Source organism: Vipera ursinii (assembly GCF_947247035.1).
Source record: "Vipera ursinii genome assembly, chromosome: 1".
In the NCBI taxonomy this organism is placed as follows: Eukaryota; Metazoa; Chordata; class Lepidosauria; order Squamata; family Viperidae; genus Vipera; species Vipera ursinii.
In genome coordinates this window covers 212,409,175-212,481,263 of record NC_139512.1, presented here as the reverse complement: position 1 = coordinate 212,481,263, position 72,089 = coordinate 212,409,175, and the positions used below count along the sequence as shown (strand labels likewise).

Genomic DNA, 72,089 nt, shown 5'->3' with positions numbered 1-72,089 from the left:
AAAAATCCAAAGAGATACCATTTGATGGCCCATATGGCTCAGCATTTATTGCTCTTATCTTCTATCTGCCTTTTTCTTTTGCTGAGCTTAAGCAAGTCAAGACCTTTGTATTTTGTCCCTTTCTTAGGACAAGAGATTTACAAATGACCTCAGTTATTTGCATATGAAATGTTTCCTTTCTTTTCTCCTGGCCTTGCAAGCAAATTCCTGACTGAAAATCACATTTTGCTCTTCTGAGTTATGTGAATTATAGATTGCTTGCTTTATTTATTTAATTTTTAATCCCACCTTTATTATTGTTTACAAATAACTCAAGGCAGCAAACATACCTAATACTCCTTCCTCTTCCTATTTTCCCCCAACAACACCCCTGTGAGGTAGCTTGGGCTGAGAGAGAGAGAATGACTGGCCCAAAGTCACCTAGCTGATTTTTCATGGCTAATGGAGGACTAGAACTCACAACCCCACCCCCCCCCACCCCCGGTTCCTAGGCCAGCACCTTAACAACTTTTACAAACAATTTAGAATAAAACTAATACTTGCTTCATTTTCTTTGTCTCTATTGCTTGGTAACTTCTAGGCAAAAACAAAATGTTATTTATAATGATTTCTTCCTGTAAGGGCAGGTTTAGTCACAAGCTGATTGACAATAGTTTTTATTTGATTTAAATATAGATTTAGATCCCTTCCCCATGCTTGTTTCATTACTTTCTGAAAAGATGCACTTTAGAGGCTGTTTATTTTTCCTTGTATAAATCTGAGTGGGTTTTTCTAAACCCTTTAAATGCACAGTAATGAAGTCATTCACCATCAGGCAGATCATTCCAGCTGTTCGGTTATCTGCAGTGGCCTAAATTCTCTGCCTTTGTGGGTCTTTTTTCATCGGGGCAAAGGCAAGTCCCTGAGGCCACAGAAGTATTTCTGTCTTAAATGCCCAAATGGAGGATTCTGACTCTTCCAGCTTCTCCACAGGCTGAAACTGTCCTGAGTCCATTTCTGATAGTTGACCAACCTGACAGTCAAAATGGGATGTTCATATCCACACATGCAGTTATTGAAGCTTTTTCAATATGAGGCTGCTGCTTTTATTCTCACATTTTATACTGTTTTTGCGAGTTGCTGCAAAATGTCAAAGAGATACATAGACAGACAGACAGACAGACAGACAGAAAGACAAACAGACAGACAGACAGACAGAGATATATTTGAATCTTGATTCTCAAAACAACTTGAACTGAAGCAACTTAGTTTCAAACTAAGTTTGACTCTCAAATGTTCAAATTGAACCAGAATTGATTCAAAGAGGTCTATCATCTATCTATCTATCTGTCTGTCTGTCTGTCTGTCTGTCTGTCATCCATCCATCTTCAACGATTAAGAGGAAACATGACAATGTTTTCTCACTGTTTCTCAGTGTATGCAGATAGTATCAGCCTCAAAAGTTAGACCAGACTAAGAAATACCATACAGATCAGGATTACTTTTATTGCAACAGATAAACAGAATCTTTTAACTCTGAATATGTTTCCCCTTCCTTCCCTTTATCTTCATGTAAACTGAAGAGGGGCCTGTCTGAAATGTTCAGCCAAACAAATTTCTTGGCTTGGGCTCAAGTCCCTCTTATCTAACCATTGTCTTGGTAGCAGCTCTTCCTCCTGTACATCAAGGCCATTCCCTATGTCCCCTACAGATAGCTTGATATATCTTTATTGATGATTCACTGTGGACTCTATGCGCTCCATCTGTTCTATATTGAAAGCGGCATGAAATAACTGTGACTGTTTTGCAGATGCTGGTAAACTTCAACATGGGGGATATAATCCTATTTTTTCAAATTGGATGGAAAAGAACAACTCATGGGCGTGTTTTGGTGCTCTGCAGCTGCTCAGAATTGATTCAGAAAAGTTTCAGACCTATTTCCATTGTTCTTGAGTTTCACTCCTCAAGATCTCCACCCCCCACTCCAAAGAATTCAAGGCCCTCCCTATTTAAGGAGTATAAGATCTGAGATGTAATGCTAAGACTGGAATGTCCATTGGCTAGCAGAAGCTCAACATTCTAGACCCAAACTCTGCATTAGTACACGAGTAAGCAATGTATAAAGGGACGCAGTGGCTCAGTGGGTTAGGATGCTGAGCTTGTCGATCAGATGGTTGGCAGTTTGGCGGGTCGAATCCCGAGTGCCACGTAACAGAGTGAGCGCCTGTTACACGTCCCAGCTTCTGCCAACCTAGCAGTTCGAAAGCACGTAAAAATGCAAGTAGAAAAATAGGGACCACTACGGTGGGAAGGTAACAGCGTTCTGTGCGCCTTTGGCGTCCAGTCATGCCGGCCACATGACCACGGAGACATCCTTGGACAAGTACTGGCTCTTCAGCTTTGAAATGGAGATGAGCACCGCCCCCTAGAGTTGGAAACAACTAGCACACATGTGCGGGGGAACCTTTACCTTTACCTTTACTAGGCAATGTATGGCCCTCCAGAGGTTGATGAACTCCAGCTTCCTTTAACTCCAGGCAATACAGATAGTGATACAATACAAAGAGTTGCACATATTAGACGGGCACAGGTTGGCTATGTGTTCTTTTGAACACACATTTTGGTATTCTGGAAACACATCAATTTAAATACTTTATTTTGGTCATAGGAATTTACTGTGCAATCCTGAATAAAATCCTTTGGTAGCTATCAGCAAAATAATGTGGATACTCCAAAATGTCCAGGATATGTTGAACCTATGACTTTTTTTCAGGAAAGAAAAGCAATGACAAAAAAATAACTTTCGTGGAAATACTTGCTACATTACCAGCTGACGTGAAGGTTACTTGTAAAGAGTTTAGAAGGTGACCTTGAAGGGGAAGGAAAAGTGTTACCAAGGCAATGATAGATAAACATGGCTTAAGTCTATAGAAAGAAACATATTTATGAAAATGTCTCACTCAGGCATTCCTCCTAATTCTCAAGCAATAGTTAGACTTGCAGGAACCTGTTAATGTAGCCATTCTAATAAAAGTAGTTTTAGGCCTATATGGCATTTGTTTCTTGGTCTGGTCTCCTTTGTAGGGCTAACGGGAACAGAGAGGAAAAGATTATCTTAATATTAAACACTGTTCAGTAGGTGACATGCAGTGAGCTTATTGTGCTTCCAAAGCACATAGGTCTTTCATTGTCTGCAGTGTTGATATACCCAGATTTGTTTTGTTCTTTTCTGTCCAGACTGTAAATAGTTCTGGTTATACAACTACCACAGAATGTGCAATGTTTATTACAGAGTTCTACTGTGATTGCACATCAAAATGTAGTTGCAGTTTGAAAGTAACTACTTGGACAGCTTTCTATAAATCCAGTTTAATGTAGAAACGCTATAGCACGAGCAAAAGAAAATACGATATCCAGCCATTTACATAAGCCAATGCAATAAGCTTCTGTAAGGTGTTCCTTGTAAGACATGTAAGAAACTTGTTGACTTAACCTTGAAACTGATCCAGATTTTCTGAATCCTGGGTCTTAACCTCTAAAACATTCTTATTCAAAGGTGACCATCAAGATGAAATCTGCTATAATCAATTATTATTTTTTTGTTACACTGTCTTAAAAGCTTATATCAGAAACATTACTTTGAGAATTCATTGGATTCCATTTCATTTTACTAGTCTTGACAATACACACACACACATCATTTCCTAAGATCACCTTTTTCCACTTGAACTGTTTAGTTTATGAATGATTTCTCTTCATTGAATGTTTCAGCATTTCTATGTTTTTAGAACACATGTTTATAATCACAAAAAATTATGAGCAACTCCAAAAGGCTTTATTATCTCTGAAATCAAATTTACCCAGGGGGGCTGGCTTCCAAGAAAATTTAGTCAGGATTAGAAAATGGAATTTGCTAACGCTCCAATAGTTTCTTTGCCATCATTTTTTTGTTTTTTTTCCCCCTCCCAAACTTCTGCCTGTTGTTCTTTTGTACTTTGGAAGTTTAGAATGTAAAGATTGTGGGAAAGCAGTCAATCCACAGCAAGAACAAGAGAAGGAGAAAAGTCAGCATGACTTCAAGCATGTTAAATTTAGTGGAGAAAATGGCTGATTGGTGGGTCTTCAGATGCATGGAAGAGACAGAGAAATAAAAGAAGAAAAATCATTTTAGTGAATGGGGTGGAAAATTCAGCTGGCTCTGCTGTGCGGTATTTTTATGCAACTTGCTTTTAAGCTTATAGCATCTCTGATAGAGAAGATCCTGAAGAATTTGTCTTCCATGGGTTCTGTTCGTTGGAACTCAGTCCTTCCAGTTTTGTATTCCAGTCATGATGATTATTCCATCAAGTGATGCTGATCAAATCCTGTTTCTTTTCTTGAGTAAAAATCTCTAGCTGTCCCAGTTTATTTCCGTTAAAAGGTGTAAAAACATCTGAGCTTTTGAATGCCACATACTGTACTTTCTGTGCTAGAATTTCCTGTGGATTCAGTCCCCATCCTTTCTTCTTCTTCTTCTTCTTCTTCTTCTTCTTCTTCTTCTTCTTCTTCTTCTTCTTCTTCTTCTTCTTCTTCTTCTTCTTCTTCTTCTTCTCCTTCTCCTTCTTCTTCTTCTTCTCCTCCTCCTCCTCCTCCTCCTCGCCTATAACTCCAGTTGTAATCTTATGAGATGCAACCTTTCTTTGATGACACTCTAAAGCAGGGGTGTCAAACTCAATTTCATTGAGGGCCGCATCAGCATTGCAGTTGCCCTCAGGGGGCCGGGTGGGTATGGCCAGGGTGGGCATGGCCTACTGGGTGGGCGTGGCTAGAGTGCATATGGCCTACTGGGTGGGCGTGGCCAGCTCTACATCGTTCGCATCAAGGGTGCCTATGGGGGCCTGGGCAGAAGTGGAACAGATCTGAGGGTCTCTGGCAGAAGGAGGGTCTCTGGGCCAGGGCCAAGGCAGTGGGGGCCGTTCCCTCACTGTTTCCAGGATGGCTTCGCGGGCCGCATGAAACCACTTCGTGGGCCGGATCTGGCCCCCGGGCCTTGTGTTTGACATGTCTGCTCTAAAGGATCTGGTGAGACATCTTCCAAATGCCTAATTACCATTGCTGAAAGATAAATTCCATATCTTCCCTGGAGCCCCTTGTAAAGGTAGCACAAGCACCTGTCACCCAATCCAAACCCTTCCCAGTGACATCTTACATAGCCAGTTATTGATTTTCTAGGATTGTATACACTCTTTTTCTATCATGACCCACAACAGGAAGAAATGATGAGAAAAAAACAACAAAAATTAAATGTACTCCCATTTTCCTCACCTTCTGGCCTAAGGCTTTATGATCTCCAGAAATTGTTTCAAGGTCTTTCTTGGCTATGTTATATTTCACATGGATTGGGAGGAAAGGAGAATTGCCAGAGCATTAAACTGCACATAATTACACTCTATCCCCTTCAGAGGGACTCACCCGCTTCTGTAATCCTCTTTTTTACTCAGGTCGGCTGAGGAATTCTGGGAATTGAAGTCCACAGGTCTTAAAGTTGCCAAGTTTGGAGACCCCTGCTCTAGAGGAAGAGGTCATCCTGAGCTCCACTGGTACTAAATGTCTCTTTAACGTCTTGCTTCATTGGGTCACATTCTTCCATGTGATTTCCTTTGCCAAAGTTTGCCCTTGTTATTTATTTAGCGCCCTCTTCACTTCTGTGATTCTCTTGGAGGGCTTCAGCTCTCTGTGGGTTTGTAAAATATGTTTGCCCATCATACTGGATTTGTGTTTGCATTTACACTTGGACATATTGCTCAACTTGTATTTTCTTCAGGAGGAATGCATTTTTCTGGAGTTCCATTGGGACTAGGAGTTATTAGTTTTCATAAATTACCTGGTTGGAGGCGAGCAATGACAAATTTCCAGATGATACATTGGTTTGGCTTACCTTCTGTATAAAGAGAGCCTGCATTGCTTCAGGCTTTTTAGTAGGCTGGGCGGGGGGGGGGCTGGTTTGGGATGGTTAGATGGAAGAACGTGACTAAGTGGGAACATTATACAAGGTTTTGATGTTCTGCATGTTCTGCTTGTCAATCAGAAGGTCGGCAGTTTGGTGGGTCGAATCCCGAGTGCCGCGTAACAGAGTGAGCGCCTGTTACTCGTCCCAGCTTCTGCCAACCTAGCAGTTCGAAAGCAGGTAAAAATGCAAGTAGAAAAATAGGGACCACTACGGTGGGAAGGTAACAGCGTTCCGTGCGCCTTTGGCGTCTAGTCATGCCGGCCACATGACCATGGAGACGTGCTCGGACAAGCGCTGGCTCTTCGGCTTTGAAACGGAGATGAGCACCGGCCCCTAGAGTCGGAAACGACTCGCACGCATGTGCGGGGGAACCTTTACCTTTACTTTACCTATGATCAAAAGAGGAAAAGTAGATAAAATTCTCCCTCTTTCTCATAATACTAAAAACCAAAGCTTCCATGGCAATATGTTTAGGACTGGGGGAGGGGGGGGAAAGAGAAAATTCTTAACATAAGCTGAATGTTCCAAAAACCAAGGATAGCTGCAAAGTCCAGATGGTGTTAAAAGTAAATGAGCAAAATTCTGGGAGGAGGATTGTTAGCTCTATTCATGGCTATCAACTATGATAGATAAGAAGATCTTTCAGATTCGGAATAGGGATAAAATTAAATTAAATTAAACTATTGTACAAATGACAATATTGAATTACACTAGCCTTCTTCTTTCTTCTAGAAAAAAAAAGTAAATGAAAATCTCATTTGCTCTGCAAAATACGCATCCAAACTTTCTATAATTTCTTAAGGATGGTATAAAAGTGACTGTGCAAAATTTGCAAGATGTGGTTTACTTAACAGGTACTTCTGTGGAGACGGCAGTTGCTGTTGTTGAAAACAGTGAAATCATTTTGCTTTGCTGGCAGTGGGAACTGATGTACACCCATGCAGAAACCACCGTTCACAAGTCCCAAAGATGCTTTTTCAAGAGGCAAATGGACTTTCTTGTTTTTCTTTGAAGACGTTTCACTACTCATCCAAGAAGCTTCTTCAGCTCTGAAAGTCCAGTTGCCTCATGAAAAAGCATCTTTGGAACAACTATGACCTGAATGACTAAGAATCTCCATAGACACTGTTCACAAGGTGGGTTCTTTGATCAAGGAAGATTACACAAACACAAACACACACACACACACCCCTCTCTTTTTGAGATGCTCTTCTGAAACAGAGGGGTACAATATGCTTTTAATAAGGCGAATAGCCACCTCATGGTGGATCACCCAAGATCCATCTGCCTTCAATAAGTGTCTTCAGTAAGTCACACACACACACACACACACACACACACACACACACACACACACACACACACACAGAGAGAGAGAGAGAGAGAGAGAGAGAGAGAGAGAGAGAGAGAGAGAGAGAGAGAGAGAGAGATATTTTACATTGGGGAAGTTTTAAATCCCTTGAATCAGGTAAATTTATATGAAGGAGTGCAACAGGGGGATTTTGTAATAGAAGATTTATATTAAAAACTGCATAAAGGATATCCCAACTACTCAAGAAAATTAAAATACAGCTCTACTAGGACAGTATTTTATACATTTATTTATATATTATCTATTTAACTATGCATTGATTTGTTTATATTTATCAAACTTGTTTGCTACCCATCTTGCCAAAGGCAACTCTATTCACCTTTATAAAATGCACTATAAAACATTAAAATGATAAATATGGGTCTTAAATTTAAAATTCAATAAAACTGAGCAGGATGGAGAGGGAGGCAGCAAAGTACACACAGGGAGGAACTGAAGTGTTATCTACTCCATTAGCCACCTCCAACATGCTGCACCCCCATTGGGACCGCAAGCTAGTTGGCACAGTCAAAGGGTGGGAGAGGATCTAACTTGGGGGGGGGGGGAGGGAGGCAAGATGCTCCAGAGGGTGAAAGCTATGGCAGAAAAGGCTCCTTCTGGATCCTGCCAGCCAAAATGTCTTGGCTGACGGAGTCTGCAGCATGCCCCTTCTGCCAGCTCCTTCATTCCCACTTTATCTTTGAATTTCCCTTAGGGACCCTCGATAAGACATCCTTATAACATGAACTTCCCGGCAATCTAGCTGGCTATTGTGCAAAGAAGCAGAATGAACCTGATGATCTTGATGACTTGATGGGAACTTTTTATAAATTTGGTTGGCTTAATGGAATGATGGTGGCTTTGTTTTCTATACAGAACAATAAATCAGACTTCCTGGACTAAGAAAATGAAAGGAGTAAAAAAAAATCTTGCAGCTATTGATTGCCTTGCTTTCTCACAGGAACTTATAGATGAGAATGTTAAAAAAAATTATGATCACTTATGGGAGTTAAATATGTGGATCTGGATTTAATTTAATTTAATTTAATTTAATAATATTTCTATACCGCCCTTCTCCCTGAGGACTCAGGGCGGTTTACAGGGCAAGAATAAAATACAAAGTTACAAATATTAAAAGAAAATTAAATAATTGCCCGATTTTAAAACAATTGATATATTACAATTATAAAACCCCAAAATAGTATTAAGAATACAGAAATAAAAAACCCCACCAATCCCCCATCAGGCTAGGCCGGCTTGTACAAACAAAAACGTCTTGAGATCGCGACGAAAGGAGCGAAGATTGGGCGCCATCTGGAGCTCTAACGGTAACTGATTCCATAGTTCCGGAGCGCCCACAGAGAAGGATCTCCCCCTGGGGGCCACCAATCGACATTCTCTGATCGGTGGCACCCTGAGGAGGCCCTCTCTGTGGGAACGCACAGGGCGCAGGGAGATTGATGCCGGCAGCAGATGTTCCCTGAGGTACTCCGGCTTTGTAGGGCTTTGAAGCTCAAATCACAGACAACAGAACAAGAAAGCTAAGCCTACTATGAAACTAATGGGTCTCTAAAAGTATTTGGAAAAAGTGAGATTTCACATTAAGAAATCTTTCATACAGTCTAAATATGTCTTACATTTCAAACACCTGCCTGGTTAAATGCAAATGGTAGAAGAGGAATCTCATATGTGGGATATATCTGGAATATTTTATGTAACCTTTATGTGAAAATCCTTAATTAATCTAAGAGGTTTCACATATACAGTAGTAATGGCAAGTACAGAAATAATGGAGAACACATTCAACCTAACTTTCCCATTTATATTTTATTGGCCCCAATGTTTTCTCCCTCTCTGGGTGTGTTCATCACAATCTTGCCTTCTGTTGAGCTGTGGTAGCCTTTGCTACATTCCTTGACTTTAAAACGTTGGGCAGACAGTTGATACAACAGGACAGCAATTCATATGAATGGAGCATAATACCCACTTGCCCCATGCTGAGGTTTTCCCATGGATTTTATCTCCCTTCCTAACTTTGAGGGGAAGCAGGCATTCATTTCTGCACTGTTTCATGTGTGAGATTTTGATATGGTTAGCAAGTGATTTGCACTAGGCAACCAATCAGGCTGCTTAGATGTCTAAACGTTGTTGCCGTTGACAATATTTAAACATCAGATGGAAAGGAGAGAGTAATGCTGAGATCCATTTTAATAACATTAACTTTGCACCGATTTCTTTACCTGATAATTTGTAGCACATTACTTAAGAATGCATTTAGGCTTGCTTATCGTAAGGGCATCCTTTGTTTTTATTTTAATTTCTTAAATTAAAAGTTACAATATAAAATGCAAATGAAAATAAAGATAGTAGGAAATGGGAGAAGTAAAGTGTGGTGTAAGGGTCAGAAGAAGAAGAAAACATTGACTTCCAACTTTTTTCAGTGCGCTAGAATAAAAATAGTACAGTACAGCCTCAACTCTTTAATTTTATATATGTTGCATGCTAGCCATTTTTATAACAACAAATCCCAATTTATCAGCAAATCCTGAAGTCAAACTTTCATTCCCCCCCCCCCCCGTCTCAGGCCATAAGAGGCATCCTTTATGATGCAGTTAGGACAAAGAAGTTCCATTTTACTTAACAAGCCTGTGCTCTGGATCCAAATTGCTTGCAGGATATCATGAAATATAAAGAGAAATAATTCTGGGTAACGTATACTTTCCCAAACTATTAGTAGGTGTTTAAATAGCTGGGAATTGAATGTGTGGGATGTCAAAGGCAAAACGCAGTTGTGACTTAAAAGGAAACCTACAACGTCTCCTTTCCTCGTACTATAAACGATCATGTGAATGAGAAGGGAAGCCATCCCTTCCGTTCATCTATGGACCTCCGTGAATCAGAGAATATCCACAAGCATTTTGCTTAATCAAAATTGTGTTGGGATGCTAGCCAGATTCCCATGGAAACTAAGCCATTGTCTGAAATACCAAAATAAATAAAGAAAAGGACCTTAAGAATTTGATATCTCTTCAGGTATTTCTATCCTCCTGAGTAATCAGCCTCCAAGATAATACACAGTACATGAACTATTGGGAAACCAGAACAGGAGAAACATTACATTTTGCTCATATGCTCAAATATCCCACATACTGGGCATGCACCTATTGGAAATGGATAAACAGCCTACTGCACCATTTCTCAAATTATTTTAGGTCACCACCACCTTAAGTTGTATCAAGTTTTTTTTAACATCCCTTATCTGATGTTTGTGTGAATTACAATTTTTAAATAACTTATTTATTGCACATTTATTTTTGCAAACAAAAAATATTTTAACAACAGGTTATGTGGCCTGAACAAATTGGTACATCTTGGACAGCAGCCCATCAACTTTAAGTTTTGTGGGTGAATGCATTATTTGAGGATAAGATATCAAATATGAAGTCTACTTTCAATTTGCATTTATTGCATCAGTACAAGGCGTGTTTTTGTCGAAACCAATTATACAGAAAGGGGTAAGAAAAATGTGGTAATGATAGAGGACTTAATTATGAAAATTATGTTTCAGCTTTATGGGTTGGGGAGGCCTTGACATACAGAATCCTATAAAACTGACCACTTTCATGTATTCCATGTCTATACAAGCAACTATCTTACAGCAGGTTGTTGCAATAAACACAAGTAGTTCAAACACTTTTTAAGCACTGCTCTCTCTTTTTTGTATAAGGGACATGGTGGCTCAGTGGGTTAAGATGCTGAGCTTGTCGATCAGAAGGTCGGCAGTTTGGCGGGTCGAATTCCGAGTGCCACGTAACAGAGTGAGTGCCTGTTACTCGTCCTAGCTTCTGCCAACCTAGCAGTTCAAAAGCACGTAAAAATGCAAGTAGAAAAATAGGGATCACTACGGTGGGAAGGTAACAGTGTTCCGTGCGCCTTTGGCGTCTAGTCATGCCGGCCACATGACCACGGAGATGTCCTCGGACAAGCGCTGGCTCTTCGGCTTTGAAACGGAGATGAGTACCGGCCCCTAGAGTCGGAAATGACTAGCACACATGTGTGGAGGAACCTTTACCTTTACCTTTTTGTATAATTCAAGATTTTCTGCACTTGTTTTCAAACTGCAAACAGCACGTTAGCTCTATCATCCTGTAAGATTTTGAACAGCTCTGCTTGTATTTTATCAACTCCTCTATTAATATTTGTTTGTTTTTCTGCTTTTATCATTAGCAATATTTTTAAGGGCCCATTTAAATTTTCTTTCCAGAATGTCAGGCTGTACTTCAAAGGACAAAGCTATACATACACTATCAATTTTGGTATTTTTGTGTATATTTCCTCCATGTATTCATATCATCTCTTTTTTATATCTTCTTTCTTCAGTAGATCTTTGCCTTTGTCTTTTATCCTGTTCTCCATTCCTGGTTTATTGCAAATGTCTTAATGGCAACTTGGTTTCCATTAATGAAATTCCCAAGAATTGTAAATGGTTAGAATCCATTTCTAGCAATAGTAACCGAAACGTATGCCACACAATCTGGTGCAACTGATACAGTAATTATGCAAGGAGTAAAAGTCATTGAATCTGATAGGAATACCTTCTTTTGATACAAATTGCAGATTCAATATACCTTTGTAAAACAAATGTTAGCAGTCCCAATTCAAGACAACATTGTATTTTATTTGTTAGTTACTAGAATTTAGAACACCAGGGGATGCCTCTGTTTTAAACAATTGTACCTCTTCTTTACATTGTAATTTAGTTGGGAAAATATTTTTAAAAATTCTTTTTAAAACATAACACTAATGCCTGCTAATCAAACTGTATAACTGTACATCAGCTTTTCTTCCATTAGATTAATAGTTTAAAATAAAAAGGTAGCTTATGTTTACCTATATCATCTTCAAACAAAAGGGAAATATGGCAGTTGTTATCAGCTCTGTCAAACTTACATAGCTAGAAAAATATTCCAGGCATTCCAAGGCCTTAATTGGAATGTTTTCATAACTGGACATTTCTAATCTCCTTGGACTTTTGAGCAGATGTTTATGACTTCAAATAATTCCCTTTCAAGCGAAATCACTGGGCTTATTATAATATTTGCAATATGTTTCTTTTGATCCCAATATTGTGACATAGTTCAGGCATCTTCACTGTTTGCATGCTGTTTCTCCAACACTGGTGACAGATGATGTCATTCTGACCTTGATCCAGAAGGCAACTGGTGGGGCACTGGCCTATGTCTCCTGCTGCTTGAAGTCAGCGTGTCTTGCTTAAGAGTTGTTGGATTAGAGTTCCAAAGTTGGCAGAAGAATAAGACAATTGTGGAGAAGATAGTTGGAAGAAAATTTAAATGATAATAACTGTGGAAATTGGAAGAATGTTGGTTGTGCAGATGGTGGGTTGCAGCTGTAGCAAAGGCAGAGTTTGCGGCGCCAACTGGAGATACGGGAAGACAAGAGTTTATAAGATGCTTACCTTCAGAACTGATTAAGGATAAGAGGCTCTGCTCCTCTGAATGTAGATTCCATAATTTTGAACTTTTAAAGTATTAAGCTGAAATTGGAATGCTACAGCAATTGAAAAAGAGAAAGAAACTACCATTTGAAAAGTTTTCAATAGCAGTACTATGTATAAATAGATTAATTACATAGTGATATGGAGGAAGGTGTGTGACTGGAAACATTTTTTTGTTATATAGGGCATTGTCATCCATTACAGTAAGAAATGAGTGAAAACAATTTTGAACACTTCAGGTTTGGAACCTCAACTCCCTGAATTCTCAGCCAACATGGTAAAAGGCTTGGAATTTTGGAAATTATAATCTTAAACCAGGGGTAGGCAACCTTGGCTCTTTTATGACTCGTGGACTTCAACTCCCAGAATTCCTGAACCAGCCACGCTGAGTGGAAAGGGAGAGGTTTCCATGCTGAGCCATGCTGGCTCAGGAATTCTGGGAGTTGAAGTCCACGAGTCATAAAAGAGCCAAGGTTGCCTACCCCTGCCTTAAACCATCTGAAGATGCTTAGTTATAGACAAAGCTGTATTGTCTGCACAGGACGGATATTGTGTTATATTATATAGTGTTATATATATAAACAAGAATAAACTGGGAACATTTTTTTTGTTATATAGGACATTGACATCCATTACAGGAACAAGTAGGAGAAAACAATTTTGACTTCAAAGACACAGAGTGAAATGGATTTATTCCTTCATTATCTTAATTTCTCAAGAATACTGCTTAATCAACAGCTATACTGAATAGCTTTTCTTAACCAAATACAAGCATCATCCCAAAAACAAACAATCCTTTATTTGAAAGCCTGAATTATAATGCTGAAAAATGGGCACTTCCTTCTCTTTCTCCTGTACAATCGAAGAGTGACTATTCACCTTTTGGCAACCCAAGTACTGTTTAACTTCGGGGATATCCTCTCTGGGCTGTAAAAAGTATTGCCATCTAGTGATGGTCTGGACCTTTGTGAACCAGAGGGAGAAGCATTAGGACTCTTCTCCCAGTCAATCTGCATGCCTCCCACTCTTCAGCTGACTGGTATAAATTGTGCCTCTCCCAGAAGCTTAGGGATAGTGCATGATGTCCACCAGCAACATCAAAGCATTCTAGACCAGCGGTCCCCAACCTTTATGCTTGGCAGTTTGGCTGGGGAGGGGGAGAAGGGAATTGGGCCTTGTGAGTGGTGGGCTGGCATGTGAGCACATGCATGTGCAGTTCAACTTGTGCAAATTGAGCTGTGTGTGCATGCACGAGCTCACTGGGCCATCGCTCACATGGCCCGGTTCCAAATAGGCCACGGCCCAGTAGTAGGCAACAGCCCCGGGATTGGGGACCGCTCTTCTAGACTGTATGGCTAGATTTATCTACAATTAAAGGGGAAACAGTACTTTCCTACTAGAGGAACGTACAATAATTTCAGGCTGCCTCTGCAGTGGGCTGGGATAAAATTAAAGTGATGGTCATGAGGACATGCCTCTGCAAAATGATTGCTAGTTGGGAAATTCTGTGAGTTGAAGGTCATACATCCTTAAGTTGCTAAGGTTGAGACACACTGCTCTCCTATGACTAGATGTCATCATAATAAAGGCTAGGTTTATGTTTGAAGGGAGTTTGTTTTTTTTTAGAACGGAGTAGCAATACAATCCACTGGCATTTCAGAGTTCAGAATTTTAACCACTTTTATCACAGCACTGAGAGGCAAGTCAATATGGCTGGGATGGTGTACATCTTATAAAATGCTATATGAGGGAACTGATGCAAATGCTTCTTGAATCTGTTAGCCATATTCTGCTATCTTTAAAGATTAAACGTTCCTCCTCGTTTGTTGTACATTAATTCATGCAGGTCGGCAGAAGGCCCTAGTATGGTTAGACAAAAGCAGTGCTCTTGTGTCGAAGAGAGCATCTGGGGTAGATACGAGTTGCAATTTCATTTTCTCTTTATCACTTTTTCAGAGAGTATGTTCTGCAGCCAGGGTGACATGGAAAATGTGGTGATGGGAGAGTGGCCAGGTTATCATGTCCCTCACTATCTATGCATGTGGATGGCGGGAAGGAGTTGGGTCAGAAGCAACTTTGCCCAGGGCTACCATACATGATGATGGCTCATTCTTGAATAGAAGGAAGGAGTAGACAGGAGAAAAAAATTAAATCCCCCTTGCCACCAGCATTTTCCTCTAAATTGTTTTCAAAAAGCTGCCTTCCATGTGGCTAAGCTGTGTGGAAAGTAAACCTTTACAAACCCCACTCAACCCCCCCCCCAAAAAAAAACAAGAAAAAAACAAGAAAACAATTTCAGTGGAAACCCCAGAGTGAGAGGAACACGGCATTTTCTTTTTTTTTCCTTCTTACTGTTTAATTCCACTTTTTGATTCCACCATTTTATAAGGTTCTGGTCAAATTCTGCTTGGGATCTGCCCCTGCTGGCTCACTGCACCCTGAGCACTGCCATGTTTGCTGGCTAGCGCTGTTCCAAAATTGTGACTTTGCTTATTAATGATTGTTCTCTCTCTTTTTTATTAGTATTATTTCTGGGTTACATGCCAATGGCTTCTGCCAGTACTACAAAAATAGCAAGGAGTCTGACTCGTTGGAATGAGCTGGCTTCCTACACAATGAGTCTAGCCAGATGGTGGATTGCTCTAATGGGGCACATTTGTAAAACTTCAGGCACTGAATTAATAATAGTTAGTTTAGCCCAATGGGAATAGAACCTAATAGAGTGTCTCCTCGGCATATCTGGTCGCTATCATTGTGATTGCTTTGTGCCTGTGAGGTTTTACTTGAGGCTTAAGGGTGATCGCTCAAGGATTCAGGGGTTTAACTATGTAATGCATTCAGGGGGCTGGAGAAATAACAGGTAAGGGTTGAAGTATACATTTTACACACAGACAAATGAACAAAGTAAAAAGTGTGACTCTTAGAAGTTTTTCATCTGTATATTCTCTTAAGCATATTTCATTTTATTCCAGGCTTAGAGGGGTGTTCCTCTGTTCATGTACAGGGCTAACATGTGTATGGGAATTGGAGTATGCCCATGAGGCAATCCTTACATGCTTGGCTCTGTAAAGAAATCCATACATGTTCTGGATAATTCAAAGAATTACAAATGACTTTCTTTGATTATGTTTAAAATCCTGTTCCCAATCAGAAACTCTGATTCAGCGGAGTGCCTGAGTTCCAGAGCTGTAGAAATTTTTACCTTCTGTGACAACCAGTTTTACTTAACATCCATAGAGTTAATTTTACTATTGCAGTGACTGTTTCTTTTCCGTACATTTTCTCATCTGAGTCTGATGCACAGTTTAGTTCTAATAAAGCCATTCCCAATGAGTTTGCATGGAGCAGAATGCATTGCTGAAGGGCTTCTCGCTCGGCCAAATACACAGATTTCTGGAATTTAAAATCCTGTCATTTTCAAGCAGCGTGAAAACATCTCAGAAAAGCAGAGGCGATGAAGGTCTGGCTTACTAAGCTGTCTTAAAGACTCACCAAGGGAACAGCCTGTGGCACCAGAAATCTGTGAGCTCATTTAGAAGGAAAAATAGAATAAATGGAGGCAACTGAAATGAAAAGACTAGAGATTTTGACTAGGAAAGCTCAAAAAGTAGCTGAAAAAAATGGTGGAAATGAATACTGAGTTTTAAAAGTTGGAAATGTTTTGTTCTTGAGAAATTTTTAGCAGTACAATAAACATACCTTTTCCTTTCACATAGCGAAGGCAACACAAATGGGATTTGCCAGCAGCATTGAAATTTGCGAGATGGTGGCTGAGATCCATGGTCTTCTCTTCTTCTCTGAGCAGAGAAGGTTGAAGCTTCGGCTGCAATGCCATGTCCATCATCCTGCAGATTGTGACACCTTGCCTCCATGGACACCCCTGGGATTTCCAAAATTTTTACTTTGTTCCACAATAAAATGGAATTTTAATATTTTTTCCCTATGACTTTTATGAAAACGTATACAGATAAAGTGTAAAGATTTTTTATGATTAAGATTTATCCACTATATGGGAATAGGCCTTCAATGAACAGTACTTGCCCATCATAGACATTTCTGTATGTGCTTTATTAGTACTACATTTTTCATATTGGCTTCATTCCATTTCCCTATCAATTTGTTTTAATGTTTATACAACTTTAAAACAAAGAATTACATTTTCGGAAGGCACTCTTTCCACAATATACATATTTTTTCCGTATGCAATTACCACTCACATTATGTATTTTTGTGAGCTATTTAGATATTCTCTTGGATTTTACAGCATACTTTTCCAAATACATTTGAAATATTTTGAGTGAGAATATGAATTTAAATATGTAGTTTGAAGAAAAATGTAAACATATTTAGTCCTTCTTTTTTAAATCCCCAAATTAATGGTAAAAGAGAATGAAATCAGCAATAAATTATGCAAAAGTAGCATGATTAGATTTCAACTGATTTAGCAATCTCAGTAACTGTGAAGAATATACTTAAAAGGTAGATTTGTTTTTCCATCCCGATTGTTTATTATAACTATTTTGTCACAGGAAGCTTTTGGAGCCAAGATGGTGGAGAGGCAGCAAAGGCTGTAAAGAGCTCCTCCAAAAGTAAAAGTTTTATTTTATTTTACTTTATTTTTATTTTAACTTTTTAATCTCTTTTAATATTGTATTTTAACCTACCTCTTTTAAACTTTTTAAACCCGTTTTTAACCCATTTCAACCTTTTAAACCATAGTTTTAAACTTATTTTTAAACCTGTTTTAACAAACCTGAATGGGGAAAAGAAGGAAGAGACAGCACTCTGCAGCAGAAAGTATATCCAAGCCTTTGAAGCAGCAGAAAATGGAGGATTATATTGCAAACAGACAGTCTGCTCCAGTAAGTAACTCATTCGCAGGCACCTTATCAGATAAAGTAAATTTATGTGACTCATTGGAATGGGACTTACAAACCGAAGTGGAGAGCAGACAGCGTGTGGAGTTGTCCTCCTCCCTCTTGGAGAATGGCTCCCCTCCTTGGAATCTGGCAACAGCCTCTTTTACACAGGAGGGAGATGTGGCAAATTTGAAGGGGGAAAATGTGACAGACTTCCTTTCTAGACAATGTTTGCTTACAGCTCAAACTGTAAACTCAATATATAATCTCTTGTCAATTGTCATGGATAAGGTTGATTGTCTGAAAGAGTCTTTTGCAGAGTTTGTTAGGAGCCACCCAAATACTGTTGAAGGACTTGGGAGGATAACCATGGACAGACATGGGATGGCTAACTCAGAAGGTGAAAGTAGAGAAGGACCTTGTTCTCCTCCCAAAAATTTGAACACCTACAGAGAAAACACTCAATCAGGCAATGGTCTAAGAGATGACCAATATAACTACAGTCTGCAAACTAACCAGGTTACTTTGCAAATTTATGACAAGAGAGTAAATAGAGGGCGTTGGAGCAACAGAAAAGCTATTAGGCTGTCCCTGAGCCAGCTGCTCCGCTGTGAATTCACTCTGATAGATCTACTACATGCAGAGTGGCTGCCAGCAAGAACACAATGTATGAGAATTCTCCTATCATTCAAGCAGCCCACAATTCCCTCCATGCTCTTCAGAATGAAGCCCTTTCTGAGCTTTTTCTCAATATTTCCAATAAGGGTCTTTTGCTCAGAAAAAGTGTGCCCACTCCTGAAACAGCGTCACCAAGAGGGAACTGTCGCTTTAAATCTAGGCTGCAACAGCCCTCACACTACTAGGCCTGAGGCTGCTGCAACTGAACTGACCCTGAGAAAGCAAAGAAGCAATATACGAACTGTGTTACCCACAGCTGCAGGAACTGCTGAGGATGTGCCAGAGGAAATGTTGATTGACCTATTCAGTGCATTGCCAGAACCTGAGCAAGTTAACATCATTCAAAGATTGGATGACCTAAAAGAGGCACTGACAACAACTCAATCTACAGCAAAGCCTCTATTTAATTTGCCTCCACTTACCACGCAACCTTGTGACAAGATATTTAATCAACAATCTGCCTTTACCTCAACAGTAAAAAAAGGTGTTGTCACACAGGCTGAGAGTGGGGTAACTGCACTGACTGACCCAGCCTCTGAGAAACAACTGAAAGACAAAGGGCTTCATCACACAGTGCCCCCTAAGCTGACAAACACTAAGGACATAATCCAGCTTCCATCCTCATTTGATTTAGAAGTTCCCACAACATCTTTTCACAAGATGAACCCTCAGCCAAGCCCCTCCAAAAATTGACATAAATCTACATTCATAGACTTAAGCCAGAGTACCTGCTCTTTGGAAAAAAAAATCATTCTTGGAGCAAGAGCAGAGGCACACTGGCAACCGAGATATAGAGGAGCAACAACAAGTTCTGCAACCCACAAGGAGAAATATCAAACCTCACAACAACTGTGTTTATATGGGAAGCTTAGATGATATTGACCCAGCTCCATTGACAAGTTGACATCTGGCATTTCCACCATCTAGCCAATCAACCAAGTCAGACCACCTTGCCTCTGAGAACCCCATACAGTTGATGACCTGGAACATAGATGGCTGGAAAGGGATGGTTGATAATGAGCTTTCTAATGAGCTTTCTCTCTAGATTTGACGTAATAGCCTTTCAAGAAACCTGGCTAACTGAAGTGGATGAACCAGTACAATTGCCAGGCTTTCAGGGATGGGCCTCCCCAGCCCTAAAAACAAAGAACAAAGGGAGACCCTCTGGTGGGCTATGCATTCTTATAAAGGAAGAGTTGCAATGGCAGGGAGAGAAATTATATAACGAAGATAAGTATCCGTACTTTCTAGCTGTCACATTTGAATATGACCAGTTTGAGTTAATATTGGTAAATGTGTACATTCCTCCAAGCACATCCCAGCACTATAATTTTGAATATTGGATGGGCTTGGAAGTTATCTTAGAAGATATATCTATATTGTACCCTCGGTCCATAGTGGTATTATTAGGAGATCTGAATGCTAGACTGGGTCCCTCTCTGTATGAGCTTGCCCAGAAGAAGGGAATTCCAGGGGAGTTCTTTGATAACCATCCTCAGTGGCTCTCGAGAGACTGTAAAAGTAATGCCGCTGGCCTGCTCCTAGTCTCCTTAATTTTTAAGGGTAATCTCCAAATTTTGGGAGGTAAGGACAAGAATTATACATACCCTTATACATACCACTCAGCCAATTCAAGTAGTGTACTGGATCTCTTTTGTGTGTCTAGAGATAAGGCTGACCTCTTCTCAGAGGTCACAGTACACCTTAGCGACATCAGCCTGTAAGTGTGACATTGCGAGGCCGCTCAGATTTAAGACCATATAACATGGCTGACAGATGGCTCACCAAAAAGGTAGAGGTGACCCAAAATAAAAGGTTAATTTGGGCCAAAGTTGATACTAAGGCAATATTAGAATGCCTTAAAACAGAGAATGCTACTAAGTGGGCTAGAACAATACAGTCATCTACTACTGACTGGATGTCAGCCTTCAATGCATTCTCCAATCTTTGTAACATACTGAAGAAACACCTAACAGCTAAACCTACTACAAAAAGAGCCCAAGTGGGTAGACCTCACTGGTTTGATCCTGATTGTCAGCGACAGAAAAAGAAATTGAAGGCAGCCATGAGGCTTGCCCAGAGGAATCCTACTGCCCATATACAAGCTAAGATGCTGCACACAAGAAGAGAATATAAAAAAACTATAACATTAAAGAAAAAACGTTTTGCCATTTCAATCTGGTCAGAACTTGAGTTGGCTGCCAGAAGTCATAATTCAGTATTATTTTGGCACTCTGTAGCAGGTATTCTGAAGGAACAGAGATTTGCATTTGACATACCAATCTCTGCTGCGGACTGGGAGAATTATTATCAGTGCTTGTTTGCCCCCACCGAACCGGTAAAGAAATTATTTTTAAACAGTGATTTGGTAAATCCTAGAACTCTCCCCCCTTGGCCACCAGTCTCAGAAAAGGAGATACAGTCCATCATTAAAAGCTTAAAGAGCAATAAAGCCCCAGGTGAGGATTTTTTACCAGCAGAATTATTTAAGAAATTTCCCAACTGGTGGGGCCCTGTATTAGCAGGTCTTTTTACACACATAAATAACACCTGCCATATACCAGATGGGTGGAAGATGGCAATAGTTGTCCCCATATATAAAAAGGGAATAAAAAGGATCCTAGTAATTATAGGCCCATCAGCCTGATTGACATTGTAGCAAAAATATATGCTAGGTACCTTTTGAACAGAATTGAAATCTGGGTAGAGGAAGACAACATCCTCACAGAAGAACAAGCAGGTTTTAGACAGAACAGATCTACTATTGATAACTGCTTTGTTTTGAACCATCTGATCACCAAATATGCCTATAAGAGGAGACCCCTGTTTGCTGCTTTTATAGACCTTACAGCACATTTGATATGGTAAATAGAGACGTACTATGGAGTAAATTGACATCTCTTAAAATAAAACCCAGACTTCTGGCTTTGATTAAAGCCCTTTACACAAGTACCTGTTTGAGGGTGCGGTATGGGGTTAATGGGGCCCTGACTAACAGGATTCACACAAATAAAGGGATAAGGAAAGGGTGTATCCTGGCCCCATTATTATTTAATTTATACATCAATGACTTGCCAGGGTTAATGAAGGATACCATGGTACACATGCCGATGATCCTAAATACTTACTGTAACAGCTTGCTTTATGCTGATGATATGATTTTATTATCATACTCACAAGTAGGATTACGTAGGCTATTAAGAAGATTCAGCTCTTATTGCCAGGATAATTCCCTAATTATTAGCAAATCCAAATCGAAAATAATGGTGTTTGGAAGAAACCATCAGAGACATAAGTGGCAATTAGATGGTGAACCAATTGAGCAGGTTAATACCTTTGTATATTTGGGAGTAACTTTTTCCAAGACTGGATCTTGGGCCTGCCATCATCAACGAAGTACATTTAGAGCAAAAGCCCGTTTGAATTTATTGCTTAAACTAAAGAACCATAGTTACCCAGGGTCCCTAGCTCCACTACTCAAAGTTTATAAGGCTAAGGTTACGACAATGCTCTTGTATGGAGCAGAAATTTGGAGTCTTTATTCAACCACAGCTTTAGAACAAACACAGTCCCAGCATCTGAGATGTATTTTGGGTGTAGACCCAAGAACATCTGCTGCAGCAGTTAGAGCTGAATTGGGAATTCATACAATTCAGGCATTATCTAAAATTAGAGCTTATAACTACTGGTGCAAAGTTAATGAAATGGAGACTGATAGACTCCCCAAATTATGCCTACTAGAGCAAATAAAACTGCAATCACAAATCTCCTGGATCACCAAACTAACAAATTTTGTAAGAAGCTGTGGCCTTCCTGTTTCTTGCGTAACAGGAGAACAATCTAAAAAAAGAGTTGCCCAAAGAATTAAGGATATAGAAGCACAAACTGATATAGCTATCCTTAGTAAGGTGGGTAACTTGAAATGGCTGAGTAAATACAAATGTACTTTTCAAGTGGACAGTTATTTGAAGTTACAACTCCCAAAACATCTTAGGGAGATATTTACGAGAGCAAGATTCGAACAGCTTGATACAATGGTCAGATATGGGAGATTTCATGCTCTACCGTACAATGAGCATCTCTGCATTTACGGAGCGGCAGAGGTAGCGGACCTGGCTCACATCCTATTTGACTGTTGTTTGTATGAGAGGGTGAGAGACAGGTATCTTGGTCTATATACCAAACGAATGACCCATTGGGATCCCCATATCAAAATAACTTACCTTATGTCCGGCCAGAACTTGAAAAGAACATTCAACGTAGCACAGTATTTAAACAAAATGATCCAGTTAAGATCTGCATATGTGGGACTGATTGGGGTAGATTGTAAGGGCGACTCCGAAATATAATGTTACCATATTTTATCTATATCTTAAATTTGTATTTTATTACTATTTTAACTTAAATTGTATTTTAATTCCATTTTAAATTGTATTTTATCAAATTCCATTTCGGATTGTTTTTATCTAGTTTCGGTGACAGTTTGTTGCTGGAACTTTGTACTTTGATATGGCCCAAGGGCTAATCAATAAAGTTGTTGTTGTTTTATTATAACTATTATATACATTAGACCAGGGGTGTCAAACTCAATTTCATTGAGGGCCGCATCAGCATTGCGGTTGCCCTCAGGGGGCCGGGTGGGTGTGGCCTGGGTGGGCATGGCTAAAGTGCATATGGCCTACTGGGTGGGCATGGCCAGCTGTACATCGTTCGCATCAAGGGTGCCTATGGGGGCCTGGGCAGGAGTGGGACAGATCTGAGGGTCTCTGGCAGAAGGAGGGTCTCTGGGCCAGGGCCAAGGCAGTGGGGGCCGTTCCCTCACTGTTTCCAGGATGGCCTCGCGGGCCGCATGAAACCACTTCACGGGCCGGATCTGGCCCCCGGGCCTTGTGTTTGACATGTCTGCATTAGACTGAATCTTTCAGATTTTTAAACTGGCAGATACTTTCATTATTTGTATATAAATTACAGATATTTATAGTTAAAGCGCATGGTAAAAAATTGAGTGTGCGTGTGTGTAAAATAAATGACAAAAATTTCTGCCACAAATAATCTGCCACCTGAGTTATTCATAGCAATTTTCATCCTATTATTTTAAAAATTAACAAAGATTCCATTATACATGCAACATGCATATACTCAAAACACACACTTTAATAATAAAATTAATTTTATTGAGTCATACAATACCCAACAAACTACTAGCCTGAATTTGACGTATAGAAATGGGTAGTAGGAAAATCAAATTTCTTCAAGTCTGAATGTTTACTGTCAAGAAGAGAGAAGGTGAATCAGGAGAAATGCAAAAGAAAAAAAAGGCAAAAAAAAGAGAGGAAAACCTAATGTTTTTACACAAATAACTTTAAAGAGCCAGAAAAATACTGAATGGATAATGAGTGAAAGCTTGAGAAAGTAAATACGATCCTTTCTGAGAAACCAAACCAAATAAAAAGATCAAAGATCAATAAATTGGAAACAATGCTAATGCATTGATAAAAAGCAGAGCCATCTATTAAGCACATGGGCAAATAAGTAGCAACGCCCCACTGCAAATTTTAAAACAAACAATATGCTTTGCTTAAAGCAGTCTACTTACTCGCTCGTTCAAGGGAACACGCTAGCTATTCTAATTTGCTGAAAGGTCTCAAGATGGCAGAGTTGGGTTTGACATTAATTGGTTCAATAAAAGCCAAGGCTTCACACTCCTCCGTTCAGAAGAAACCCTGATGGAAAGCAAGAACAAAACAATCCTTGCCAAGAAGCAAACGGATTCTTCAATAGCAGGTGTTCCTGTGGCCCGAAAGTAACCTGAATTTAGACATTTTAAATGAGACGTCTAAGCAGTTAAGTTTCAATGAGGCTACCTTTTGAAAGGATGGGAGGTACAAGGAAGGGTTTGGACGTCATGCCCTCCAATTTGATGCCAATCCATGTTGGTAAGTTAGCATTATGCCGAACAGGTGGCTAATGTGGAATGGTGGAAATTGTAGCCATCATCTGGAGTTCATCAGACAGGAGGAGGCTGGTTTACAAAATTCTTTTGGAGGAGTCTACTTCATACCATGTGCCTGAGCTGAGTCTGTTTACTGCCAGTTAATACTGTTGAAAGAAAAATCACGTCCAGTTCCAAGCCGGGAATAAAAAATGGAGACTGACTGCTGAGGAAAGAAGTTCCTGTTTATTGATGAGCAGAACCAGCAATGGCATGCAGTTATGGGACAGCTGACAAAATGGAGTTGAGAGTGGGTAGGTTTTTATACCTTCTTTGGGCTTTTGTATGTGAGGTGCCTGTTCCTGTGCAGTGTACTTTGACCTGTGCTTGAGTGTGCCCTTTTGGTATTCTAATTATTGTTGCTTGACTGCCTTTGTGACTGGAAGGTCATGTCCTGTCCTTGGAGCTGGGGGAGAGGGAATGTAAATTCTTAATCCCATCAGCTGTGGGGGTTGAAGGCATTTTGCTTATGAATAATGTGCCCCAGTCTTTCTGAATGGATTACTAAATCTGCATTTCTAAAGATTAGTCTCTCAGTTACTTTTGGTTTCAATATACCCAATTGAAAGCTAGGTGGAAGTTGGATCAGAAGGTTGGCATCACAATTACAGATGAAAATTTAGTAAAACAAATTAGAGATTCAAATTGTACACATATAAAGAGGATATATAATGTTTTAATTGAATTGGATTCGGAAACAGAATTAGTTAAAGATTGTATGATAAAGTGGGCACAAAATATTCAGGAACCAATTCCGTTGGATACTTGGAAGGTAATTTGGGTTAGAAATGTTAAATTTACTCAGGCTCAAAATTTAAGAGAAAATTTTTATAAAATGTTTTATAGATGGCATTTGGATTCCAAAAAGTTGTCTAATATGTATCCTAATTTACAGTCTAAATGCTGGAGATGTGGTAGTTTAGAAGCCACCTATTTTCATATGTGGTGGACTTGCAGAAATATAAAAGCTTTTTGGGTTAAAATTTGGTGGAACATTCAAAAAATTTTTAAGAGAAACATAAAGTTCTCTCCGCAATTGTTTTTATTGGGTATTGTTGTAGATTGTGATACTAAAGAAACGAATCTGATGTTGAATTTGATAACAGCAGCACGGTTACTGGTGGGACAATACTGGAAGAAGGATAGTTTGCCTACTATAGAAGAATGGGTATTTAAAGTATCAAATCTTGCAGAAATGTCTAAGATTTCTGCTTATTTGAAGGATCATTCACAAGAAAGATATATTTCAGTTTGGAGGAGATGGATAGATTATATTCAGAATAAATATGGGACTAAAAAGTTTCATTTAGCTTATGAGTAGATTTTAGAGGGATATTGTTATTAATTGTAGTGTTAGTATTTATTATATTTTTGTTTAAGATATTATCATTATGTTTTAATACCATGTATGTATCTATGTTAAAGGGGAGTTAAAGCACATTATGAATTTGGTTAATTTTATATTATGGATAATTTTAGTTAGAATATGATTATTATATCTATAACCCTGTATTCAGCTCTGGGAAGTGGGGGGAGAAGGGGGGTGGTTTGGGGTGGGTGGGTTTTGGGGATATGTATTGTAAAATCTTTTTTGTAAAACTCTTTAATAAAAAAAATAAAAAATAAAGATTAGTCTCTGCTTGAGGCAGGAAGATTGGGGGCTGTTTTTTGTCTTTGTTAAGATTTGTCTCCATTTCTCCTTTAGGGGAAATATTCTATCCTGCCTTTTTTTTAATATCCCCCAAAATATTTCATTCCCTGGGGTGGGGGGTTGCTGACTCCCTACAATACTAAACACTTTTTTTAAAAAAAATACTGATTAATTTTTAACCAACACCCCTAATTCTAAGTACTCTTGCACTTACAATCTCAACCAGCTGGAAAAATAACAGAAATCCTCCATCATTCTAGAGTCAGAGAAATTTTGAACAAGAGGAGAGAGCAATTTACCAGAAAGATCCACATTAGCTCTTACATTAGAACAATAGCAGCAATCCATGTAGATCTGAACATACTTTTTATTAGGAGCTTTGGTTGCTACTATCGGTTTGACAGCTGATGAATACAAAATTTTATTTTTAGCCAGGGATATTATCCCAGATCTTCAGGTCTTAAGGGCACCAGATACAGATATTGTCTTAAAAATCAGAGTGTGATGCTTAGGACCTTTTCTGGGGAGGTTCAGTTAAAATCTTTGCTTATCTATGAAACTCTCAGAGTGGCTTGGACCAGTCTTGAGATCTCATAAACATGTAGATGGTCACTGTGGCAAATGCCTTTGATTTTTCCCCGGCCTTTGGTCTGCATCACACTGGCTATGTTTCGCTTAAAGTAGATATTTTAAAATATATTATTCTGAAATGAAATAAGACAGTTTGCTGAACCTAGAAAAAACAGCTGCAGTGCTCGCCTTCTGTGGAATGACCACTAACAGAGCACTTTGCTTCTTTTTCTGGGTTCTGCTTAAGATATTTGAACACTGTTTTAATATTCAGAGAAGTTCTTAGATCTTTCGCCAGTCACAGCAGACCTAAAGGTGCTAGGGGTTGCTGTGAGACTGGGTGGAATAAGGCCATTTCCCTCTATAGCAAACAACAGCTCCATTCTCAAAAATAATACCCTGCTGTCTACATTGCTTGAGCTGTTTTGCCAGGTGACAAATACATATAAGACTAGTTTGGGGGGGGGGGAGGAAAGCGACATGAAAAGCAAAGAACGGCAAAGAAGCTGATTTGCATTTATTTGAAATACTTTTGGAATTTAATTTTTTCCACCACTTTAAGTAGAAAAGAATTAAGGTAGCTCAACTGGAAATCAACTCATTTCCTGACACCCTGTTTCTAAATCTAATTTTTAGAAGGAAATCTTGCTGTTTCAACAAGTACCCCCATAGTATAGCTTGATGAATGAAAGACATATAACATACAGAAACAACTAAGTATTCTTGCTCTTTTTTGTCTCATCCAATGTTCACAACTGTTTAAGATTGCACCAGCAGGGTATCATTCAAAATATGAGAGCCTTCGGGTGTAAGTGGTATTAAAAAAAAGGCTTTATTTTTGTCTTGCGGCCAATTATAATATCTCTTCTCACTCTGTTACATCTCACTGTTTAACCTGCCAAAACTATTTTCTGCAAAAAGCATTGCCTCTTTAGGGTATGAGGTTTCACATTTGAAAAAAGCCAGTAACCTTTTGAGAAGCACACAGAATATATCCCCTATTATAAATCTCAGTACAGGAGTAAGGGTTTTTCTGAAAATAAAAAAAAAACATAATTCTGAAATAATTCATGCAGGTGTGTATCTGGGCATGAGATAAAATGTAATGAATCCTTTTGTAGTTCTCGAATGTCTATATAAATCTACTCAGAGTGCCACATGTGGAGAGATGAATAACACAGTCTCATCTTCAGAAATAAATCCCAGAATTCAATGGGACTTGCTCATTGGTAGTATATAGTCTACCTATCCAGAAAAAAATACAAATACTTTGAACAAAGCTTACTTCACATATCTGTGACATAGACTGAGAATACCAAACTTAACAAAAGCGTTACCTTTAGGAAAAAGTAAACAAAAACATAGATATGCTGTATGACAGGTAATAGTAAATAATTTAAATCGGTATACACAATTAGTCTACTTCAGACATGTCAAACACAATGCCTGGGGGCCGGATCCGGCCTGCGAAGTGATTACATGTGGCCCGCGAAGCCATCCTGGAAACAGTGAGGGAACGGCCCCCACTGCCTTGGCCCTGGCCCAGAGACCCTCCTTCTGCCAGAGACCCTCAGATCTGTCCCACTCCTGCCCAGGCCCCCATAGGCACCCTTGATGCGAACGATGTAGAGCTGGCCATGCCCACCCAGTAGGCCATACGCACTTTAGCCACGCCCACCCAGTAGGCCACACCCACCCAGCCCCCTGAAGGCAACCGCAATGCTGATGCGGCCCTCAATGAAATTGAGTTTGACACCCCTGGTCTACTTGATCACAGTCTGAGTCAGCAGTGAATTGCTAAAACAACAAAGTCAAATTCAGATTCCATCCACAGAAATATGATTTCTCAACCATGGAAAGTGACGATTCTGAATACCTTGCATTACTTAATTCCACCCCAAGAGTTGCATTCTGGCATCAGAGCTGACAAAATAAATTGGAGAAACTATACTGGGTACAGAGAAAGGAACCAGCATGATTAGAGAATTGGAAAGAAGTAGGGAATTAGGTTAATCTTAAGAAATAAGGATTGATCCAAGCTATCCAGACTCAGGCTCTGGATATCTATGAGACCACCTCTACTTCTGCCTATCTAATGAGATCGGAAAGCAAGAGCTTGCTGGGGCTCTGTTTTTTGAGGAAATTCCATCTGCAAAGACCTGGAGCTGACATTTCTCAGTAACAGTCCTGTCAGGGAATTGCTTTCCTCCAGATGTCTCATTATGTCCCCAAAGGCCCAGAAAGACTAATCTTTTTAGTAATGCACTTGGTTGTGTGGAGATTTGGGGATAGACAAATCATAACCCATTGGGTCATTGCTTCAGAGAAAGAGAATGACCAAGGGAAGGAAAAGTAGAGGGAGAGGGAACAAATTCTGACTTCCTGCTAACTTGACTGTGGCTGACCACCCTCCAGCAGCAAAGGTTAAGACCAGTGTAGCCAGCCTTCAGAGGGCTAGGGCCGTGGTGGCAAACCTATGGCACGCATGCCACAGATGGCACGCAGAGCCCTCTCTGTGGGCATGCGTGCCGTTGCCCCAGTTCTAGGCCTTCAGTTGGGTTTTATAAAACCTTTTCGGTTTAGGCCTCTGCCGCTGGGTGCAAAAAAAGAATCAATCAATCAATCAATTTCAACTTCTCGCGGGGAAAAAAAGATCTCGCAAAGTTGGAATTGATGGAACTTTTTAGTCCCACCCAGTCTCCCATTGCCACCACAGCCACGCCCACCCAATGGGCCACGCCCACCAGGCACTCGACAATACATAAGTGGGTTTTGGGTTGCAGTTTGGGCACTCAGTCTCTAAAAGGTTCGCCATCACTGGGCTAGGGTGATCTCCAGCAGCCAAAGGAGGGCTGTCTGGAGAGCTAAGTGGGATGGGTGTACTGAACGTCCAGGTGATGGTGTGACAGCACTGAAGCAACCACAAATTTGCCAAATTTCAATCCCACATGAGGAGTCACGGATCCCAGATATTGGATGTGTTCTGTAAGTTAGTCCATTTGAGGTAGCGTGGGTCAAAAATTGTGGCCCAATGATACACAGTTTTCCCGGTTAAAGGTTACAAACATGAGGGTTTCAGTGGCATATAGACTGAAAAATGTCAGTGTTATAGTACTTTGGTGGGTGGTTAAGGTGCTGATGTATTTTGGCATACTATAAACTATTTAGCCCAGGGCAAAAAAAGCACATCACAATTACATTCTTAATGAGCAAATATGAAACAATTTACTCTATTTAGAAGTTCAAAAGTAGACTGTTACATGAGGGAATTGCATACCAAAAGTCTCTGAGGTTTCCCTGATATGTGCTCAGAGGGCACTGTCCCACAATATGGCACGCAGTCTGCTTTGGAGCACCCCAGCTACATCCCAAAGAGGATAACATTCCTCATTTATGGAGAAGACTAGCAGACCTACCATGTTGAGTCCTAATCCTATTAAGGATTGACCAGGTCTTACATGGTAGATTAAATCCTTTTGGTTCAGCTGTAAACCAGGGACGCTCTGGTTGTGACACTCTGAAGGAGCAGCAGAGGACCATAATTGTGTAAAGGCCTAAAGCAGATTTGTTATCCAGCAAATTTCTAGCTGTCCTAATTAGGTGTAGGAGATGACCAGGCTGAACCTGAGGGAGGAGTCAAACGCATCATAAGTCACGAGTCCCTGCATACCTGCAAGAAATCTAAGTATAGCCCATCTTAAATGCCTCTCTTATCTCCCATACAGTTCCCTTGACCATTAGTTGGTCGGATTCTTGTAGAGAGCTTAAGGTTGCAATAAATCTTTATGCTCATTTCAACTGCCTGAATCTCCTGATTTCCCTGGCACCTGACAACAGGTGGATGTCTGGAGCGAAGCCTGTTGTTTATAGCATCAGTGATATCTGCACTGATTGGCAGGTGAAAATTACTAATTGTTTTCTTACACGCTCTATTTCCCTTCGTAGATGTGGTGGACTGTCTAGAGCAGACATGTCAAACACAAGGCCCGGGGGCCGGATCCGGCCCGCGAAGTGGTTTCATGCGGCCCGCGAAGCCATCCTGGACACAGTGAGGGAACGGCCTCCACTGCCTTGGCCCTGGCCCAGAGACCCTCCTCCTGCCAGAGACCCTTAGATCTGTCCCACTCCTTCCCAGGCCCCCATAGGCACCCTTGATGCGAACCATGTAGAGCTGGCCACGCCCACCCAGTAGGCCATATGCACTCTAGCCACACCCACCCAGTAGGCCACGCCCACCCTGGCCACACCCAGCAGGCCCCCTGTGGGCAACCGCAATGCTGATGCGGCCCTCCATGAAATTGAGTTTGACACCCCTGGTCTAGAGGCTATAGGAACTTAGTAACACAGATACCTAAGTGCGTGGCTATGGCCGATTAGTGTTTGTGTGCACACACATAATAGCATTTTTTAAGTAACCTGAAAGAGGAAACAGGTAGTCATTGAAGCGGTTGGGACACAATACAGAAAGAACTTCCGAATAGAGGATAATGGAGCTAAATGCTAGAGAAGTTAGAAGCTCATGGTTACATGGAAGCTAGTTAGCCACCTACCAGGGGGGGAAATTCAAGGTTCTGATTTCGTGTTTAAAGTCCTTCATGATATAAGTCCTGGCTATATAAGGGACTGCTCATCACCAATTATTTATGCAATCAAATAGACTGAATATGTTCTGGGTCCCCATCAATTAAACAGATTTATTGTACAGGACCAGAAAGCAGTCCTATTCTGTTGCAGCACCTGTTCTCTGGAATGATATTCCAAGAGATTTCTGCAGCTCCCACCCTTATGACATTCATGAACCCACTCAACACCTGATTGTTCTCACAGACCATGTGATAAGAGTGGTTGTGAAGCTCTCTTTAATTATATTTGGTTTATAATTGGTTGAATTGTTCTCCCACAGTCAAGATCTCTTTTTATGCACTGTAATTTTCTTGTCACCAACAGATTCATCAATTAGTTGGGCTTGGGCCCCATCAAAATTGCATAAGCAAATAAATAGAACAGAGCTGGAAGGGACCTTGGAGGTCTTTTAGTCCAGCCCCCTGCTCAAGGAGAACCTATACCATCTCAGACAAGTGAATGTCTAGTCTCTTCTTAAAAATCTTTTAGTGATGGAGGGCCCACAATTTCTAGAGGCAAGCTGTTCCACTGGTTGATTGTCCTCACTGTCAGGAAGTGTCTCCTTATTTCCAGGTTGCTTCTCTCTTTGTTCAGTTTCCAACCATTCTTTCTTGTCCTTCCCTCTTGTGCTTTGGTGAATGTGACCCCCTCTTCATTGTGGCAGCCCCTGAAATACTGGAATACAGCTATCATGTCTCCCCTATTTCTTCTTTTCTTTAGACTAGCCAAACCCAAGTCCCGTAGCTGTTCTTCATGTTTTAGTCTCCAGGCCTTTGATCATCTTAAATAAACGTTTTAATTTTGCCCTGAACAGGGGATGTACTGAAAAGCTTATGAAGCCCCTTCCAGTTCTATACTGTAGTTCTACAAAAGTAAGCTATATTCCCATATTAATATGGGAAAACATACAACTGAAACTCTTCCTCAGAACAATGGAGTGAAATCTGGAGGCAAGTTAGTAGGTCAGGAAAGAATAAAACAGTATCAATTTTCACTGTAACTGGAATACGGGTCTTGGTGCTTTCAAGGTGCTTTTTTCAGTTAGAAAAGAGATCAAATGTTCTAGGTGGGTTAGACTTTCTTACTTAAAAAGGAGCAGAGGAAGTAATCAGGTTATGACATGAAAGCAGCTGGCAGACAAAAAAAAATGGCTACAGGAAGATTTTAGGAAGGAAAAGGTTGATTATGTTTCTTGTTGAAGGCTCCGTAATTGCTTATCACTTGATGTGGTATCATGTGAGCTTTAGCCTGGAGGAAGTCACCATGACAAAGAGAGACGGGGGAAACAGAAGCACTTAAGAGCATCTTAGGCAGATTTCCACCCCATCCCCATCCCCATCCCCATCCCCAAATCTTTTTCTGGCTTCAGTTACTAATCTCTTGGGATAAAAAAAAGTCTCCCAAGCAGCTGATAGTTAGGTTGTCCCCCTCAGAAAATGAAAACAATCTGAACCCTCAGAAAATGAAAACAATCTGAACATTCTATTTGCTTATATATTTTCTCCTGTTTTTTTAAGACAAACTACTGTACATAACAGAAAAAAGCAGTAGTATTCTGATGGTTTGGTCCCCAAAAAAGTGATTTTTTTTTGCTCTAATCTAATGAGAGGAAACCTCTCCTTTTTTATTGTCCTGATATCAATCACATTTTCCCTCCCCTGTCCCCTTTGCACTGGGAGAAATCTTTTAAAACTTTTGTCTTCTGTTACAACTCTTTGGCACACCAAGGCACTACCAACTTCCCTATTCCCATCACCCCACTTAAGTTTTTGAGAGATACATGATGCTGCTTCGGCCCCATTCCTATCCCGGAGTGGAAGCAACAAAGAGCTGTCTTAGTTCTTCCAAACTGGAAGTATTTTTTTTTGCTTGATATAAAAGAGAAACAATATACTATAGGTTGTTCTGGGAGAAACTTGAGGATGATGCAATTAGCAACGGCAATCTCCTCAGCTCGAGTTGTCCTGGCAAGTTGCTATGCTTCCACAGCCATCTTGAATTTCACCATGAAAGATCAGACATCTGTGGTTTTTTTTCTTGTTACACTATCAAACTTCCACTTCATTGCTAGGGACAGCAAAGAATCCTGTTATTTGGTGTGGATGCATGCTTTACGTTGCTCACATCTTGCATCCAATCTAACATCTTTCACTGGTGCACGCTTCCACAGCTAGGTTTTGTCTGGAAGAACCAGTGCTTTTTTTGTAAAAGAAAAAGGTGCCGGAACTCACACATGTCATACAACCTGCCTTGCCTACCCTACAAGGTTCCATCCAAAAAAGGTGCCGGAACTCCGTTCTGAGCGTTCTATGAGAGAAAAAGCCCTGGGAAGAACTCAACACCTTTTCATACCCCTTAAGTCTTCATGAGGGATCTGAAGGAAACATAAGCAGAGGCCAAACCAGAGAGCTCTGTGCCTCTAGATGTCTTTCCCTGTGTTTCTTCTGAATCATCTTTGGGTTAATTCTCTCGCCCACCCCCCCACCCCTACAGCTGTAAATGTCTATATGATCTCTCTAGCCTAGAGGCCCCCAAACTTGGCAACTTTAAGACTTGTGGACTTCAATTCCCAGAATTCTGGGAGTTGAAGTCCACAAGTCTTAAAGTTGCCCAGTTTGGAGACCCCTACTCTAGCATACACACAAATATACACAACACCTTCAGGGACTCCCCCCCCTTCAAACTAGATAGTCCAAAATCCCGATAGCTTTTTAAATTTTAAAAACCACTCAGCTATCTTTTTATTACGGCATGTGTTTTGTATGAAATATCCCCCAAATCATTCTTTTTTCATATGACATTTTTACTGTAGTATTCTGTCCCTGTCTCTCAGACACAAGGCTGCTGACTGGAAAGGTACAAAGCTTCTCGTTTAAATGAGGAAACAGAATGCTGCCACGTTGATATATTTTATTTCGGATAGAACTGTATTCACGAAATGTACATTGCATGAATTAAACCAAAAATGAATTATGTGAAATATTAACCGCTCTGCATGGCAGAGATTAACTAATGCAAATCAATACTAATTTAACTGTATTTTGAATAAGGTGCTTATTATACATACAGTATGTATATATTTTGCATGTGCAAATGTGTGTATGTATTTCATCTCTGCTCCTCTAAACCAGAGGTCCCCAACCTTTTGGGCACCAGAGACCGGTTCCGCGGAGAAGGGTTTTTCCATGGATCAGAGAAATGTATGGCTTTGTGTGCTACCTGCATCCCACGGATGGGGCTTTGCTTGTTTGTGTGGACCGGTTGCTGGCATGCCGTGGCCCAGTACCAGTCCATGGACCGGGGGTTGGGAACCCCTGCTCTAAACCAATTCAGAAAGCAAATTATCACTTCAAAGACTGTGGAAGACAGGTTTCATACTATGATAAAGCCCTAGGAATCACTTAAACTTAAAAGCACTGCCCCTTTTGAGACTTAATCTTCAGAGTGCATTGAAGCAGCAGTTCTTAATAGCCCTGCCAAATGGAGATACGCCAGTTCCAACCACAGTCCATGGCCACTTCCTCCAACTATGTTTAACAGTCCTCTTTTACATTTATGCATTGGGAGGCATCCTTTGTGGTTTACGAAAGGCAGTTTCTGCAGAATTATTTATGCAGTTGATAATTAAATGCATTTGGACTAAATTCTAATGTCTAGTTTCATGGGAAAATCCCATTTATATTTTATTACTGCAATATTATTCAAAATTATACTGAAGATACTAACTAGACCCAACTGATAAATATCCTATTTTTTAAGGACATAAAAAATAAAAGGGAAAATCTAAGGGAATGAAAAGATAAAAGGAAAGGGAAATAACTTCCATAGACTTTAATGAAAGTTACTTATATAGCTTAACAGATTTGTCAAGAGAGCAAAGTGGCCACCTTATGGCTGACTGATTCTGGATAAAGACTCCAATCTTAGAAAATATAGGTAGAAAGGCTGAGTAAATTTGAACTTGGGAGTATCCCTAAGAAGCTTCATGCTTAGCTTCAGATTCTGCCCCAGACTGCTTTTAGATTCTGGCATTTGCAGATTTATTTTATTTATTTATTTTTATTATATTTATATCCCGCCCTTCTCCGAAGACTCAGGGCGGCGTACAAGCTTAGCAGTAGCCTTCATTCTATGTATATGCCTGCTTGTTAGGGCTTTCACACCCCCCCCCAAGCGGCATTGGTGGAGCAGTGGGCTAATGCCTCCTTAAGTAACACCAGCTGCCTGCAATTAGTGCAGGTTCAAGTCCCACCAGGCTCAAGGTTGACTCAGCCTTCCATCCTTCCGAGGGAGGTAAAATGAGGACCCAGATTGTTGTGGGCAATAAGCTAACTTTGTAATAATGCCACTGGGGGGGGGGGATGAAAGCCCTAATAAGCAGGCATATACATAGAATGAAGGCTATTGCTAAGCACATTGGTTTGTGCTTTAGATTGTAAGCCGCCCTGAGTCTTCGGAGAAGGGCGGGATATACGGTAAATGGGATTTTTAAAAAAAATACGAGCAGTATGCTTGAGAAATTGTATTTCTGAAATAATACAGATAAACCAAAAAGGTTTATATTCCCAAGAGGAAAAAAATGGGGCAACCCAGGATTTATAACAAATGCACTACAATACACCCTCAGCAAAAAGAAAAAAAAAGGCAGGGGTAATATCATTCAGATGCAGAAATTGCCTTCGACAACTTGGGAGTGGCCTTTCTCATTAACGGTTTTAAACAGAGTGGATCCAGGAGAAGAATTTTAAAACTGGACGGAGAGCACATATCAGTGGCCAAGGGCAAAGATCACAACAAACAAAATCATCTCCACAAGTGTTCCAATACGCAAAGGCACCAGGGGAGGGTGTCCATTTGACTCTCGTTATTTGTAATGGCTTTAGACATTTAGAGGATAAGATTCAGCGAGACAAACAAATGCCTGAGAATAAGATCTAAGGAGAGAAATACAAGTTGAAATGCTATGCAGATTATGTATTATTAACCACAGTGCAACCATGGAGCACTGGAAGGCTTTCATGGCAGAGCAGAAAGGCTGGCACGAGATATCACAAGCCACATTTTCTCTTTACAGTTTTTGACTAGGCTTCCTACCTAAAGCGGAAATGTAGGCCACGCTGAATGAGACATAGAAAATAGGTCTCTTTTGTTTTATTTTAATAGAACATTGCTGCAACACATTTCAAATATAGCACCATGCACAGCTAATTCAGGTACAAAGCACCGAACTCTGAGCCCACAATTTGAAAATAGCCATTCTGTTTTTTTTTCTTTTTTTCATTTTCACAGAGGATTTATATATCTTTCTTGAAATATATTAACGTTTTTCTTATTATACTCTAGTTCTTTTCATTAAATATTATGTTTTCTTTCTATGGTAATTTTTGTTTTTTTTAAAAAAAGTGGAAAGAATAAAGATTTGACACAGACTGCTCTGAATCCCAAGATAAGTGTCTCAAAAATCAAGCGGATAAAGTGCAAGGAAAATAATGACTCTCAAAAATAGCCTCGACCATTGTTTCAATAAAGTGCTTCTTCTAGGTCATTTTAATAATCCCACCATCACTTCACTGATATCCCACAATTTTCTTGCAACCAAGTCATCTGTGGCCTTGGGCAACAACTGCTCCTCCTTGCAGTCTCCAAAATATTTCCCAGATACACCCTCTACGTCAGGAGAAGTGGCTAGATAAACAATGGCTTGGGCTCCTTCTGATGGAGACTTGAAAAATGCCCAAGATACCAAACTGAAAAGGGGCTTGGCTAATAAAGGAATATGTATATACCTACCTAGATTTGTTCTAACCATACCAGGATGTAATACATTCACAGTGACACCTGTGTTTTCTATGCGTCGGGCTAACTCCCTGGTAAACAATATGTTGGCCAGTTTACTTCGACTGTAAGCAAAGCTTTTGTTATAACTTAATTCACTGTTTAAGTCATCAAAGTTGATTTCTCCATATTTGTAAAGCTTGGAGGATACCACTACAATCCTGCTGGGAGCAGAACTTTTTAGAAGACCAAGGAGGAGATTTGTGAGCAAAAAGTGACCTAAGTGATTGACGCCAAACTGCATCTCAAAACCATCCTCTGTCTTCATATAGGGACACTGGAATATCCCAGCATTGTTGATCAGAACATCCAGCCTTGGTTCTTCCTGCATGACAGAAAGAGAGAGTGAGTAAAATCTAAACGGAAAAAACGGTGAAAGATTAATATTCCATGTTCACAAAGCATTTTGTTTCTTTTTTAAAAAAATTCTACTTGCACAATTTTGAAAGACTGTCAAACTTAGACAAATAGTTCCTGAGAAGAAAAAAAAGCACGTCTAAAGAAAATCATGCACCACAACACAAAAGCAACATAGCCAATCCTTACAGCTTCCTTCATGATTACCTGATTCTTGTGCTTTTTTAACACACACACACACACACACACACAAACACACTTGTTAAAATTATAATGCATCTTTTCTTCAGCAATTCACATGGAGATCTCCTTCTTATTCCCACAGCAACAACTTTGTGAGATTGGCTGGGTGAGAAACAACAACAGTCTCAAAGTCATCTAACACTCTCAACATGTCCATAGATGAAGACTATCTGGAACCTGAGTTCTCATGCTGGCTGCAGGTACTAGTGTATGGATTAGGAATGGGTGGCCATCCAGATGTTACAATTCCCAGAAATCCTAGCCACCAAAGCCATGATGGGCTGTATTGTTAAGCAACACTTATGAAGCTCATAAGTTTGGGACTGTAGCATTCCTTCCTATTAGTTGTGCCAGTTAGATTCAGGAACAATTACAGTACAGCAGCCATAGGAAGTAGGCACAGGTTTTCCATTTCTGCAGCAGGATAAAATCTATTATTAGCTGAACTTCTATCGAACAAGCAAAGGCAAACCCAACATTGCTCACATACTTATTTACTAAATATTTTTGCAATTCTTTTCATATGCTCTGGAGATCAAAACATTCCTACATTTTAGTCTGACATACAGTCTTCTGTTTGATTAAGATAATTTAAAAATAAAACACCCTCCTCTGTTTCTTAAAATACCAAGATAATTTTACCTCTCACAATATGAGTACAAAAGAAGCCAAGAAGCCTGAAGGACCAGCCTATCTACCTCATCTACCCAATTTTAAATCAATAGATGATTGTGAGTGTCTTAATTTTATAACATCAAAGTAGTGCTTAAGGTTATGGGGCATTCAATTGTGCAAGATCATCTTCTTAGCTAGTCTGCATTTCAGGCCTCACATCCTGCCCTCACCAGTTAACACACTCTGCAATGCTAATATTCATGCTGGAAAGGCTTTTCATTGCTTGTTCAGCAATGTTTGGGAAAAAGAACCCAGTCTCTTGATGTTCCATGCTCCCAGTGGAAAATCACAACTAATTTTAGCCTACCAACTTGTATACACACAATGCACTGTACATGTTGATATCCTTTTTCCACATCTGCTGCATATTAATTCCCATAAGCTGAAGTGGTTTCTCTGGAGATATAAGGGAAGGATCTGTCTACATCAGCAAAGCATACACTGTCTCTGAGCAATCCACACACATATCCTTCCTTACTGCAGCTCACAGGTGAGAAGGGGATGATAAACAAAGCTCATTTGCACTGATGAAGAGGCTGGATAAAACATGGATCTTTAAAATTCAACACAAAGGATCCTCCTGATTTCACCATTTTTACATAGCACCTACCAGAATCCAATATTAAAAAGTAAAATAGATGCATTATTGCCTAGTACATTTTAACTATCATGGATCTATGTTTAGTATCATCATGCTGCAAAAATATGAATGTAAACAACGGATCCTCTTAATGTTGCATGATTTTTGGAATACATAAACAATTAGTATCACATTACAGACAATTTCCATCTACAAGCAATGAGTCATCTCAACCACAGAGTTGACTACGGTATTTAAAGTGCCACCTGTAAGAGCTGGTTCACAAGCTATTAGGATGGCCACTAGGCCTTTTCAAAACAACAGGTGCACCTGACAATTCATAAGCGGGTTTTGGGTTTCAGTTTGGGCATTCGGTCTCTGAAAGGTTTGCCATCACCGGTCTATGGCTTTGCTATAGTCATAACTGAACCTATGTAAAAATAATGTGAATGAAGAATCGTTCTCCAGATTCCCACATTAGCATACGGCAGGACCAGAAATAATCAAGAGACAATTATTAGCATGCATGCTGTGTGGAAAGACCACGAAGCCCTGCATAAAGTCACGTGAAATCAAGAGGATCTGCATCCAGAACCCGTGTTTTTCTGTCAACGGATCAGCCTAAAAGGGCCTGACCTATTTGAGAGCGCAATACGTTATTTACAGCCATAATCTATTCAGGTTTCAAGGTGAATCCCAAGTAAAAGCCGTATGGAACGAGAAGACCTATGTTTGGTTCCAAGGGCTGCAGGACCAGAAATAATCAGACAATTATTAGCATGCATGCTGTGTGGAAAGACCACGAAGCCCTGCATAAAGTCACGTGAAATCAAGAGGATCTGCATCCGGAACCCATGTTTTTCTGTCAACGGATCAGCCTAAAAGGGCCTGACCTATTTGAGAGCGCAATAGGTTATTTACAGGCATCATCTATTCAGGTTTCAAGGTGAATCCCACGTAAAAGCCGTATGGAACGAGAAGACCTATGTTTGGTTCCAAGGGCTGCAGGACCAGAAATAATCAGACAATTATTAGCATGCATGCTGTGTGGAAAGACCACGAAGCCCTGCATAAAGTCACGTGAAATCAAGAGGATCTGCATCCGGAACCCGTGTTTTTCTGTCAACGGATCAGCCTAAAAGGGCCTGACCTATTTGAGAGCCCAATAGGTTATTTACAGGCATAATCTATTCAGGTTTCAAGGTGAATCCCGTGTAAAAAAAGCCGTATCGAACGAGAAGACCTACGTTTGCTTCCAAGGGCTGCAATGCGGACCCTTGACTCAAGCATAATAACCTGCTGCAGAAGAAACGTTGCTGCCTCGGCAAGCGCCCTAATGCACCGGGCGAGGGGGTCCTCTTTACCTTCCAGGCTCAGATGTCCCAGTGGGATCCTGTTCGTGTCCCATGCACGAAGGATCCCAGGACCCCCTTTGTGTCAGAGGAAAGCAATTTCTGCACTCCCCGGGGGCTGAAATGTGTCTTTCCTGGAGCAGGGAGAGTACCCGAGGGGTTTTCAATCTCCTCCACCCCACCTCTGCTCTCACCCGACCCGTACCTTCAGCACCTGCTGGCAGAAGCTGCGGACGGAGCGGAGCGAAGCCAGGTCGAGCTCGTGCACCACCAACTCCCCGCGGCACTCGCCCCCGCCGCGCGAGCAGAGGCCCACTTCGGCGCGGAGCTCGCGGGCGGCCTCCTCCGCGCGGCCGCAGTCCCGGCAGGCCATGATGACCCTCGCGCCTTGCCGTAGCAGCTCGGCCGCCGTGGCCCGCCCCAAGCCGCTGTTGGCTCCGGTGATGATGGCAGTCTTGCCCTCCATCGGGCCGCCGGCCGGCATCCTCGGCGCAACTTTTCTGGCCGCGGAAGAGAAGCAGCGCGCGAGGAAAAGCAGCCCTCCCCCCAGAGCGGCGGCCAGGAGGATCCCAGCCACGGCCATCGCCTAGAGAGCCCCGGGCTGGACGGGATTGGGCGCGAGCTAGGCCGACCGAGGGATCACTCAGAGTTACGACCCAATGACATCGCGCGGCGGGCGGGGTGGGGTGGGGTGGGGACGGGGAAGGAACCTCCGGGAGTTGCGTAGGTTGGCTGGCTCTTCTCGCTTGGCATTCTGGGAAATAATAGCTAGCGGGCGCGAAGTCGGGATTCGGTTTTTACCTGGCGCTCGCCCTGTTCCGTCCTGATTGGAATTTTCTTTTCTTTTTTTTTTTTACATGTAATATTTGTCATTATTAGGCAAATAAATGAGCCCAAATGAATGTCATCTTGCTTTAGACATGTTGCACCGGTGCAAAAAGAAACCGGGTTTATTTGTTAGACTTATCAACAAAGCAGGAAATTTGCTTAGCTGAAAGGTTTATGCCAGGGGTCTTCAAACCTGGCCCTTTTATGACTTGTGGACTTCAACTCCCAGAATTCCTCAGCCAGCGTGTCTGGCTGAGGAATTCTGGGAGTTGAAGTCCACAAGTCAGAAAAAGGCTAAGTTTGAAGACCCCTGGTTTATGCTGTTATCAGTGTCTACAGTTAAGAATGGTCTTTATAATTTGGTATTCCTTCAGGTTCAACTTCCTTCTGACCTGTTTAATTTCCACTAGCTTACATGTTTTTCTTCTGTACTACGTGCAGAGGATAACACTTTATGTATCTGACCAACTGGATTCTGTTCTGCAGTTTAGGTATAATAAAATTAGTGTGTTTAAAATTGCCAACAGATTCTTCTTTTCTGTTTGCAGCATAAACATAGAAAGATTAAATTATTCACATCTAGTTCCCTGTTTGATTTAGGATCTCCAGTACAATTACTTAAAGGAGAACAAATTCCAGATGTCTGCATTCAACTGTTTTAGAGCGAGGAAGGTCAGCTTAAGCAGATACACTTTTGCCGCTTGGGATATGTTTTATTTAATAAGTATTGTTAGAAATTCAACCAAAGACGTGTGTACTTGTGTATCTGTATGTACATTTATATGTAATCACATCCTCTAGTTGGTCAGAAACAATCCAATTGAGGGATATCCATTAGATTGAAAAGTATGCATCATGAAAATTTCTGTCATTTGAATGATGATGTCATGAAACAAATTACATCATTTTGTCAGCTCTAATATCATAAAAGGTACTAATTGCTGCAGATGATGTAATTTTTGTCATATAGAGGTGAATAATATCATTTAGACTACTTTCTAATGAAGTTGTCAAATGGTGGGTCAGGATAGGAGCTGATATAGTCACACACAGGGACAGCACTTAAAGAAATGAGGGAATTTATTCTAAACACTGCCAAACAAAGCCTTTAATCGCATATTTCCACTGTCCGGTATCTGAAATCCCTTAAATATGACACAGTCTCTTCTGGTCTTTCCATTTGTTCATAACACACCGGGATTTTCATCCTGGTCTGCTTCCTGCCTTCCAAAATCTCTGGATTTGTAGGCTCCACTTCATTCCACCGTTCCCAAGGGGAGGTCTCTCCAACAACATGTCCTGCAGTATCTGCAGTTTTAAAAAATCCCTTCTCTGCTTTCTTTTATATCCTATATCTAGGACATACATGTGCCAGTCTACAAGTACCTTCCAACATTTCCCTCTACCTGCCTATGTGCTTACAGGTCTTGTGCTAAGTCATCTGTCTATAAAAACCTATGACGTGGGCACAGACCCAACCCCTTTCCTTTAGCCGGGCACTGCTGTAGTTGCCATTGTGCTAACGAGATAGATTGCAGGAGAAATCTGATGTGCTGTATGCAATATTTGTTGTGGCAAAATCAAGATTTCGGTGTAATGCCTTTGGACAACAACTTTAAACAACAGCCCAGGATTGTTATAAATCCAGTGGGAAAAGAATAGTAACAGGACTGTATAGAATCACTTAGATGAGATGACCAGAAATGTTAAATAATAAATATAGCAGTGTTGTTTTGAACCATTCCCGACTCCTTGCTAATCTCACTTTTAATTTATAATATCAATGGTAGATTCTCTAGGAGGGATGTCAGAAGTAGCAGTGTGTAGCCTTTAGTTGTGGCTGAAACCCCCCCCCCCCCAAATGCACATCAACTTTATCTCAAAGCAAGATCTTGCTAGGGATGTCCTGTTCCTGCTCACTAAGCAGAATGAGATTCCCCTAACCTCTCCTTTTCCAAGACTAAAGCCTTTTTTATTATTATTTTATTTATTATTATTTATTAAATTTTTATACTGCCCTTCTCCCGAAGGACTCAGGGTGGTGTATAGGGCAATAAATATCAAAATACAAAATACAAAAGTTAAAAAAGATTAAATAATTATGCCCAATAGTTAAAAACTATATTAAAACTCAAACCCAACCCCCAAACCCATCAGACCAGGCTGGCTTGTTCAAATAAATAGGTTTTTAGATCGCGTTGGAAGGAGCGAAGGTCGGGGGCCATCCGGAGCTCAACCGGCAAGCGGTTCCACAGGTCTGGCGTGCCCACAGAGAACGCCCTCCCCCTGGGGGCCACCAGTCAACATTCTCTGATCGGAGGCACCCTGAGGAGGCCCTCTCTGTGGGAGCGCACTGGACGGAGGGAAGTTGACGCCAGCAGCAGGTGCTGCCGTAGGTAATCCAGACCCATGCCATGTAGGGCTTTATAGGTCATTACCAGCACCTTGAATCTCACCCGGAGGGCAACTGGAAGCCAATGCAGCTCGCGGAGCAGAGGTGTAACATGGGAGTATCGGGAGAACCCCAACACAACTCGCGCGGCCGCATTCTGCACCAGTTGAAGCCTCTGAGTGGTCCTCAAGGGCAGCCCCATGTAGAGAGCGTTGCAGTAGTCTAGCCGGGAAGAAAGAAAACAAAGCGTTTGCTGGTGTAGAAGGTAAAAACTGAGATATCACATTTAAGCTTGGAGTTTTGTTTTTTAAAAAAAGCAAGAACAAGGAACATTGAATCAAAAAGGAAATATTGCTTGGATAAACATTGGCAAGTGACTAGTTAACATTGCATTGTTTATTTATTTTCTGCTTGCTAGTCAAAGTTGTTATTACTGAAATTTATTTTACCTATATAAGCTCAATTATGTGTGTATCCTGGCATAATTAATCAATTACCATTTTTAGAGCTGCCCATCTCAAATTTATAATTATGGACAGGTATGTTAAAGAAAATATAAAAATATGAATACAGAAAAGCAGACACATGTAGAAAGAGTAGCTGGAACAAAACCAGACTCCTCAATCACAAATCAGCATAACCTATGTGTAGGCTCAGCCTCATCTCCTGACCCCTGGGCTCTGTGTCACAGAATCATTAGCCATCCATCAGAGCCTGTAATTTATATATTTACTTATTTGTATCCCATCTTTATTATTTTTACAAATAATTCAAAGTGGCAAAACTATCCATCACACTTTCTTCCTATTTTCCTCACAACAACAATCCTGTGAGGTGGGGTTGGGCTGAGAGAGAGAAACTGGCCAAAATCACCCAGGTGGTTTTCATGGCTAAGGGTGGACTTGAACTCACAGTCTCCTGCTTTCTAGCCAGATGCCTTAACCACTAGTTTACCACTGAGTGTATATGTTTAGTAGTACTATCTTAACATTTTCAATAATCATTTGTAGAGCTACATCTTTATCGTTTATCTTTATCACTAACATTCTTTTTAGCTAGAAGCTCTAATAATGTATACTTCTCCAATTTTCTTGGTTAGAAGTTTGAAGAAAAAAGACTTTTAAAGAAAAACGTGTAGAAGCCCTTAAATTTCTGTCAATAGAATTGGTGGGATTTTGGATTGTTGGCTTGCTCCTTATTTTTGAACTCCATGGAAAATATGCAGAACACAAGTCAGGCATGATCAGTTTATCATGGATCCCACTCTTGTATCATGCATGGCAATAGAAATATTGGAAAATCCTTATTTCTTTGTGAGAGATTATGGCCAAGTCATGTAGGATGAACAAGTCTGAATCATTTGGTACAGAAATCCTTTGCTTAGCCTAATTTTAGTAGACCTTTCCTTGTCATAGGATTTCCCAAATTTCTTTTCATCCTGAACCGTAATGCGTGTACTAAAGTAGAGGGAGAAATACAATGTCTTTTCTATCTTTTGTTACAATAAAAATGTTAATAATTATTTATTAGAAATTCTATTCTTTGAATTATCTTTCATTGTACAGAAAAAAACTATACATTCAGGGATTAATTCTGTAAGATAATTGGTTAAAAATTTGGACATTCTCTTATAAAAAGTTCCTATGTAGAAAAATACGGAACATTTAGATTTTATTAAGGTGGGAAAGTAGTTTTAAGCGGAGGTGGTTTGCTTACAAGTAACAATAACAGACACTTTCAGTTCGCTCACATGATCACTGAGCAGGATGAATACTGTAATAAATTTGCAAAAGCAAAGGGATTAAAAATAAAGCCACACCTGATTCCATTGTGCGGAAACCCTAAATTGGGGTGCTTTGATCATACAGAGAATGAATGGAGATCAAAATGCTTGGGTACCCTGATGGGGGATATGTTGGGGTTTTAATGGGGATTTTTATATTGTTATTGATTGTTTTAGCTGGGCTACTATTTAATTCTTTTTTAATTTTTGTATTTTGTATTTTTTATATGTGCCCTGTTCACCGCCCTGAGTCCTTCGGGAGAAGGGCGGTATATAAATATAATAAAATAAAAAATAAAATGTAAAACGAACGGGAGGAGCAAATGAGTTGAGAAAAAGGGAAAGACTGAGAAAGCCATGGCTAGATGGAACTGGTAAAATCCTGAGACTGGAATACGTGAATAGCTTCATGAATGAAGGTAATACATGAAACAATCTATGGAGGCAATGGAATCAAAAAATTTGCAAGGCTAGAGAGGTAGGGAATACTATCGTGGTGTAGACTAGCATTACCTTTATTTTCTTTATTTTGTTATGCGCTTAATTTCTTCCTTTTCTTTCAACTCGTATCCGTGTCTGCAAACAGCCATGCAACTTACTATGAAAGGAAATGGCACAATAGATATATATTTGTGTATGTATTATCAAAGCGGATCTAGTTTTGAATCCTGCAATGGTCAAATGCAGTGATAAATATGGAGCTGGAGTAGCATCAATTTAAACATTCCTTTGGCAGTGTGCTTTTAAATTTTTATTGTTTTTCTCTTGCCAATGGAATTGGTACTAGGGCTTCAGATCCCACAAAAATACACAAACTCTTAAAAAACTTATAAATGGTTCTGCATTTGTAGATGTTCCTATTAATTCTATAGGTTACTTTTCTATTATTTTGGAAGATGTTGGACAGTAAATTTTTAGTTTGTGCCAAGTTTATGGCTGTTATCTACAAGGCCAAAGTAGTGTTTGAAAAACTCTTGAGGTTATTAGTTTTCAGAAAAACTGGACTTATGTGCCCAATTGCTGTAACTTGGGAAGAACTAATAATCAGCAAAATGCAACCATCGCCACTCTCACTATCTGTAAATGAAGAAAGGTGTTCACCATGGCCTGCTTATATATCCTTCCAAGGCAGATTCCATCAAACTCTAGTCAGAAAAATTACAGCTAGACAGTATACAGAGCAGAAATGTTCTTATTCTATATTGCTGAGAATTTTCTGCCCTACTTGCTTGATAGGGCCAAAGAACTTTACTTGCAAGTTCTCTTATGTGGTGAAAGGATTGTGACAGCAGCCAAAACATATGCTACCATATTCATTAAATGGCAATTATGTTAACCTAAATGTTCTGAATTTTAAATTAAAACAATACGTATGTTTGCATGAATGTTATGTATGCAGGAATTTATAGGGCAGATAGGAAACCTTGGCTCTTTTATGACTCGAGGACTGCAACTCCCAGAATTCCTGAGCCAGCCATGCTGGATGAGGAATTCTGGGAGTTGAAGTCCACGAGTCATAAAAGAGCCAAGGTTGCCTACCCCCTGGTATAGGGTAATGATGGCAAACCTTTAGGGCTTGGTGCATCAAAAATACAGAATGTTCCTGACTTGACTGCTGGCATGTCATACCTTATCCACTCTTGAATGTGGCTTCTATTGGGAGTCTATAGGGCAGACATGTCAAACACAAGGCCCAGGGGCCGGATCCAGCCCGCGAAGTGGTTTCATGCGGCCCGCGAAGCCATTCTGGAAACAGTGAGGGAACGGCCCCCACTGCCTTGGCCCTGGCCCAGAGACCCTCCTTCTGCCAGAGACCCTCAGATCTGTTCCACTCCTGCCCAGGCCCCCATAGGCACCCTCGATGTGATGTAGAGCTGGCCACGCCCACCCAGTAGGCCATACACACTCTAGCCACGCCCACCCAGTAGGCCACGCCCACCCTGGCCATACCCACCCGGCCCCCTGAGGGCAATTGCAATGCTGATGCGGCCCTCGATGAAATTGAGTTTGACACCCCTGCTATAGGGTCTGACAGCTTACATCCAACAATATAGTATCTAGTTAGTAGGCAACATAGTTTCCTGATCCCATCTGACTTTTAAAATGTATTCATCATGTATCTATCCATCTCTCATCTGTCTGTCTGTTAATCTGCCACACTGTAAAGCAAAATACAAGCTTTTAACTTTTTTGCAACAGTACATTGGGGCTCACTGGCATCAGCCAGGGCACACTGGGGGCACCTTCACCTTTGGCAAGTGGGTGTTTTGTAATTGGCCATGTCAAGAGGGCAGCTGTTTTGTTGTTTTTTTTTAAAGAGGAAAGCTTTCCATCACAGTCTTTTCCTGAGTATGTTCACAAAATTCAAATGTGCCCCCAGCTTTACAGGTTGTTTGCCTCTGGAACAACATAAGCAAAATTTCATAAAAACTGGTATATCTTGTGGGCAATTACTGTTTATTAAATTCTGCTCTGTGCTGTACAAATTTCATAGCTTTATTTCCTGACATTAAATAAGTCGGAGCTAGAATTATTGTCTAAAAACAAAATATGCTTTGGAGCATGTAAAACATTTTATTATTTATACAAGAATGTGAATATCAAAATGTGCCCCCACCCCCTAATAAACCCCATCAATATAACCTTGATACAAACCCACCCGTGGAAATGTTAAATCGAACAGCAAATTTAGGGCAAAAAGTTAGGAACTAATTTTTGGCTGGGCTCTCTTTCAGTTTGGATTTGTGATACTTCTGTCCAATGCCGTACGGTACATGTGCGGCAATAGTTCCCAGCTGCTGTGCTCCTTCTATGTGAAACATCTGATCGTCAAAGAAAATGTGAGGTCTGATTTTTGCCAAGATTGGACCCTTGGGTGCCCCTGCAAGGAAGAGGGCTTCATCAATCTGCACTCCCCAGCTGCGAAGAGTCTTCAGCACTCTGGCTCCGGAGCTGGCAGCACTTCTGGCTGTCACCAGATAAGTCCTGATTGGCGAGTCCAACCGTTCGTTTTTAAGGTAGAACTTCTTCTGGAGCCTTCCAAGGTCTTCCAGGAAACATTTCAAAGGACCCTAAAGGTGCAAAATATGACAAATACATTTAGAACTCTGCACCGTTTTTTCCTTTAAAGAAAGGCAGGATTGCTGGTCATTAATGGGACTTTCAATGCATTTCAAACTTGTTGACTGCAGCACATATGTAGATATATGTCTAGATTGCAAAAACCTCCTTTGTAATTTCAGTTCGGGGGCCAATTCCATGACAGCAAAGTTTGTATATAAAAAACCCTCCATAAAATAAGGGTGCATAATGTGTCAGAATCCGGCATCATCCTGAAATTAAGATTATTTATCGACAGGAGAAATGGCAATCCATGGCTACACATGGCTTTCAGCTCATGGAGTTCTCCCAAATGCACCATCCAATTTTAGCCGCCAACTGCTAAACTGACAGTAACGTTTTTGTCTTTTTATCTTTAAGTACAAACGTCATTATGATTCTGTGTATTTTAAAAATTGTTACTAATTTTACTTGGTTTTGCCATCTTACTTTGCTATGGTAGGCCATTATAAGATCCTTTGAACTGGTTATATTTAAATAACATAAATAATGAATAAAGCTGCTTTATGGACGTCTTCCGCCAAATTATTTGCAGCTCTTAAAAGCTTAATAAATATTTTGAGCAAGGAGCACATACTTAAACCAAAACAGGGAGAGATTCCCAATTCCTTTTCAGAAAAAAAAATCTTTAAATTCTGTTTATTCCTTGGAACCTGAAAGGCCTCTGATATGTGATGTTTTACAATTATTTTCTTTTAATATTTAAAAAGTATACATAGCATTGATTTACGAACAAGGAAGAATAGCTTTGGTGACCAATGAAACAAAAGTTTGTTCCAAACCACCCAATAGCCAAAGTTCTCTAGGCAGTTCACCATAAAACACATTAAAAGGCACAATATGAATAAAAACCTATCTACTGTATATAATCAATATACAGAACGAAAAAACAGGCAACATTATAAGAACAAAGAAAACGAAGAAGGTGGCCATTCTACCTTTGCCAGAGGTGTGTTCTCATGGATCTTCTCATGCTCAAAAAACCTATCCAGGCCATGTTCTTTCACAATGATTTCAGACTCATCAGAAAAAAGAACAGCATCTCCATCAAAGGCTACTCGGAGTTGCTTATCATCATAAGGCACATTTTTATTTCCAGAAAATAAGGTGGCAGCAGCAATTCCTGCAGAAATATTACAGAAACAAGTCAGGATGCATTCTACTAAAGCACAAGGTCAGTATTAATGTATATTTCCAAAATGTACAAAACTGTCGGCTAGTTATGTGAGCAAAATTGCAAGATCTAACAATTTTCTGCCTTTCTCGCAGACAACTAAAGTTGCCATTATGAACATGCTTATTTAGACTAAGCTAAATGGAACACATTTTTTCTTCTTCGGTTCAATTGTGTCCATTTATTGGAGATTGTATAAGTCCCTGCAGTTTTCTTGGCAAGGTTTTTCAGAAGCGGTTTGCCACTGTCTCCTTCCTAAGGCTGAGTAAAGTGACTGGCCCAAGTTGACCCAGCCGGCTTTGTGCTCAAAGTGGGACTTGAACTCACAATCTCATTTCTAGATTGGTGTCTTAACCTCTACAAAAAAAAAAAAAATCCAGTACACTGAGATAGAAGAGTCAGCTGCATTACCTTCTTATTAAACTATTCTCAGGTAGGTAACATCAGGCCCATATTTTTCAATTTCTAATTAAGGTTTTGATTTTGATAACCAAAAACGTCCATTTTTTTAAATTAACAAATCTAAGTTGATCCAATTAAGATTTTATTGAAAGTGCAAATAATTCATCAATACATTGCTTAGCACTCAATCAAAGCAAAGAAAAATCCAATCCAAACCTGCTTCTATGGCTTCCTGGACTTTTTCAGAGTCAGCAGAAAGATACAGATTGGTAAGGTATCCTTTCAGGTACCCGATTGGACTCTTTCCTCCAGTCATACAGAAACGTTCAATTAGAAGACCTAGATATTAAGAGAAGAAAAAATTCTCTGTCCCAACTCATGCAGAAAAACTCTGGTTTGCTGCTGTTATTTATGCAATTATTCACAGGGTAGTTGTGTTCTGGTTAAAAAACAATTAGAATCTACATTAAATTTCAATAACCTGATGTTACATTTATGTGCAGTATGTCTGAAATCTTCCTAGCTGCACAATGCTAAAAGAAATCAGCTGAAAAAAGCAGATGTTTCTTGTTGAAAGAATGCATTTTCAGCTAGGTTGGAAAATCTCTCTCTGTGTGTGGATTCTACTCAATGTTTCAAGGGAAAAACTATTTTCCTCCAGACTGATATTTTGCTAATATAATTACCTAGCAGTATAATCCTGGAGTGGTAATGCTGGCTTAGAAATAAAAAGGGTCACAAACTTCCTAAGTGTGGAATAGAGTACATTTCTAGGCAGAAGACTGAGCTGCAACCATGTCTTGAGGCAATTGTATAGCTCTGCTTGTAAGTATAGGAACAGGCCACATATAGCTGGCCAGCATACCTTTTATGGCTCAGAGTAATTAGGATTAGATGTCTGAGCTTTTTTTTTTTTTGCATTTTGGGCTTGAAAGGCAACGCAGGTGGTCTAAAACAGAGGTGTCTCCAACCTAAGCACATTGATTTGTGCTTTAAATTGTAAGCCGCCCTGAGTCTTTGGAGAAGGGCGGGATATAAATGGGATTTTAAAAAAACCACCTTTCTAGCTCCATGACCATCAGCGGGGGGGGGGGGAGGGGGGGGGCTGGTTTCACAGTGCAACCTAAGTCCTGTGCATGTGCAAATGAAGCTTCAAGCACTCACCCGTTGCTTGCACGGCCCAGTTTCCAACAAGCTGCAGACCAGAGGTTAGGGACCCCTGGCCTAAAAGATAAGATGGTCTCAAAAGAGCCGGTTTCTCCTTACTTTGGGATATGACCTTTGACATGCTACCTAAGTCTCATGAAACTCTTTGGCCAACAGGAGCTGCATACAATGGTGCACTGTCCTACATCACATCAACTCTATGTAGTGCCATTAAATCCTTATCTCTCAGCTCTGCTTTTCACACAAAAGGAACAGCAACGATTCAAGCACCCTGTTTTACTCTTAGAATTGTATAGGATACACAGAGATGAAAGATGTCACAGTAGCCTAGCCAAATGCATAGACAACCAGACTTCAGACTCACCGTAGTGGTTAATGCTGTTGATAAGTCTCACACCCACCTGGGCATGGTTATTAGTCATGAGCACAATATCAAACAGCTCTTCATCGTCAGGATATAGTTCACGAAGTCGTGCATTGACATGTTCCACCGCCTGAGAGGAACAAGTGAATAAACACGCATATTACCTCATTATGTGGTTTTCATCAAAAGGCCTGGGTAGAATATGTAAGGCTACACCTAGAAGATCCATGTCCTTACCAGTCTAACCTGCCTATGACTTCTTGACCTGTTCAGAATCTGCTAGGACTTGCTGAAGATGTACCAAACCCATGTCTCTTCCTTTAACCACTATAGTAATTAAGACGCTCAGGAATATAAATAGGGATGGCTTGACTAAAAGAAGTGAGCTGGACACCCAAGCAGCAGCAGCAGCTTGATGTACAGCAAGTGACAGATGATCTGTCCAGTGTCCCTTAGGATACCTCCAAGCACGTAGAGGAATGTGACCCATTTGCATGACTGAAGACTCAGCTACTAGTATGATGAACTTTAGGATACCTCCAAGCACGTAGAGGAAAGTGACCCATTTGCATGACTGAAGACTCAGCTACTAGTATGATGAACTTCAGCACCGGGAATGGGTAGAGGGTATAATGCTGCCCTTTGCCTTAGGCAATAAAAGTTACTTGAGGATTCCCTAGATGACTCTGTATTGAATGCATAGACGGAAAGTGACACATCAGCATTTCAGTTACAAGCCTTTCTCAGCCTTACCTGGGGAAACAGGAAGCAGAATATTAAAAACTCTGCCTGATCTGGTTCAGCACAGTTTCTCAGCTTCTGTCATCATCTACTTTCTGCTTTTCCCCCAAACTAATAGTATAATCCCCTTGATGAAAAAAGCAGGGAAGCTTTGTCAAGGGAGTTATACTACTAGTTTGGAGGAAAAGCAGAGCTTTTTATAGCTCTAATTCAGGGCTCTTCAAACTTGGCCCTTTTTATGACTTGTGGACTTCAACTCCCAGAATTCCTCAACCAGGCAAGGGCCACGTTTGAAGACCCCAGCTCTAATTTATAGAGCTATAAATTAGCTAGGTTCCAGTTGGATGAAATAACCAGGAAAAGGTTCAGTGAAACAGCATAATTATTTGGATGGTAAATAGGTTCACAGCTCAGTATCTTCAGCCACTGTCAGTAAGTGTAGATCAGGGGTGTCAAACTGCCCGCCCATGGCTGGTTGCATCATGCAGAGGCTGCGCCCATCACAGCTCCGGCAATGCGAAAAGAAGTCATGATACGTTGAGGGACATCACGTGACATGGTGAGTTGACACCCGTGGTGTAGACATACTGAGTTAAATGGAACACTATCCCAGTTTAGTTTTAAACATTTTTTTATGCTCCTAAATAAGAGGGCTGTGCAGAAGGGTGAAAATGATGCAGTGGCTCAAATAAGGGTACCTACTGAGAAATGAAGGGAAAAGTGTTGATAATGAAGAGGTGAGAAGTTGGAAAGAAAATGGCAGTAGGAAATGTCTCTTCTAGCCAGCGATGGAAAGCTCTCTACAATGAAGAAGTTGAGGGAACACCAAATAGGGAATGTTTTGCAACTCACCCCATGTTTTTACACAACAGTTTCTAGCAGATCATAAAAGGAGGAAGTAAAGTATTGAGGAGGTTTTATAGGAAGAAAAAACTGCAACAACTCTGCTCTATAAGCAGCCTCTTTTGATGGAATGTTGAGATCACAAAATTAAGCACTAAAATCCTTTTAAATTACAGGAACTGGCAAATTTCTAACAAGTAACTCTGCCAACCCAGATGGTCTTTTTACCCATGTTTGAATGCTGCCACACAAACATTGACACAAAAGCTGCAGTCTTAAAAAAGTTTTAAATTCTGTTGAAATCCATGAGATTTGATGGCTACAAGAATCTCTAGCATCTAAGATAGAAACCCATGCATTTTCATGCATTTCAAATATATATTGATTTAGTACAGATAGAATAATTTAATGCTTCTAGACATGACTTTGTTCCCTTTTTTCAGAAAACAGGAGGTATAAAGGAGAAATTATGTGCAACTACTCGTCCCATTTATAGCTCCAGCGACTAAGCTCTGCAAGCTGGAAAAAAACCTGTTTAAATTAGGGAGGACAAATAGGAAATGTCCATTAGTATAAATATACATCATGACAAAACCTCTCTGAATTTATATGTCAAAGTCTCTTAGAAGAATGGACCTAGTCGTTAGAAAACCTATATTCACTGCATCTTTTTATTTAATTGGATTTCAAGATTGTAATATCTTGGTGGAGCCTTGGTGGAGCAGTGGGCTAATGCCTCCTTAAGTAACAGCAGCTGCCTGCAATTAGTGCAGGTTCGCATCCCACCAGGCTCAAGGTTGACTCAGCCTTCCATCCTTCCGAGGTAGGTAAAATGAGGACCCAGATTGTTGGGGGCAATTAAGCTGACTTTGTAATAATGCCGCTTGGGGTGTGTGTGTGAAAGCCCTAATAAGCAGGCATATACATAGAATGAAGGCTACTGCTAAGTTTGTAAGCCGCCCTGAGTCTTTGGAGAAGGGCGGGATATAAATGGAATTAAAATAAATAATAAATAAATAAATAAATAAAATCTTTGTTATTGACCAGGAAACACCCCATCCATTACAAATATTGGGGCTGGCATCTCCAGTGGTCTCTATCGGATGGCAGAATGATGAAATACAGTCGTGTTATTTGGCTATGTGCTCCAGGAGAAGGAAGGACTAGAAGAGGTAAAGGAAGGCAGGGAGGAGACCATAGAAAAAGATCTCCATGGAAGCAAAAGGGAGTTTACCTTCACAAAGGCAAAAGCAGGCCCAGGTTTCAGAGTGACGTTCTCGTTGGCCTGTTGATATTCCACATACTTTTCCAGACCTTGCTCTTCATAAATTTTCCTCTCCTCCACCATATCGAAGAGAGCTCGGGAAGACACGGCAATGGTGATGGCATTTTGAGGCTTGGGCTGAAGGAAAGAGGGGAAAACACACACACACACACAAAAACGAGTGAGCCAAAAAAAAACCAAAGGGAGACGGGAAAGTCTTGGGAGAAGCCAATACCGGTAGGAGGGGGGGGGGGAAAGCGCCGGGGCCGGCGGGAAGGGGGAAACCAAGGGCCGAGGGGAAAAGCCACGCTAGGGTTCGCTCCACGGAACTCTTCCCCTTCCGCCCCCCAGGCCAGGAGTAGGAGTGGCAGGGAGAGCAAAGCGCCCGGGGCCGAGACATTTTAAAGCAGGGGTCTTCAAACTTGGCCCTTTTATGACTTGTGGACTTCAACTCCCAGAATTCCTCAGCCAGCAAAGCTGGCTGAGGAATTCTGGGAGTTGAAGTCCACAAGTCATAAAAGGGCCAAGTTTGAAGACCCCTGTTTTAAAGAGCCTGGAGCGGGGAAAAGGAAAAAGGAAAGCGCGCCGCGGTCCCTGCCCTGCTGGGGGTCGCAGAAGACGCCGCCGCCCCCGCCGCCGCCATCCTGCGCGCTTTGGCTCCAAATTCCGCCCCGGCGACCCTTTCTCGGTGGAAACTCCCCCGCCGCCATCCTGCCCGCAATACTGACGGGCCGGGGTCTCTTGGTGCTGGTGAGGCTCTCGTAGGCAATCCTCGCCGCCTCCCAGTCCAACTCGGCTCCGTCGGCTTCCGTTTGGGATTGCTCCATTTCGCTCGCCGCCTCGCTCTCCTGAGCTTCCCCTTTGTCTGGGCTAGAGCCGCTCATGTTTGGCTTGGGCGGCTGCCGGGCAGAGAAAAAAACAAACAAGCGAACAAACGATAATGGGTCTTCAACGAGGCCTGGAGAAGAAGCCGAGGAACCGCACCCCGCCAGGCATCCCGCGGCCCCGCCCGTCCGAGCAGGAAGCCGCACGACCGGCTCTTTTACGCCCGCAGCGGCGGAGTTTCTCTCCGGCTAGGCGCATCGACGTATATTATTATTCCTGGCTTCGCCACACCCTTTGCGCTCAAGCTGCGGCTGGGCTGAGGCGGAGAAGGGGCGAGTCGGGTGAGGGGTAACCTTGGGATTTTTTATTTTTATTTTTGGTCGTGGTGACTTAAAAGGAAACCTTAAATACGGGTAGTCCTTGACCTACGGCCACAACTGAGCCCAAAATTCATATTGCTAAGCGAGACATTGGTTAAGTGAGTTTTGCCCCATTTTACGACCTTGCGTGCCCCAGTTGTTAAGCGAATCCCTGCGGTTAATCACACGGTTGTTAAGTGAAGCTGGCTTCCTCATTGACTCTGCTTGGCAGAAGTTTGCAAAAGGTGGTTCACACATGACACCACCCCATCCCCCAACCGGCATAAATATGAACCAGTTGTCAAGCGTCCAAATTTTGACCACCCGACTATGAGGATGCTACAACAGTTGTAAGTGTAAAAAAAAAAAAAGTCAATTTTTTTCAGTGGCGTATTTGAACAGTGACTGTGAACTTTGTAAGTCGAGGAGTACCTCTACACACAATCCATCTGAAAGAAATATAGTAGTGGTTATTGACTGTTGGGTTGGATTAGAAAGTTTAGGAAAGAAGCAGTGAATGTCAACTTAGAAAATAATCGCTAATGAGTTCCACAATGGGGTTCCTGCAGGAGAATGATAATGGAGCAGGATTTTAATGTCAGAGGCAGAAAAGAACCTAGAAGCAATTTTCATTTTTCTTGCCCCCCCCCACCGATAGGTCTTATTAACTACTGGGAGTATATGATGGCTGCTGCTGCTGCTTTTGCTGTTGGTGTTCTGTCTGCTTTGCATTTCAAAAAGCATCAAAAGGGCTGATTTCTGCCTCCAAAGAGTTTACTTACTAAATGGGATTGCTTCTGAGTGAAAAAGGTGTTTTCCAAGGGGGTTAAACCAGTATTTATCAACCTTAGTGTGACTTTAAATTGTGTCGACTTAAAAGTCCCAGAATACCCCAGCCAGCCACATCACTTAAAGTTGCCTAGGTTGAAAAACATTGAGACTGTGTTTGTGTCTGGAAAACCTGGGGATTAATTAAAACATTTAGAGGGCATTAAATTATATAAATTGAAAATTATATTTAATTTTTAATTATTTATATAATTTAATGCCCTCTAAATCACAAACAAAATGTGTATGAGAACATTAATAGAAGTAGATCTTCAGTCGTTATATGGCATTGAAATGCCCAAGATTATAGAACATGAAAGCTGTGCGTTGAATTTCTGGGAAGAGCTGACTTTTGTCCAAATAGAATAATGCCTTTGATGGTGTGTTTTAATTTTGCCTAATGGGGAAATGTTGTCAGATCTGTGAGAGGGCCATTCTATAATTTAGAATTAATGGTGCTTAATCTTTAATACAAAGCCAGTTTTCTGGAGTGATTAAAGCATCAGGATTAGGTGAGTTTGAGTTCTGCTTTAGACATGAAGCCAGCTGGGTAATCAGTCAGTCCTGGGAAGAAGGCAATGGTAAATTGCAGGATCGCCGGGGTAGGCAACCTCGGCTCTTTTATGACTCGTGGACTTCAACTCCCAGAATTCCTGAGTCAGCTATGCTGGGAGTTGAAGTCAGCTATGCTGATTCAGGAATTCTGGGAGTTGAAGTCCACGAGTCATAAAAGAGCCAAGGTTCTCCAGGATTAAAAAATGGTCTTGAAGGCCTGAAGGTTTTAAAACCTTAATAGATATTTTTAGGGTTGGTAGTAAATAGCTGAAGGTAAAAGGAAGCTTTCTTAGATGAGTTTGGGAAATGTGAACTCTTCCTTTACATATATGTATAAAGAAAAAAAGAACTGTAATATATTGGAAAAATAGTCTTTCCTTCCTCTGCTTGATGGAGAGAAACCAAGTTTACAAAAGAATAGATTCACAAGTTTCTAGAAGAAAGAAACCCTAACCTAACCCTATTCTCTGCCTAGTTGCCAGCTGCTGATAATGGAAGTAGAGTGGCTAGCTGGAGGAAAGATTTATTTATTGATTCATTGCAACTGCTTGACTAAGTGGTTGATGTGATGTAGTGTGAAGTATGTTGGAAGCATATATTAGCCTAGATACAGGGGTCTTCAAACTTGGCCCTTTTATGACTTGTGGATTTCAATTCCCAGAATTCCTCAGCCAAGGCCAAGTTTGAAGACCCCTGGCCTAGATACAGGGGTAGGCAATCTTGGCTCTTTTATGACTCGTGGACTTCAACTCCCATGCTGGCTCAGGAATTCTGGGAGTTATTTTTATTTTATTTTAATTCCATTTATATCCCGCCCTTCTCCGAAGACTCAGGGCGGCTTACAAGCTTAGCAGTTGAAGTCCATGAGTCATAAAAGAGCCAAGGTTGCCTACTCGTGGCCTACAACCATGTTTTTCAAACTTGGTAACTTTAAGATGTGTGGACTTTTTTTTCCTTTGCCCTCTCCTATTGGTCAGCTGCAGTGAGTACTGATTGGCTTGTTAAATCTGGAATAGTGAAGAGTATTACAAATGGTTTGAATAGAGTGGAGAATGGAAATGCTACCAGAAAAAAGAGGAACAGCTGGAAATAAGTGATAATACTATAAACCAGTGTTTTTCAACCTTGGTAACTTTAAGATGTGCGGATTGCAACTCTCAGAATTCCCTAGCCAGCATGATGTAGCATGAATTCTGGGAGTTGACGTTCGCACATCTTAAAGTTGTCAAGTTTGGAAAATTCTGACCTAGATCATATTGCTTTACTGGCAGAAGACAGAAGATATGAGTCTGGGAACAGAATAACATGGGACCAGGTATGAGGAGAAACTCAGTTGTAGGACTGATAGAAAAAAAGCAGAGTCAGTGAGAGCTTATGCAAGCAGTAGTGAAAGAGGCTATAGTCTGAGATGAAAAGTAAAATGCCTTTCCAAGTGACTCAGCCATGTGGAATCTCCAAGAGACAAAGAGAAGGGCTGTCACAAAATACTGTACTAGAGACTGAAAGTGAAAGTTTCAAGGAAGAGGGGGAAAAAATCTCTACAGTACAGTATTTAAAGCAGTAAAATAAGAGATAAAGCAAAGTAAACAGTAAACAGCAAAGTAAGAGTTTCAAGGTGGGGGGGGGGAATCTCAACAGTACAGTATTTAAAACAGCAAAGTAAGAGATAAAAGGAGAAACTTATGTTTTTAATTTCAGTCCCCCAAATGAAAATTACACTTTTAGCCCAACGTGCATAGCATGGGACATGCTGTTGAAACTAAGAGGAAAACCGTGGAAAAACTCTGCAAATAATATAATAGGCTTATAGGAAATGATCTGGGGTTTGGGTTAAGACAGTAAAAATGGAAGTAATTGAACTTATGCAGTATAAAGCAATAAATAGAACATTTTATTGCAGGGGTCTTCAAACTTGGCCCTTTTATGACTTGTGGACTTCAACTCCCAGAATTCCTCAGGTCGGCATGCTGGCTGAGGAATTCTGGGAGGAAGTCCACAAGTCATAAAAGGGCCAAGTTTGAAGACCCCCTTCTTTATTGGATGGTCTATCCAGACTGTGTCTGCTCTAAACCATCCTGAAGGAACCCATAATGCTGGCCTCCCACTAACAGTTTATTAAAGAAATAAGATATGTCATGATAGATGGATCAGTAAAATAAAAAGAATGTTCTGAGATTTGGATTTTGACAGCCTTCAAGTGATAGACTGAGTCTGCCATTCCCAGGATTTCCTGCTTGTAGTTATATGGAGGGAAGGAAGGATGCTTCATGCTAAATTCTGATTTCTTAAAGTTCAGCACCTTTAAATAGATACATTCTGGCAAAGTTCCTCTATGAATTGGCCTCGCAGATCAAATTTGGGATAGTCATCAGCTTTCCAAGTGATTCCATAGATTTACCAGCAAATATGATTGCTGTTTTCCCAGGTAAAAGTGGAAGCAGAAATAAACAGTTAACGGCACCTTTTATTTTTCCTTTAACGATCTTATCTGTAAAGGTTCTCTGATGTCTCAAGTTTTTTTATTATGCCACCTGTAACTTTTAAATATTTAAGTTATTAGCCCTTCATATTTGTGACCTTTGTTTTGGGCTTTTAAATTTATCGTGAAATATGACTATTATACTTTTTTTAAAAACTGCTTTGATGATACCAGACTTGCCATTTAAAGATAGGATTCTTCGCAAGATAATGAACATTTTTCATAATCTTTCCTGGGCCTTTACTCTTCGAAGGGTTATGACGTTCCTACCGCTACATTTTTTGTTTAGTTTATTTATGGTCAGTGATCGTATGAAATAAAGTGCATCCCTTTCAAAGCCAAATGATAAAACAATAACATTAAAACCCTGGTAGACTCCTTAAAAATGATAAAGTTGCTGAATGAAGGGACTTGCCTGAAGTTACAGCACCATTGTGATCATGTGATTGCCATCTCTGCACTTGGCAACCCATCTGCAGTTAGGATCGATTGCCAAGAGTCCTGTGATCATGTGATCTCTATTTGCAATCCTCTCTGCTGGTTTCCCCAGAAAACTAATGGGGAAAACATTAGCTACTAATGTTTTAAGCTACTACTACCACTTGTTGAGAGGACTCCCTCTTGCCTCTGGGGCTTGGCTGCAAACACCTCGTGCTGTAAACACTGCATGTCAAAATCCTGTCTGGATTTTGGCAAGTCCCTTTTTCAGCCAACCTCCAGAATCTAGGAGTGTCAGGATTGCAGTCGTTAAGTGAAGCAGTCACATGACTGCTTCACTCAACGACTGCTTCATTAAGTGGCTGAAGATTCCAGTCTCAGTTGTATCAACGTGGCAACTGAGCAGAATTTGACAACTCTCCAAGAATTTATTGTTAACATACTGGCTAAAGGAGAAAGATAATATTGTTACTTTCCAAATGGCCATGATTTGCATAATTAACTCTTTGTGCCAAATTGAATAAAAGAGTCAGTGGACAAGATTGTGAACAAATGATCCACCTTTTGCCCAGGGGACAGAGACAGATACCGTATATTATTGCTATATAGGGGGATGCCATTAAATCTCCCTTCTGCAACCAATGAAAGCAACACACACAAAAATGAAAATGAAATCCTGTTTAATAGAAACTGGCTGAAAATGGTCTTTGAAACAAGTCTAAACCATAATTTGGTCCAGAAAATAGTTTTTTAAGAATACAGCAACCTCCCTCTCCCCCTCTCTTATGACCTTGAGAAGACTGTCTCTAAAACAATTGAGTCAAACTTTTAAAACTAAAATGTCCCATAACATTCAATTAAATCTGAATTCATCTCAGCTGTCCATGAAGCTATAAAATCACCCCAGATGGTCATAGATATTGGAGAGTTCTCAGAATAAACCAGTCTGAGTTAGTATTTGAATGCTTAACATCAATAGGCTTCATTCTGTGTTTGTAAACCAAGCCATAATATGGATTCCCACCTCAGTGCAATTTGGTTGGATCTGTTCCTAATAAAAAGCTGAAATCATTGTCCAGTTGACTTCTCTTCCGGGGAACTTGGTGTCTACATACTGTATGGAATCAGCTGACATCTTTTTTTGTAATTGTTATTTGCATTTTGAAAAATGGAGATCTTAAAATAATTCTTTGTTTTTTCCTTCCAGCCATTTTAAGAGATCCTTGCTGGAGCCTAACATTCACCTGTGCCAGGTAAAAGCTAGTTTACATGTCTGAAGGCTCTCTTTCTTAATATACCTAGGACCGTGATTTAGTACAGGAACAGTTTTTGAAGAATGACCAAACTTCCCTCCCCTCTGTTAACCATTTAATCTGAGGGATTAGTTTGAGAAGCCTGAAAATTATCATAAAACTTTGTTTGGCCTAATTGATATGTGGTCTGGTAGATTTATGGTTTAGGATTCTTTACTTATGGTTAACACAGTTTTTTACCAATTTCTATATCAAAACCTAACAATTTGTGGTGAGCATTGTAAGTAAGCTCTAAAAGGCTTTGGCTCCATATATATATATATATATATATATATATATATATATATATATATATATATATATATATATATATATATATATATTCAAAGGGATGCGGTGGCTCAGTGGGTTAGGATGCTGAGCTTGTCGATCAGAAGGTTGGCAGTTTGGCGGGTCGAATCCCGAGTGCCATGTAACAGAGTGAGCGCCTGTTACTTGTCCCAGCTTCTGCCAACCTAGCAGTTCGAAAGCACATAAAAATGCAAGTAGAAAAATAGGGACCACTACGGTGGGAAGGTAACAGTGTTCCGTGCGCCTTTGGCGACTAGTCATGCCGGCCACATGACCATGGAGACCTCCTCTGACAAGTGCTGGCTCTTCAGCTTTGAAACAGAGATGAGCACTGGCCCCTAGAGTTGGAAACGATTAGCACGCATGTGCGGGGTAACCTTTACCTTTATATATATATATATATATATATTCATTCCTTGATAAGATTAAAAATGCGAATCTCAGCCATAATAAAATTAACAAACTAAGCAAACACTGGGATGGTATAAGAAAAACTAAAATAGTTTTTATTGTTAAAAGATCAAGCTTTCGTTGGCTAACTGCCAACGTCATCAGGATGGAAATGCTGGGGTGGGGAGATTGCGTTTATACTGTTGGTGTCTCTGTGCTCCGCTCATGGAGCGCGTCACTGGTCTGTTTGTTGAGGCCGGCTGTATTCCTTTGAGTCATCGCACATCCATTTTGGTGGGATGTAGTTGTCTCTGGGAGTCTGTTGTCAAAGTGGATTGTTGACAGTTCCGTGTGTTATAGCCATGGCTCTAGTCATTGCCCATGTTCTTATACCAGAGGTTGTTTCTCTTCTTCCCTGTGTTCTACAATGCAGGGTGATTGTATGTTTGTGCAATCTTGATTTTGATACAATGAGGCGCTCTGTAAGTGCTTGCGCTGTTTGCCTCCATATTGTGCCCTTCGTTCCTCTTCCCAGTTCCTTAGTGCCTGGTATGCAGGGGGGGAGGTCTATGTGCCGGTTGATAGAGGAGTGGTTTGAAAACCAAGCTTCCTTAAACAAGCGGCCGCCTTTAGTGTTGTCACTGGCAATTGCCTCGTCCCCGTTAGATTAAAGACGTGGTTATGTGTAGCCATGTGTGCCCACACCTGTGAATGTTGTTCTTGTCTTCTAATAGCGAGCTTGTGTTCGTGCACTCTAGTCCTCAGTCGTTTTGCCGTCTCCCCAATGTAATGCAATTGCAATTTTCGCATGACATCTTGTACACGACTGAGGATTTTTCTTCATTGTGGAGTGAATCTTTAGGGTGTGTGACACAAGCTCGTAAAGTCCGATCAGGTCTGTGGGCAACACCAACCTTGTGATGGGCTAGTATGCGCGCTGTGGCCTCGGATACACCATGGATATAAGGCAGTGTTATCTGTGATGTTAAAGTGTTTTCACATTGATGGCGGGTAGGTTCACCTGGCCTGCTGTATTGTCTAATGAAGTTAGGTGGATACCCTTTGTTTCTGCAGACATGATAAAGGTGGCGTCTTTCTTCCCTTTTTGCCTTATTCGTGCTGCAATGTGTGTTTATACGTCTAAAGAGGGTTCTAATACAGCTGGCCTTATGGGTTGTGGGGTGATTACTTTCGTAATGAAGTATCCTGTCCGTATGGGTGGATTTATGGTAGACCGATGTGTGTAACGAGCCATCAGGTTGATGTCTAACCAACACATCTAAAAAGGCCAAAGCCCCATTGGTCTCTTCTTCCGCAGTGAAGTGAATATCAGGATAGATGGAATTGAGCTTCCTCATCAGCCTGTCCTTGTCCTGCCTTTTGACAATCACAAAGGTGTCGTCCACGTATCTCACCCAAAGCTTGGGGCGATATGTGGATATCACCCAAGTCTCTAATTGTTGCAGGACTGCCTCTGCAATGACACCGGAGATGGGGGACCCCTTAGGGGTACCCTTCACCTGTTCATAAATGGTGCCTTGAAATGTAAAAAAACATTTTCAGGCATAGAGACATAAGCTGAAGCAGATCTTCGTTGCTAAGTAAATCTTGATGCTGCCCCGCTCCCTGCTGTTGCAAGCGGTCCCCAATTACAGAGAGTGCTAAGTCTTGTGGAATTGAGGTGAATAGGGAGGTGACATCATAGGAAACCATGATCTCCCCCTCCTCTATGCTGATGGATCTGATTTTCTCTAGAAATTCACTAGAGGAGTTCGCAGTGGTATCATTGTTCATTACTAGATATCTTAACCTGCCATATAGCCATGGAGGCTCTTAATATCTATCTATCTATCTATCTATCTATCTATCTATCTATCTATCTATCTATCTATCTATCTATCTATCTCTATCTCTATCTCTATCTCTATCTCTATCATCTCTATCTCTATCAGGTAAAGGTTTCCCCGCACATGTGTGCTAGTCGTTTCCAACTCTAGGGGCTGGTGCTCATTTCCGTTTCAAAGCCGAAGAGCCAGCGCTTGTCCGAGGACGTCTCTGTGGTCATGTGGCCGGCATGACTAGATGCCAAAGGCGCACGGAACACTGTTACCTTCCCACCGTAGTGGTCCCTATTTTTCTACTTGCATTTTTATGTGCTTTCGAACTGCTAGGTTGGCAGAAGCTGGGATGAGTAACAGGCGCTCACTCTGTTATGCGGCACTCGGGATTCAACCTGCCAAACTGCCGACCTTCTGATCAACAAGCTCAGCGTCCTAACCCACTGAGCCACCGCATCCCTTATCTATATCTATATCTATATCTATATCTATATCTATATCTATATCTATATCTATATCTATATCTATATCTATATCTATATCTCTATATCTATATCTATATCTATATCTATATCTATATCTATATCTATATCTATATCTATCTATATCTATAACTATATCTATATCTATATATCTATATCTATATCTATATCTATCTATATCTATATCTATATATCTATATCTATCTATATCTATATCTATATCTATATCTATATCTATATCTATATCTATATCTATATCTATATCTATATCTATATCTATATCTATATCTATATCTATATATATCTATGTCTGTCTGTCTGTCTGTCTATCTATCTATCTATCTATCTATCTATCTATCTATCTATCTATCTATCTATCTATCAATCTATCTATCATCTGTAGTGATAAATAAGCATATCATGTAGATAGAAGTACTGGAATGAGATTTAGATTTGGTCTGAATTAACACTGAAGGCTACCTCCAGCCCGTTGAGTTATGTTTATAAAAAAAAACAGCACTAGACTATGTGAAGCCCAGGTAGTAGCTGCTTGTGAAAGAAAGATCTTAAAAAGTCAAGAGAGCAGTGGCAACCCCTGTCTGTACTGTTGCCAAGGAAACCACAGGAACCTCTCTATAAAACCATCAGGAGTCAAGCTCTACTTCATTTTTCCTAGAAATTTTCTTCTGACTTTTCCATGAATTGTCCACATTCCTCTCTCATTTTCCAGATGTGTGGAAAAATAAAAGAATAGTTTCTTATTAAGCCGCTTATATCATTTTAAACACTGGATCAAGAGGAAGGCATTAACATAGTTTTGATCCCTCTGTGCTAAAATTAGGGAAAGTTAAAGAATGATCTCACTTAGGGCATAGCCTAAAGCAGGCAGGGGTGCCAAACTGCCGGCCCGCAGGCCGGATGCGTCATAGCGAAACCGCGCCCACCACCCCATTGCCGGCAATGGCGAAAAAGTCACGATACGTTGTGACACGTCACGTGACGTTGCGAGTTTAACACCCCTGGCCTAAAGGTTTCATTCAAATACAGTTCACCAGCATTTGAGACAGCAGAGATGTCTATTAGTTTGGCAAATATGGTGGCTGAACCCTAGTCTGCTTCAGTATAAAGGCTGGGGAATGGTACTCCCTCAAAAGTTTTCACATAGAACAAATTAAAATATTAGTGTTTTCCCCTGGTGCCATTTCTCCTCCTATTGAGGGTCACTTGCTGGTGGGACTGCCAACATCAATTGTCTTCCTTAATGGGTAATGAGATGGTGCTAAGCGTAGGTATGTGCTTTGAGTGGTACGTTTAGGCATCTGGCAAACTCCTGTAACCAGTGCTTTTTTTGTAAAAGAAAAAGGTGCCGGAACTCACACATGTCATACAACCCGCCTTGCCTACCCTACAAGGTTCCATCCAAAAAAGGTGCCGGAACTCTGTTATGAGCGTTCTATGAGAAAAAAAGCCCTGCCTGTAACTAAGGATCCCACATAAACTCCCAAAAGGCAGTTTGTACCTGTCAAACATTATATAAACAGATGCCTCTGCAAAATCTAGTCCCCCCCTCTCCTCTACAGCCCAAGCACAAGAGGGTAGTGTCCTGGGAAGAGAGGGGCTAAGCCAGGGGTAGGCAACCTTTGCTCTTTTATGACTCGTGGACTTCAACTCCCAGAATTCCTGAGCCAGCCACGCTGAGGGGAAAGGGAGAGGTTTCCAAGCTGAGCCATGCTGGCTCAGGAATTCTGGGAGTTGAAGTCCATGAGTTATAAAAGAGCCAAGGTTGCCTACCCCTGGGCTAAGCAAACAAGAACTGAGCAGATCTCAGTTTATGACCATGTCATCAAGCACTTGTAGATGAGGCTTGTTAGGCTATGACTAAGGTGATAATTGGGTGGGGAAAAAGAGAAGACTTAAGTAAAACTGGAGCAGCCAGTTACGGTAGAAGAATTTAGTGGCTTTGTGAACAACAACGAAGATCTGACAATTATGAAATAATAATAGAAATGTTGCAATTGCAAATAGCAAAGATTGCAATGGATTACTTTTTAATGACTGACAGACAAAAAAATATGGAGGAAGTACATTCTTCTGCTCTTCATTGGCAAGATCATGAAAAATTTCAAAAGTTTGCTTTCTTTTAGGCATTGTCCCTTTATTTTTTAGTGTGAGAACTTACTCAAGTTACTTATACATGTTTTATGTAGATTAGTAATTAGGATTGCATCAGAGTACCGTTAAGATGCAGAAGTAAAGAAAAATAACATTGTTTCTTGATCCTCCTAGTCATGCAGGGAAGGTATGCCTCTCCTACATAGACTGGTCTATTAGTGTCTGCTTTTCTTTTTAGAGATTGTTCCTTCTCATTAATCCCCATGCTTTTCCTTTCCTTTCCCAGATGTTTGCCCACATAGATGCCTTCTCCCTTCCTACTTTATCACTTTTAACCCTAACACATATCTTACTTTACTTTTACCCTGCTATAGTACCATCCTAGCTCTGATAGAGAACAACCAAATATAAATATAATATAAATCTAATAAATCTAATAAATATATCTAATAAATATAATATAAATCTAATAAAATAAAATAAATAAAATAAATAAATAGAGAACAGGTCGTACCTTCTTTGGTAGGTCAAAAGAGCAACATTTCTCTGTTGCAACTTAAGAGTGCTTAAAAAGTGGAATGGGATGGAAAGCCTGGGGATAAGGGGGTATATCAGAATTGAAAGTATTAGCTGGTGACATTACTGTTACCCTGGGATGCCCAGTTGGGGGCTTCTTCATGTCCCTGTTAAGTTGCCCACCAAAATGATATCCATCTATCTATTCACAGCCACCTGCTTTCCAACTGTCAAGTAATTAGACATAGACAAAAGACATTAGGCTCCCTCTCCCATGCAAATAGTTAAGACTGAATAATTGCAAGTATTTGTGTGACAGAGTAAAGAGATGGTAGAACAAGTCCATCATTTTGGGGAAGCCCAAGATAATCTCAGCACTATATAAAATGAATGAGGGAGAAGTATGAAATTATGTTAATATAAAGCTGTGTAAGCATTTACACAACAGACAAAAGCAAGGGAACTGTTTTCAGTAAATACATACATACTATACAGCTGCTGGAATTGGGTATGTGTAGTTTAACGAAGAGAAGGGCAAGGGGTGACATGATAGCAGTATTCCAATATCTCAGGGGCTGCCACAAAGAAGAGGGAGTCAAGCTATTCTCCAAAGCACCTGAAAGCAGGACAAGGAGCAACGGATGGAAACTAGTCAAGGAGAGAAGCAACCTAGAACTAAGGAGAAACTTTCTGACAGAACAATTAACCAGTGGAACAACCTGCCTCCAGAAGCGGTGAATGCTCCAACACTGGAGGTTTTTAAGAAGAGACTGGACAGCCATTTGTCCGAAATGGTATAGGGTTTCCTGCCTGAGCAAGAGGCTGGACTAGATGACCTCCAAGATCCCTTCCAACATTATTATTATTATTATTATTATTATTATTATTATTATTATTATTATTATTATTATTATTATTTTGTAAAATGCCTTTCTATTCTAAATGCATATTATCTATGCTGAAATTTTTAAAAACATCCATGAGACCTTAATGCTCTAATAGTTACTCAAAATCACTTAATATAGATTAGTTGCTTCTTGTGTCTTTAGATAATCAGTTGCTTTCTTTGGAAATACACAGTTATGTCCAACCAAAGAGGCTGGCAGCCTTTTAGTTTTCCCATCCTAAGCCATTGGCCAATATGTAATCTAATGCAATTTTCAGTAAGCTGGACAGTTTTGTTTATTAACTTGTGTGATTTTAGTTTAATACAGGCCTAGTTTTGCTTATCTTAAAGTAGTCTCTGCAGTGCTGAATGGGTTTTAGTCCCAGGTATTGGCAAGAAGAACCTTAGCACCTTCTCTAATTTAAAACCAGCACATTCCACTTGTGTGAATTTTAATTCTCAGAATGCCTCAGACACAGTACCTATTGCTGAAAGTTATGATATCAAGGAGGAGGATATTTTCACACAAGTTTCCTTGTTTAAAAATATTTTAGTTTAAAAATCTAAAATAAATATATTGTAGTCAAATATGAGTCAATGCTACCATTTAGAAAGTAAGAGGAGACTAACTTTCCTCAATCTCTTTTGATTAGTGAAATCTTCCCCATATATTATAGATGCATTTAAAAAAACATATTTAATTACAATTTTTTAAAAATGCATTGGCGTGCTATTAATCCTACACTCATGCAGTGAGATACATGAACTTTTATTTTAAAAGGGGCTAAGAGAAAATTTAAATTTCACTCACCCTGTGCATGAGGATCCTAGGTTGAATTGCAATGCTCTGTACTTTTATGTTTTTAATATCCTAGTAATATACCTCCATGATATACTATATATTTTGTATACTGTACAGTTTAGCTCCAAGAATGAGCAAACAACAAGAAATGGAGCTTTACCTTTCTGCTGTTATGTTGGGGTTGGATTGTCCCCCTTTGCATGATAACAATTTGAAGAGGGAGCTTAATTGAAGGAATCTAGACACCACTGAAATGTAGTATATTTCTTTTTCCGCTCCCCATTTCATCCTCACCAGTATTGTCATTGTGATTGTCTAAAGGCTATCTAACATTTGTTTGCTTGATTCTCAGTGGAAACCTGCATAAAACTTGACAAGCCTGATCCATACCTTCTTTACAAGTAATTTCTTGTTTAAGCAAAATACCTACCTAATTATTCACAAAACATTCTAAGCCACAGCTAGCTTGATTTATTGACTAAGTTCCAATTGTGTTGGTAGGTACCTGTGAATCCTAAAGATGACTAGATCATAGTTCACAAGAATGACTACAGACTGCTTTGGGAAATTAATGAAATTTGTAGCCCAGGGAAATTAATAAAATGCACTTTGTGTCTGAGTTTCCTCATAGATAAATTTAGCTGTAATACTGTCATCATGCAGTTCAGGATATTTTTTTTAAAAAAACAAAATAATTTCAAGTCAAATTTAGAACAATGAAAAATGTTTATATATTTCATGTAGCATAAAAATGGGCCTTTGTGCATTTTTATTGGGAGCATAAAGGTGAGAACAATTTCCTATCCAAACCTTGAGTAAGAAAGGCACTGAGCAATCAGATAAGATCTACAAAATATTGGGAAGAGGGGATATGGAGAATATGAAATAGTAGACTGGCTGTCTCAAAGGAAAACAGGAATAAAAGGGAATTTGGTTTACACATTTCAGAAAAAAGATTATAAAGCTTTGCAAAATCGTAAGTGGCTGGATTTGCAGCCTGTATTTAAGTTGCTACAAATGTAAATTGGGTTTGCTTCTCTTGATCACCCTAATATATTACTTGTACTTTGGATGCTGAAACTCCTTGCTCTAAGGAAAAGTGTACATTTATTATGGATTCTTACTCATTTTTTCCCCATCCTACAAGACCACAATAAATTGTGCTTTCTGGGCCTAGGAAAAAAAAGAAAAAGTTTACCATGAGTAGAAGTAAAAAAAGTTTGCCACTGACTTTGCTTTACAGTTGTGGAATCTCAGGAGGTGGCTAAGTACAAGCATATCCTCTATCTGCAATAGACATATATTTTAGTAGTTAAGCCTTTTCAGTTTCTAAATTGCCCAACCCTATGTGGGAAGTATCTATAAATTTGTATACATTGCATTAGAAATGTTGTATAAGAAATCACATATTGATTAACCTAAGCTTTGACAAAGTTACCGATCAGTGAGATAAAGCTGCTAATAGCTAACAGAAGCTCAGGAGAGGGGAGGAGAAAAAGCCGACAATCGATAATAGAAAGGAAATCCTTTAAACTCACAAGCAAACATAAGAATTAATTAAATACTTGCTTTAAATTATAAAAACAAACAAGCAAACACACAAAACTTAATTTTCACTATGTAAACTAAATTATATCACAGTTAAAAGGAAAAGTCTCAATCATCGCTTGATTTAATCAGCTCTTTTTCTGGGTTAATAAGAATGCCCCCCCCCCCAAAAAAAAATAAACAAGGAAAACCAATTAAGAAACTGATTTAGAATGCTATAAATATTGTTTCCAGAATGATTCATATTTTGTAGTCTACCTTCCATGGGTTTCGATTCTTGGAAATAAAATTTCCTCCTCTTCCAAGTAGCACCGACCTTTCCTTTCCTTTCGCTGCTGAAATCCAGACTAGATTTTTCTTCTCACACTTTCCAACCACAAAGCATCAAATCATTTAGGATAAATTAAGGCCATATAGATTCAAAGATCCACTGCCACAGCTTTCCTATCGAATTTAACAAAAATAGTTCTCTACACTTATACTAGAAATGTTAGTATAAACTTGGAGCTGAGGTGTCTCCTGGACAAAGGAGGCTTGGGTTCAAGGCCTTACTTGACCATAGAGCTCACTAGCTACTTTGGGCTAATTATAATCTCTCGACCTTCTTTTTGTGGGGAAATTGTGAGGTAAAGACGCAACCAGTATGTCGACTTGAGCTCCTGGAGGAAAAGAAGAATAACAACTGAAAAAAGTAATTAATTAAGATTAATTAATAGTTTAAAAAGTTACTTTTAAAGTTTTAATTGTTTAGTGCTCTAATTGTTTTATATTGTGTTTTGCAATATTGCAATAAATAAATAAACTTAGTGAGTGTTAGATTAGAGCACATTGGTACAATTTTGAATTTACTTCAACTTTGGAAGTTATGTACCCCCTGCCCACTATATTAGTTAAAATCCTTTGGCAGAACAGGCTGTAATGCAGGAAGATACAGAAGGAAAAAAAAAGAATAGGATGATTACCAGCAAAGTGGGTAGACTCAGTTACAATGGCAGTACAGTGCACCCTTGGAAGAACTGAAGGACCGGGTTAGGGTTTGTCATGGAGAAAATCCATGTGGTTGCTAGGAGTTGAAAACAACTTCATGGTACATAATCAGTCACCTAAGTTCCCTTCTTGTCCTGTTTCAGGTTTCAAACTCGCACTTGCCTCACTAGGTGTAAGTAGCAGTTTATTCAAGGCTGAAGAAACAACAACAATCAAGGAAAGGAATGTAGATCAAACAGAGTCTCTGGAAAAAAAAGCTTGCCTGGAGTGGTGTCACTTTCAACAAGCGCACACAGAAGAATAGTCCAAATCCAGTTCAAAATGCAGTAAGCCCAGTCAGGTTTATCAGATACTTCAGGGTCAGAGTTTCTCAAGCAAGATCCATAGAAATAACACTCCAGAACAGGAAATCAGGAGGTCGTTTCCAATATAGACCAGGGCTGCCTCTTAAATCAGGCTGCAGCCAAAAGAGTTCCTCCTTTCCTTGGCAAGGAGCCTCATAGAACGTCTTTACTCTGCTATCCACTCTCTTGATGCAGTAGATCCTTATCTGACTTCTCCAGCTGCTCTGATAGTGCCTGTGTTGGCCAATGTCTTCTCAGGCTGACATTCCACTGATTCAGTTGGACCAGCTTCTTCAGAGTCTGAGTCCAGTGCCATGATACCTTCCAGGGGATAAATCCGGTTATGGAAAACTTAATACTGTACATATCTTCCAGAGGGTTCCAATTTATAGTTCTAGATTGGACATTTAAAAACATCTCAGAGTCCTGGCAGTGGTTGGAAGATGACCCCACTGAAATTTTTTTGGGTCTACTTCCTCCAGGTTGGTATATTATCTTATGCTTAGCTTGCATTCCCCCTTGGCTCACCAATGTGCAGCTCTTCCTTTTAACATTGCATTGGTCATATGGGAGAGAGCAGCTACATTGATTTGAAGGGCTGGTAGCCTCATCAAGTTTTGAAACTGATCATCTTGGGAAATATAAGGTAGTATAAAAGAGAAGATAATACCTATATTTTCAGGAAATTCTATCCCGGCCTAGAGAGTGCTTTATCAGGAAGGAAATCCTTCTCTCGAACAATTTGCCAAAATAAATCTCTTTGATGAAA

The 72,089-nt window shown here is 40.3% G+C and overlaps 2 protein-coding genes across 2 annotated transcripts; both read right to left on the bottom strand.

Moving 5' to 3' along the window:
• Positions 1-36,347: 36,347 nt before the first annotated feature.
• LOC310648683 (retinol dehydrogenase 14-like) lies at positions 36,348-41,223 on the bottom strand. The gene is made up of 2 exons (XM_083376668.1): positions 40,455-41,223; positions 36,348-37,367 (listed from the first exon to the last, which is right to left on the bottom strand). Exons 1-2 carry the CDS (start codon positions 40,830-40,832, stop codon positions 36,750-36,752), a joined length of 996 nt encoding a protein of 331 aa, XP_083232794.1. The 5' UTR covers positions 40,833-41,223; the 3' UTR covers positions 36,348-36,749.
• A 6,357-nt stretch (positions 41,224-47,580) lies between these two features.
• Positions 47,581-55,453, bottom strand: LOC310648676 (cytosolic 5'-nucleotidase 1B-like). The gene is made up of 6 exons (XM_083376656.1): positions 55,056-55,453; positions 54,298-54,465; positions 51,480-51,609; positions 50,165-50,287; positions 49,311-49,495; positions 47,581-48,323 (listed from the first exon to the last, which is right to left on the bottom strand). Exons 1-6 carry the CDS (start codon positions 55,209-55,211, stop codon positions 47,961-47,963), a joined length of 1,125 nt encoding a protein of 374 aa, XP_083232782.1. The 5' UTR covers positions 55,212-55,453; the 3' UTR covers positions 47,581-47,960.
• Positions 55,454-72,089: the final 16,636 nt, after the last annotated feature.

Coding starts and splice junctions, on each gene's coding strand:
- LOC310648676 (XM_083376656.1), bottom strand. CDS start 55,211: ATGAGCGGCTCTAGCCCAGACAAAGGGGAAGCTCAGGAGAGCGAGGCG. Junction 50,288..51,479: donor CAACAGCATTAACCACTACG/GTGAGTCTGAAG, acceptor CTTAATATCTAG/GTCTTCTAATTGAACGTTTC. Junction 48,324..49,310: donor AGAACACACCTCTGGCAAAG/GTAGAATGGCCA, acceptor TTGCACCTTTAG/GGTCCTTTGAAATGTTTCCT.
- LOC310648683 (XM_083376668.1), bottom strand. CDS start 40,832: ATGGCCGTGGCTGGGATCCTCCTGGCCGCCGCTCTGGGGGGAGGGCTG. Junction 37,368..40,454: donor TCTGCCAGCAGGTGCTGAAG/GTACGGGTCGGG, acceptor TCTGTCATGCAG/GAAGAACCAAGGCTGGATGT.